The sequence below is a fragment of the Cupressus sempervirens genome, chromosome 3 (assembly GCF_028749045.1).
Source record: "Cupressus sempervirens isolate cs-2001-9-10 chromosome 3, ASM2874904v1, whole genome shotgun sequence".
Classification (NCBI taxonomy): Eukaryota; Viridiplantae; Streptophyta; class Pinopsida; order Cupressales; family Cupressaceae; genus Cupressus; species Cupressus sempervirens.
Window position 1 is genome coordinate 512,308,929 of NC_143120.1, and position 72,089 is coordinate 512,381,017.

General features: G+C 34.7%; 1 protein-coding gene across 1 annotated transcript; it reads left to right on the plus strand.

The window, feature by feature from the left end:
- Window positions 1-11,736: 11,736 nt before the first annotated feature.
- On the plus strand, window positions 11,737-40,767 carry LOC149567423 (uncharacterized). Its single transcript, XM_089820606.1, has 4 exons — window positions 11,737-12,123; window positions 34,404-34,508; window positions 34,734-34,781; window positions 40,145-40,767. The coding sequence occupies exons 1-4, from the start codon at window positions 11,839-11,841 to the stop codon at window positions 40,379-40,381; spliced, it is 675 nt and encodes a 224-aa protein (XP_089676732.1). The 5' UTR covers window positions 11,737-11,838; the 3' UTR covers window positions 40,382-40,767.
- Window positions 40,768-72,089: the final 31,322 nt, after the last annotated feature.

Below are 72,089 nucleotides of genomic sequence, written 5' to 3' on the forward strand. Positions count from 1 at the left end.
GGTGGCAGTGATATGGGACTACCTCGTACTCTTTTTCGAGAGGCGCTTGGCGCTACAAACAAGGCATACATATTGTGCATGCGAGAAAGTGGGCAAGTTCCACATGGCAGTGGGCCTCACACATGGTGATGTGGCGACTGATGGCAGGCTCAAACTGGAGGCTTAAGATCGCGCCACATGGTGAGATCTTACAGTTAGCGCATCTTCGCGTTACAAAAGTGCTTGACTAATAAGAATTACGGGTAAGAAAGTGAGCACCACGTGGCAATGAGGTGGTGGAGGTCAGCGAATCATAGGCCACCGGGTGGTGCTCAGTCAACAGAAGTTTGACCCCGGATTCAAAGGGCAAGGAAAAATGTGAAGGCAATAAAAAATTATTCTTTAAAAATTATTTTTGACAAAGTGGGTGCACGTTCAGAATTTTAAATTCAAAAGGTCATATACTAAAGTTTGAACTTTAGAGCTTGTTTAAATTTTTGAAAATTTAAATACAAAGTTGTAAGCTAGAGTGCCTTCCCAGGGGACTGTTGTTCAAACTGATATTCTGGGGGTTTTTGAGAGGTGAAATATGTGATGTTATATATTGCCAAAATCGGGAGAATCTGAATTTTTTGATTATGTAGTTAGTTTCTACACAGGAAGCAACTTGTTCATGCTACAGGAGGTTTTCTTCCAGATTCCTATCATGCAACTATATTCAGGTAATGAAGTTCAAAACTGTTTCATATCATGAAAATGACTTGAATATCAGTAACATACAATGAAAATGCAGTTAGGGTCATGTTTAAGGCAGTTAAATGAGGATTTCACCAGCTTTTCATAAGGAAAATTAGATATTTTAGTAAGCAAGAGGTTTTCATCATTCAGAAATAGATATTTTCAAATCAGTTACAATGTAATGATGAAAACAAATCAAATCAATGTGTGGAAAAAGGAGAGAAGTTTTTCAGTTGCAGAAGATTGAATTCCAAGTGGACAGATGTCAGTTGCATAACAAATCCAGGAATTCATCTTCTACCTATATCTTTCTTTCTTTCATCCATTGTAAGGGTTCCAATCTTTGGAGAAAAACCAGTTACTGTTGTGATACCATGTTCTGGATCCAGTTTTGATGTGTTCCCATACTGTGATACCACATTTTTTTAGCAAACTTCTCGTGTATGAATAGCAATAGGAAGGATAATATAGATAGTTCAGATCTGTTAGGTGTTCTCATGTTTTCATTTCATGCATTTGGTTGTATTTTTTCAAGGAAATGAATACAAATGAACAAGAATTTCATTAGTTTCATTCTGATTCTCGTCTCCTGTCTCAGTAAATTTCCAATGTTTTATGGTCTTTGAACAAAGAGCTTAGGTCATAGTTGCAGTCCCTTAAGGCTGTATGTTGTTTCATTATTACTTATAACCCAAGGGGTTATGTAAATGCTTCAAAGAATTCAATAGGGTTGCAAGTTCACTAAGAGGGATATCATGTAAGAATGAGGTTCAGATTGAGTATAGATGTTTATTTACAAGGTAAATAGATAGATCGTATATCTAAATATTTAAATAAGTATCAGATATCCATATGTATGCATTTGATTCATGGATTTGCCCAATGGTTAAGGCACTGATCGGTTATAGGATCATTAGGTTTTATTGATGCATACGAGGGGTCTACAGAAATCAACATTATAAATCAAACGTTCTTTCCCTTTCATGTTGAAGAACATAAATGTGATGCCCTCACTCAACTTGTGAAAGTCATAGGATTTGCAATTTGCTACTGTAGATTTGTGTTATTACATGAGTTATTAGTAGATATAAGGATTCTAATATGCAGTAAATATATTCAGGGATATGTTTTGCACTGGTATGGTATCGATTGAATCTGAGGTCTAATCGCCTAGGTCTTGCAGAGCCTGAAGTGAAGAAGGGTCATGCCTTATAGTTGGCCCAAGATTGCAGTCTGATGCATTCATCATAGGAAGTTGCTAGCCTTAGATACATTTGTCTGGTTTCTTGGTCATTTTCAAAAGTGTTAAATTAGGAGCCAACATAACCAAATTGTGATTTGTATTTGTAAAGTGAGTTGTATTTGTTAGATCAACCTGTTGTTACTTTCTAACCATTGTATCAGTTTTGAAATCCTTTAATCAAGGTTGACCTAATAATCATATGTAAATATTTTCACCAAGGTGACATTCTAATGGAATGTTCTTAATCCCTCTAACAAGACCACTCCTAATGGGGTGATTAAATCCTTTAAGAGTGTTGGCTCCTAATAGAACTCACTTTAGAAGAGTGAAAATTGGTTTTCCACATTAAATCCTAGTGTCACATTTGTGTGAATTTCATGTGAGATTTTTTACTATTAATGTTTTACATTTTACAAGTTTGTTACTATTAGGACAATAGACTAAAAGTTAATGTTACTAATTATTTTCTATAAAGACTGAGTTATTGAATGTTTAGATATGAAGTATTTGAAGTGTTTAAAAGTTTAATTGGTACATCTAGACCTAAGGATAATTGATTCACCCCCCTCTTAGCTATTCTTTAAATCATTTTAACAACTCATACAAACCTTCATTTTTCTTGAAAGAAATCTTCCATTCATCTCCTTCTCTAATTCTAACATGATGATAATGACTTTAAAAATCAATCATGGTGAAGTATCTTGCCCCCCACTTAAATAATCCACAATATCATCCATTCTCGGTAAAGGAAATTGGTACTTTTCTACAATCCTATTTAGAGTTCTTGAATTAGTTACATATGCCACTCTCCATTCTTCTTAGGTACTAACACAACTGGTACTGCATAGGGACTCAATCTTCCTCTAATCAAACCTTTCTACTATAATCCTTGGACTTTCCTATTCATGAATCATTCCTTCTTTACCAGTGTTAATCAGTGTGGTTGCTTATTAGACATATTGGCTCCTAGTATCAAATCCATGAAATGACTGATACTTATAACTTGAGCTAATCCATCAGGTACATTGTTAAAAATGATATCTTGAAATTCTATCAACAATATCTTTATTTTTTGGTATTTTTTCATCCTTAGTTCTTTAATTAGTCTTTATAGGAATTAAAGAAAAAAAACATACCATCCCTCTCTAGGTCTTTTATGAACTATTATCTATCAATCGAAAAAAATCTAATGGTAGAACAATGTTCATTCCTAGATTCTTGTATAAAAGACAAAGAGACTTGTCTTTTCCCATTATTTAGAATAGAATAATGGTTTAGTCTACCATCATGTGAAGCTTTTCTATCATATTACCAAGTTCTACCTAAGAAGATGTGGTAGTAATCCATTGGCCTAGTATCACAAAGGACTTCATCATAATGTGACACAATCTTAAACTTCATGAGCCATTTTCCATGTACCAATAACTTATGCTCATCCTTAATTGGAACAATCTAATAAGGCTTAGGGTGCTTCATCCTTAGTAACTTTGATTGGTAACCAACTCCTCCTATACCAAATTGTTTGAGATTCCACTGCCAGTGACTACCTTGCAATAATTACCACTGACTTTACATCTAGTCTTATATAGCATTTTTCTTACCATAAGGTCTTCATCAATCTCTTTAATCTACATAGTCCTCCTAATAATTAGGTTTACTCCATTTTTTCCTTTTTCCATAGAATCAAGTGAATCTTCTCACATCAATTGATTTTGTCTACCACTACCCATTTTCTTCCTTGAATTAGTGCACACAAATGCTTTATGACTGTTTTCTCCACATTTATAACAAGTGCCTTTAAACCAATTCCTATATATCTTCTATTTTTTGATTATGTTCTCTTAAATAGATTTCATAATTTCCCCTTGAATAATCTCCTCTATCTTTACATGAACTTTTCTCTTTTCATTTAGATTTACCCTTGTCCTAATAACTCTTGTCTTGATCAAAAGAAGATCTACCACATTAACCATAATATCTACCTTGTACTCTAGGAAATCTACCACCGCTTCCTTTTTTCCTTTTTGATGCCTCTTCTCCAACTTTTCCTTTGTCTTCAAGGAAAATTGGTATGTTTCTTCAATGCTTTCCATCTTGACCTAGATGCTTTCATCCTATATATATATATATCTTCAATTCATTTTAATACCTAGCAATCCTTTCAACTTTTTCATTAACATGTCTAGATTTGATATCCAATCAGTAAAAATCCTTGGTGTAGACATTCAAATTCATGTCTTTATATTTTAAATATTGTAAATTATTAAACAAGCTAACCTAATAATCACCCAATAAGAACTTACCCTTCAACGTGTTAATCATCTTGGCCCAAGTCTTAATCTTATCTTTTCCTCTTCTTTGTCTATCAATCTGCAAATGTCACCACCATAATGATACACGTCCTTTTAAATTTTTACCTACAATATTCACCTTATAATCTATTGGAGTGCTTTCATTCTCAAAGTATTTCTCCATCTTAGAGATATAATCCAACAATTCATCCAAATCAAGCTTACTATCATATTCAAGACAATTAAAATGAGGTTTTGCATTCACCCTTGTTAAAGATCTCAAGAATATTTATTCACCTAGTCCAAGATTATGAGCTTTCTTATCAACTTCCTCAGCTTCACCTTCATCATCACTAACATCCTCAATAGGTATTCCTCTTTGCTAGGTTATCTCCACAACTTTAAGTCTTGTGGATATTTGTCTCAATATTTACAAAACAACAATAGTTGCATCTCTCCTTCCTTAAACCATCTTTACAACTCTCTACAAGTTATAGGTTAGAACTTGAGTTTGTACCCATACGACCAAATAAATCAAGGTTCATTAAGTTGTAGGTCATATTTTGATCCACCACTATACAACCAATTAAAAGTAGGATTCACAACATGATCCAATCTACAAGGAACACAACCTAGTTCTGATACCACTTGAAACAACTCAAGGATGGAGAATCTTAATGGAGATGTCCAAAAATTATATCAATGAGTAACACAATGAAAAAGAACAAGGATAGAATCAAAGAAGAATATTTTATTATTAGTTTATAACTCAATTACATCAAATTGAATTCATACATGTTAGCCTGTAAGCCTTCCTAATTATGCTCAATAAAAAGGAAATATAACTCTAATATCTTTATTGATTTATAAAGTTGTCTAGGAGATCCCTTTTCACTCCCTCGCCCCCATCACCCCCTCACAATATTACATTACCTTTAAAGACATCATGACTCACATGTCATCTAAAAGAATCAGATTTCTTGGTATTAGGAAAACATGTTACAACAAATAGAAAAATCCCTAAAACAAAGATTAATAGTTAATCCACTAATCACATAAAGAAAGGTGACTCAAGATAAAGGTTCACATATGATCCATGAATCTCCACCGCAAGCCACAATCATTGTAAACCATGAAAATGCATCATACAAAAAAATTCCAATTCTTGCTAAAAACCCATTGAAGAACATGTTATGTGAGGTAAAAATGATGATAGCTCATCATATACATATTTCAAAAATGTCTTATCATAGGAGAATTATCTATAATAATATATAAATAAGATGCATAAATCATGCACAGACAATTAATCTCTCACACAATCTTCATAGACTGAAAAAATAATAAATAAAGAATGAATCTAATTTGGTTGATGCAAGATTGCCAAGAACCCAAGATGATCCTACATGTGATATAGTATTCCAACAAAGAAAACATATACATCATATATCATTTATTGAAAGAGAAAGTGTTAGAAAATGAGGAAAGACTTAAATATGTGCATAGGAAAGAGAATTGTTGAAATTTGATTGAAAAGATCATTTGATAAAGAATATTTTCAATCATTTTTTTATCACTGATGTCAAACCTGCTATTTGCTAGAATGACAATTGCTTATAAGATCCATGTACTATCACTTAGTTGATTGATGAAGAGGATTTAATCAATAAGATGTAACAAAAGCACCTAAGAGAAAGGTTGAGTTATGGTTTTGTAATGAAGTACAAGGATTAGTTAAGACAATGGTAAAATGATGTATCGATAATACATTTGAAGATATAGAGGTTGGCTACACTTAGAGACTCTAGAAGAATAAGTTGTAACAAAACTGTTTGCAAAGCTTGAATAATTCATTAGTGGGTGCCAAGCAAGCTAGTTCATGCAGAGCAGATTATCAGTAAGTGCTAAGCAAATGCAAAATCTAGTGTGTGCCAAGTGAAACATAAGGTGTTGAGCAAGTTCAGGTGCCAAGATAGACAAAATGTAATAGGCATCGAGCATCAGTAAAACTTAGTTGATGCCGAGTGAATCCATAGTAGGTGTCGAGCATCAGTAAAACATAGTTGGTGCCCAGTAACATAGTATGTGTCGAGCATCAGAAAGTCAATAGTGCTGAGTTGCTGCATTATTTGAAAAGTCAAAGATTCACCAGATTTGAGCCGACAAGTTTATTACCTTGAATTTTGTGGACCAGATGGAAGATAAGGATGTTGAGCTGGTGGCACAAAATTTTAGGTAAACCATTTTTAGGAGAATACAGGTGGATTCTACATGATGTTTCTAGAAGGAACAAAATAAGGGGTAGATACATTGTATCTTACCTAATCTATTCGAACCAAAAATAAGAGTGGGAAGATTAGAGCGGGAAAAAGTATTCCAGACTTCTATTTAAGGAGTTACAAGTCAAGAAGCAAGTGTAGTTGGAGAGAGTGTGTGGTGTCAAGGAGAAGGCATTGAGAGGGAGGAACAGAGTACATAGACTCTGCTTTAATAAGTGACCACAGAGGTGATTGCATTAGCACAATGAGGATGGAGACTCAAGGAGACAAAGCTTGAAAGGAGGACAAGCTGTCAGAGCTGCAAAGACTAAAAGCTAGGCAATTTTGTGAGTTGAATTAAGATTTGAAATCTGCAATTTACGTTGTAGGTTATATCAAATCAAAATCCCTTATTGTTACTCTCTAGCAATTGTATTAGTTAGGGAAAAATCCTATGGACTTAGGTTGGTTTAATAACCATTTTGTAAATCCTTTAATAGGGTGGCATTCCAAGTGAATGTTCTAAAGTCCTCTAACCAGACCCACTTCTAATAGGGTGGTTGAAATCCCTTAACCGAGTCACATTTAACGATGTGTTTTGTAACCTTTAACAGGGCATCATTTTAGAAGAGTGAGAAAGGAGTAGCATGTTACTAGTGGTTTTTCCCAAATTGGGTTTCTACATAAATCACTATGTTATGCATTGATCTTTCATGTTTTATTCCCGCATGTTGATTTTTCAGTAACTTGCTAAGAAGAATGTTTAGCTTGGATGCATGGTTAGCTTAAATGGGCTCACTATACTTAGTGAAAAAGTTTTATTAGGACATTTGGACCTTGAATAACTGATTCATTGTCCCCCTCCTCTGTTATTCTAAAGCATTTCTAACAACAATATTGTACATATTTTTACGAAATCATTGCGCAATAATTTTTTCAAGTATCTCAAGGAGAATCTAGCAATTCTACCCCTTCTTGGCATTCAGCAAGTGCATAGAGGTGTGCATTGGTTTAGAGTATTTAGTGCATATTACTTTCTGGATCTATGTTTAATAAACTCCTCTCAAGGGGAGTAGAGTAAGTTTGATAGAGGATAGTTATGGCCCTTTGTCATTATTGTCAAAGGGGAGAAGATTAGAGTTTTTCATGATGACATTATTTGATTTTGTGATTATTTTCTTTATCGTCATCAATGACAAAGGGGGAGATTATGAGCATGTGATGTAGATGTTATCATTGTAGTTGTTGTTTATGTCAATATATCCTATGCTTAGATGAGGATTTGATCCTTTGGTGATCTAGTGTAGTGTGCTTCAAATGATTTTCTATAAAGATCTATCTTTAACCATGTTCTTATTGGTCCCATCATCTTGAAACTTGATGTGGTTCATTTCTTTGGGTGCTTTTACTAACTAAAAAGTGATAAATATGTTTTAGATCAAGTGATTGAATTGTAACATTATACAGATCCTATTATTATTGTCATGGATATTACAACGAACGTGTAGCATGATGTAATTTGTGTGGCCTATGTTATATTCCTTACTAGTACAAGAAAAATTTAGGGTGACTTATTTCAAATTGTATTAGGTCCACTTTGATGTTTATATGACATGGTGTGGTATAAATAAATATTTATCATTCAATCAAAGATATAGATACAAATGTGAGTGTGAATCCAACAAAGAAATGTATTTATTTTGATAGTTGGGAATTGGGATCTTGTTGGCATTTGGATTAATAGCTTATGTGTTGTATTGATGATAGGTTTTGTCATTGATGACAACATATGTTTGTATGCTCAAGACAGATAAATATTTTGTATATCACACGATGGTTGTTAATACAACGAAGTTAGTAAATGATATGTTAAGCTATACAAGATTATACTTGTATATAAGAATAAGTGACATCATGTATATGTTAGGGTTTTATTTTTAGTTATAGATGAGTTACAATTTATTTGTTGAACACTGGTAGTAGACTAGTGTACAAGAATTATTGATAGAGTTATTTGATTCTATATTATGTGTATCTTATTAGTAAGGTGGAATCAATGTCAACGAGCTTGGGTAATGGTAGAAGACTTGTTCATGCACCTATGTTGGTAATAGCAAGGCCTTTGGATTATTCTGGAAAAGTCGATGATGTGTAATGTGCAATGTATTTTACTCGTAGTCGACTGTGATAAGGAAGAGTTTATTTTATCATTGTGAAATGTAATATATGTAATGTAATGTGTGCAAGACTACAATGTAATATTTGTAATGATGCTTATGAAAGTGTGTATGTCTTATCATAGACCTATGAAATTAATTTTACATTAGGGAAGCCTTAACAAGTTGACCTAATTAATTAATTGTAAGGGGTATCAAGGAAATATATTTTCCTTGGTTGGGGATGATGCATTTGGTAGAAATGATGTGTAGATGTAAACTATGATGTTGGATGATCAGAGCAGAGAAATGCTTGAGTTGGATAATTGAGTTGAGCTTCAAAGTAACTTATTTGACAAGTAAGTTGCAGATTAGCCAGTTCATTGTTTTGGATATGTTATCTTAAAGACTTGTCCTTCATTATTGTTAGAGAATTTAGGTAATGACTCTATTTGTTTCCTATCAGCCTTTAATTGGGATGGAATCTTTTAACAAAGATTTACAATCTCTTAATAGGGATATATCCTCTAATAGGGACTATTCTACTAAATGCATTGCATTTAACTCCTAATGGGGCCACCTCCTTCCACAAGGAACTTATATATTAGTACACTATCTTGTGGGTACCATCCGCATTGAGGGTTTCCCTCTAATCAAGGGTTTCCCTAGTCAACAAAATCATTTTGTTATGGTGTAGGTTTCTCATTTTTGTGCATCATTATTTTTATTTGTTGGAGTTTAGATCTATAAGTTTGGATTTACAAGTATATTGGTACATCTAATTCACCCCCCATTCTCAGTTGTGTGTGGACTTTACTTCTTAACATTGATGTGTATTCAAAGTTGCACAACTAGTAGTAGACTGTTATATCATTCTATTGTTGTTGTTGTAGTTGGTAATAGTTATTTTAGTGGTAGATTCCTACTCTTTACTCTTTTATGTGTGAGTTAGTCTTTATCTATTTGGCTATGAACTTATTTTTCTAGGTAGTTAACCTGATTGGTAGTGAACCTTACCTATAGTGAGCCATTATAAAAATCACCTCAACTAGTGTCATCTTAACCAATGCTTATATTCATGAGAATTAATTTCTTCATGGTTTTTCCCATCTAGGGTTTCCATGTAAGTTCTCATGTTGATTGTGCTTGGTGTTTATGACATTTAACATTCATATATGTTTAGCTATTAGATTACTTTAAGATCTCACCAAACTAAATAAGGTTAAGGAAATTATTTTATTATAACTGATTCACTCCCCTCTTAGTTATTCAACATATTCAACATAAAGATCAACCACAAATACTTTATTTTCTAAATTGTGAAAAAACATTAATTTTATGATACCTTGAGCATATCTTCTCGCAAAGTGCTCTTTAACTTAGATACCATAAATGAAGAAATTCTCTTTTATGAAGTTCACAAAATATTTACCCTTGACCTTGTTTATTGGGGTATATAATACCCATACATGGATGTGGTTGTTTATCCAATTCGACATTCAATATATGCACATTTTAAAGTACATAAAATGTCTTATGGAAATTTGAGCAAGAAACTCCATTACGACAACCCCAACGATTTAACATTTGAACTAATCTAATTTGGCACTAGAGTATAAGGATATTAAAGCAACACATTTGTCTTGCATATGTTAATAAGTAAATGAATGAGGACAACAAACATTAATATACAGTAAAACAAAAATGAACAAAAAATATCAAAATAAAATAAAATCCAAGCACTATCATTTTCAACAAAAGTTATTAGAATAATTTAAAAATAAAATTTCTATGTTAAGACAATGACAACCATTGCACTTTTTGTTACATCAAGGTGAGTTCACTATATATGTCTACCTAGAGAATGAAGACATCTTTATTTATATATCTTTGGACTTGTATAACATACACAGATTAGTACGACTAGAAAGAAATTAAAGACATCTAAGCTTTCTTTTACAAGGTGATTTTCTAGGTGTTGATTATAATCTTAAATTCTTCCATCTTTTCTATTTTTAAGGTGACCTACCTCTTTGATATTGACGTCATTAATATCCCAACCACTTTACGATGAAAGACCTCCTTATTTTTATTTCATAGTAAACGAATTATAGAACCTCTCTTTCTAATCTTCATAAAGTAATTATCTCTTTCTATTTTATAATAAATAGTTTATTTTAAACAATTATTTTTGTCTTTTAGTTTAAACAATCATTTTCATTTTTTGTTTTAAACAATTATTTTAGTATTTTATTTTAAACAATCATCTTCATCTTTTAAAAGATTTCCTCTATGTAATGACAGTTGTTGGAAAAGTAATTTTAAATTTCGCTCTTATAGTAGTACTCAAATCAAATAAAATTCCAATTTCATTAAATGTTTGTAAATGAATTGAACTTAATGCATACTATAGTTATTTCCATCGCTTCTTTGGAAAAAAAAAGGTTATATTGAGATCTAAAACAATGGAGGAAATGCCTTGAAATCTTTCCAAATCTATTACTTTGTAAAAAACGATGGCCCACCTTTATTACAATATCCCCGTCTATCCAGGATATATTCAAACCAATCTCGAAGGAACTAATCGATCCATTGAGTATCCAGAAAAGGTGAGGATTTGACAGCAGACCAAAATTAAAAAAAAGGAAGAAAATACCCACGAGAAGATAAAAACAAGTAGAATCCATGACTGAATCCGGAGTAGGTATTTGAGGGACACCCATTCAAGCTGGGAAGAAGTTAACCCGTATGAGATTGAGAAAGGTAATCATATCCACGGTTTAGGACGATTGAAATCTGAGTATTTGTCTGTGAACGGCAATACGGAGGGAATCCATCCAAACCCACAATTTACCAAAGCCCAAAAACAAATAATATTCCACCGACCTGCTTGGTAGGCGACCAGCATCTTGTGCCGTGCCAACACAATCGACTACCTTTTCCAATTAAAAAGGTGGAGACACTTTGTCTTCTTCAACTCGGAGGTAATAAAGGAATAACAAGTATTCTTCATAAAAATAAAAAAAATGCTGACCGGCGGAATATTTACCCACCTAATCATTCATACCCATACCCTGGCCTTTCTTCGTTCGTGAATGACCTGAACTGATGATTTCATCCTAACAAATGTGGGTGTGAGGTGATTAGGCCAGCAGATTGGAGAAGCGAAAAGAATGGGATCAGAGGGGCGCCCGGGGACTATAATTCATATCACTGGATTTAAAAAATTCCATGGAGTTGCAGGGAATCCAACAGAAACAATAGTGGGTAAATTGCCGGAATATGTAGCTAAAAGGGGCCTTCCTAATGGGCTCACTCTTGGTAGCTGTACGGTAATTGAGACTGCAGGAAAAGGAGCTCTTGATGCTCTTTACACTCTTCTTAACTCCGCTTTCCCTACAAATGAGGAGGATCCTCAACTCCTGCCTGAATCCTCTAACGGTGAGAGGATTATATGGGTGAGTCAAATCATTTCCATCTTCTGTCCGGTTGGATAGATTTGACTGACTGCGTTTATTGTTTCAAATGGCTTGGAATCATAAAGTTAATTGGTTTTTTCAGATGGGCTGAATTGATGAAACATATTTGTTCCATTGCATAAATAGTTTATAGGTTGCTAGGATCTTCGATTCAAATGAATTGGATTTGATATGATCGATATGTCATATAAGAAAAGGGGTTAAAGCTGGTATTCTGGGGAGAGTTTGGATTTTGTCTCATATTAAATAAAATATGGAAAAATAGGCTTGTTACTCGATGATACTCAAATACTAGAGGGCCATTGCAATTCCATCCCTTATAGCTGGATTTACTAAACTTCGAGTACTACCGACACCCAAACAAACTGCTTTGTAATGAATCGGCAGTTCATCCAAATACACTGTAATGAACCAGCAATCAGTTAAGGTCAGTCGAGACTGAATCAACTTCATCTCCCTAAAATCAAGGACGTTTGTTCTGAATTAGAAACTCGGGTAGGATTTGTCTTCATGGTTTAATAAACAGATTGAATTCCTAAAATAAAGGGAAAGTTAGCTCAATACACTCAACTTCAAACTACTACCAATACCCAAATGTTTTGTAATGAACCGACAGTACATCCCAATACTCCGTAATGAACTAGCGGTCATTCAAGAGTGAATCAACTTCATTTCCTTAAAATTAAGGACGTTTTGCTCCAAATTAGAAATTGGATTAGGATCGGTGCACATGGCTAAATAAACGGATTGAAGGAGAGTTACCACATAGTTGAGACTTAGGAATTCCTAAAATAAAGGGCAATTAGCACCTTATTAGAAGTATATTTGGGATTTGTTGCAGAGCTCTGACGAAATAGATTGAGGATTATTGATCAGTCAGTCGTGGATTGAGGGTGATTGCTTGTCAGGGAAGATTACTGCTAAGAGACTTCCTCTTGTATTCCCTACCTTTCCAGGCTTCTCCATCATAAGAAGCTGTATAATTATTTTTAAAGGCACTTTCACAATGGAGAGGGCTTCACCATCTTTGTAAGGGAGGAGTTTGCTGTATCTCCACATAAGGGTGGCTCACTGAAGAGCTTAGGCTGTCCTACGTTATGATGATGCTAGAACAAATGTAAATTTTTTGATTTTTTTACAGTTACTCTCATAAAGAAAAGTTTTTTTTTTTTTTTTTTTTTTTTTTGCAGTGTTCTATTCCAGTTCTATATTTTGGTCCATATTTGTTTACTCGTTATGCCTATTTTTAACATTTTTAGCTTTAGATTCATAACAGTGATATCAAATAAGTAATCCTGCCAAGATGAATTAATCTGATTAGCGCAATGGAAAGATCAGGAGCATGCAAAGGTACAATAATTATTCGCTAAGAATGTATGCAAAGGAATACAATCAATGGTGGAGAGTATAAGGGAGATGTTCCAAGCAATTTAGGAAAAATGCTGTACCCACATGAATTTTCATATTGTGATAGCGTTTCAGCTAAACCTTTGTCTTTTTCTGCAGTCATGTTTCAAATTGTCTTGTTTGTTTTGTGTGTTTTGTCTCTCACATCATCTTGCAGGGACAATAGAGAGAAGTTTTCAGATTATACACTATGGCAAAGGATGGGGCTCAATCAGTATAGGTGAAACAGAGTTAAGCTATAAAAACTACACTAATAACTTTCTTGGTGCAATGCTCTTCTCACCACTGCAATAGATCAGAAAAATCTGAGTACACATAGCCTGTATGTGACTTTCTGCAGCAGTTTTAAGGTGTATTTGTGATGTGGTTGAGGATAGGGAGCCAAATGAATGGTGATCTTGAGCTTGTAACAGCACTAAACTTTTTCAACACAAGATTATTCTAGACATGCAAGATTATACTACTAGAACGGTGAAAGTATTCAACTCAAGATTATTATACATTTAACATGTTTCAAATCTGATTTTATTTGCCAAACACATAAGAGATTTAACTCAAGAACATGATTACTATGACAGTTCTTCATATTTCCTCATTAACATACCTCATTAACATATGAAAAATATTACATTAATTTATGAGAATATTTTGATGAGAGTTTCCCCATGAAAAATCAACAGTCAACACTAATATTACAAAAGGATCTTTGCCAACACAACCACGTGGACTCAATCCTAGGGAAATTCGAACAGAATTTCTGCTTGGAATCAACAGTATAACCTGAAAAACAAACGACCCACAATATTTCTCAACTTCCAATAACCCATGAGCTCCCAATGAATCACAGCTTAGTTGACTAGTCTTGGTACTGGTTTGATTCAGGTCGCGGCTTTGATCAATTTTTCTTGTGGGTTGTGTCTGTCCCAATTAAAACATGTAAAAATTAGAAAGATATGCACATTTACAGCACTAATTTAACTCAAATACATCACATACAGCATCTTAAATAAACAAACCCACCATATTAACAGTCAAATATTAGTAAAACTTGAATCTCATGACATATATTAATGTTAAAAAATAATAACTTCAAGTGTCAATAATCAGCCATCAAGGATAAAAGATCATCATATGGGTCTTCAAAAATATCATCAGCGCCATCTATATTAGATGATGTAGGTACTGGTAAAGTAAAAGAACCACAAATAGTGCTGTTGGCATTAGTGTTAGTGCTAACATGCTCATGCTTCCTAGTTGCCTCATCCCCAACATCAAGTGCAGAAAAGTGGGAAATGGAAACATCTAAGTCAATATACTCTAGTTCAACAGCACACTTCCTATTTTCACTTCCTTGTAGCCACTTTCTTTGTGTGTAAGGAGTTACAAGTTTGAATATACTTGCACCAAGCCCTATCCTTTTTTGAGTGTAGTCAATTGTGCTTTGCTGAGTATATGGAGGATTATGGGCTCCAGTTCCTCTCAAAAATAGATGAACTAACAAACTATTAAGACAGTTAGAGGGTTGGCAGTTTCAAAATTTAAAAATTAAATTGTAAAATTAAAATATAAGTAAATTTTAAAGATAAAAGATTTGATTGCAAGAGGTTCTTGGTGTGTGAATGTTTGGCCAAGGAAGTACCAACAGCTATGAGCATTGACCTTGTACTCGTCTCAAACAGAAGTCTTTGGAGTGTACAAAATCCATGAAGTCAATCTTTATTACATCTTGCATGTCACAATCAGCGAAGAGTATGGGAAGTCTTTGTACCCTTGACTGACTTCAACATCTCTCTATATGGTGAAACTTCTGTTGACACAGAGAGAAGCTCAACGCCATATATAATATTTGAGACTCAATGCAAATGAAGCAATATGCAGTGAAGTGGTCATTTAGTTCCATCTCTCTTCAATGATGTTGTAGTTGTTTGACAAAAGTTTCTCTAGGATCTTGCTCCATTGCATTTATGATGAATTTCATCTTCTCAATCATTGAGTTCATGCCATCATACATATCATCCAACAAGGCCTATTCATCTCGGTATAATGTATCATGCTCAAAATGGGCTTAGTGAAATTGAGAAGATACTTAAAATAATCCCATCAAATGTCATCTAGGATCATTTTCTTAACTTTTGCTACCCTTCCAATGCTATATTGCCTCCATATGGACCAGTTTAGTGTTTGACCATGTCAAAAAGTGCATTGCAAACCTTCAAAAGTTGTCTCAACACAATGGTATTGGAGGCAAAACAGGTCTCAAAAACTTGTTTGGAAATTAAAAATAAAAAAATAAAATCAGCCACATAAAAGCATCATCTTTGGAACAAGAGAGACCAAGCATTATTTGTAGAACAATATTACAATTTGTCGCACACTTCCATTCTCCTTTCCTCTGATATGGTAGCACCTATGTACATGTGAGAAACCTCAATATGCTCCAATTTGGCCTTGTATCTTCAATATAACTCTACATTCAACTGCTCCACTTGCTTTCAACATCTAAGGAACTGAATTTGTAGAGTTATAAAGAGGTCTTATGCATAAAACTTGTGCCCAAAGATGACTCTTCATTTCAAACATCCCAACCTTTGACTTTTTCCCCTCCCAGAATGTGAAAGGGCACAGACTTTTGAACCAAAAAATTTCCCTCCCACTTGGGAACCCAAACTTGGAAATGAAACATCACATAACATGCCACAAATGAAGTAATATCAAGAGACACCAATCACCTCTTTTTAAAGTCCCACTTGGAGAATTCCAACACTTCTTCTTTTGTCCTATTCTCTTGTTTTCCCATCCCATTCAAGGCGTCCACATTTGAGAAATATTATTTAAATATTTGTCCAAAAGTCATTTTTACTGCAAGCCTTTTACCCCTTGTGAATGCATTACAAACAATGGCGAGGATAAAGTATTACAAATTATTTTCCAAATACACCCTAAGTTCCTAGGTACACCTTCCAAGAATGTTGGAACCATGCATTATGATAGAAGATTTACAAGGTAATTGACACCTTAATTGTAATAGCTGGTTCATGGAGTTAGAATTGGATGCCATTGTAATGCCTAAAGGCTAAGACAACAAGTTCAATAAACAACACATTCAAAGAATTGAAACAAATGAAATAAGAAAAAATTGTACAATTTTTTATTATTTTTAAAAAATCAAGCACATGTTATAGATTCCTAGAAGAATGAAAACAGAAAAAAACTTCAAAACAAAACAAGAGAGTTCATTTGTAATGTCCCCACTGTTAGGGTTAGTTTGGGACAAGTAATACCTGCAAAATAATGGTTAGAATCACAACAATAACAAAACTAACTATATTATTCTACCCTCTAAGTTAAACCCAATCTTAAGGACGTCTCTAAGCCAGGCTTCCTAGCTCATAGCTACCTCGCCGTCTTCTCGGGAGCGCACCCCTTAAGATTCTTCTTGGACAGGCATCCTCTATCCAAGTCTACTCACATATGCATATGTTTACAACATCAGAATATTCTGGCACATCGATTATCGGCCATGGCGAACAATGGAGATCTTAATATCTCTATGCTCCATGCTTCGATATCAATTCTTGGCTACGATGGACAATGGAGATCTTAATATCTCATATGCTTCGTGCTTCGAGTTCACATTGATTCTCGACCATGGCGGACAATGGAGATCTTAGTAACTCACATGCTCCATGCTTCAAGTCTCATTAATATCCATGGTGCTAACCCCATAGGTTAACACAATATTATCCACAAGTATGATTCATTAATATAAATGAATTCATAAATATAATTAAACAAATATAATCCATAAACATACCTTTCTTACCTTCTTTTCTTGGTCCACGTGGCTCTATCCTTAGTCGGCCCTTCAATGAATTATTCCTTCTAGATTATCTCAACTCTATATTTACTTTCCAAAATTCTTCCTTTTCTATATATAAGGAAAGGACAAAATATACTTTTTTTTTTTCTTCTTTTCCAAGAGTCACAACCTTTCATAATACAAACCTTTTGGAAAAGTCTCAATACTTTATAATCAAAATATTTTTGAAGAGTCACAACTATTCATAATTATGACCCTTTCAAAGGTTCGCATCCTTTCAATATCATTGATACCTTTTTAGAAAGTCACTTCCTTATTTTCTTCATCTTACTTTCCTCTTCCATTTTTCCTTTTTTTACTCCTCCTTTCTTTTCCTCTTTTTCCTCCTCTTTAAAACAAGAGCTCTTGATGAGCTGGAGTCCTTGCCTTCGGCAAGAGTGGACACTTAAATGTACACATGTCAGTAAAGAGTACATGGAAATTTTTGAGAATGTAATATCGTTTGGCTTGTATTTGGCTTATGTGAAATAGAGTAAGTACATGTTGATTTCATATATACACAAAAAAAATTAGACCGAGCATGATTAAAACATTAACATTATTTATAAAAAAAATTATAATTTTAAAAATATTTTACCACAAACCTAAATTGAAAAATCAAAACTTAATAATATTAATTTTGAACATGATTGGTAACTCTACATGCATTTACGCCAATGATCGCAAACTGTAGATGTAAAGATTTTATAAAACCATTTGAATTAAACCTAATAAGGAATTCTAGAGAGAAAATTTCAAATTACAGATGCACAATTGAAAAAAAAAGGCATACACTAGTGACAATAAAACTTTGCAACGATTCAAGCAACAAATTTGGCAAGTTTACAAATTTCCAAAGCTTTATAAGCATTACTATGTAAAAAGGTTTTGAATCTCAAATGACAGTAATGTACAATTTTTGGGTAAACTTTGTATAACCGAGTGTCAAAATATTACATTATATTACATGATTAAAAGAAATGACTAAATGAAACCTCAAAATATTTAGCAATGCCCTTGAGCTAAAGAAGAATCGATAAGGGCACATATGGCAAATTTGGTGGCAACAGCAGGACAGTCATATGATCAAGGGTATGATAAGAAGTTTTACCTATATTTAAGTGTGTAAAACACCAATTTGATTGTAAGGGATTCAAAAAAGGTGTTAGCGGCTTGTGATATATATACTCTACATAAAGATAGAATTCCTTTTTTTAAAAAGTAGTTATCCTTGTATATCGTGCAAAGATTTGTAACATTTGTGTTTGTTTCTGAGAAGTTAGTTTGTTTTAAATCCAGAACTGCACGTAGTATCTCTCATTTTTCAGGCAGAGTGTGTTCAGAAGTTTTCTTATAGTACGAGCACAGATTTTTGTATATACCTAAAACTCATTTATACAGAGAAGTGTAGAAGCGCTTACCCTACAGCTTAGCTTTAGACAAAAAAAATCCCTAAGCACGATGCAGCATGAGTTTTTTCCCTTCTGAAGTTCAATAAGAGTTACATTGGACCACAAAAAGATTTCTAAGGACCTCATAATTTAGTAATCTTGTGTATTTTGTTTTGAAAAATATGGGACGTATTATCATAAATTTATTCCACAAATCATTTAAAATCTTACTTCTCAAGCAATGAGAAAACATAGGATTTTTATTTCAATTAATTGATCGCAGATGGCCTGGACGACTGCCATGGCAAAAAGTAAAAAAGAGAATGTAGAAGCATACCACTAAATCATGCACACTCATTCGTTTGTTATTTTTGCCTTACAATACCGGCTTTACGGAAAATATGTCAGTGCTTCTTGGGCCAGATGATTTATTGCTATTAATTTTGTATGTACAGTGATATATCTTGGTCATGTCAGATTCATAATAAATGCAATCTAATCAACTTTCCATTGTTTTTTCTCCATTTTTCTGTCCATGAAAAACCAATTAAACCCCAGGAAATTTCTCATGGACCAATAGAAAATTAGCAATTTGCATCCGATAATTATTTTTTAATTCTAACTTTACAAAATTTGAAATATGACAGTTGATTAGCAAAAAAATAAAATAAGAATGGGTCAACTAAAAACATTAGTTCCCTGTAGGGACTAATAAACTCTCCTCTCTTTTATATCTTAATTTTAAGGAGTCGTGTCTATTTGTTAAACATCTCTTGACTTTTCATTAGATTTAATTAATTAATATTATTCTATGTTATATTATTTATTTTACTTACTTATTTGTGTTTATTTTATTTATTATTAAATTCTATTTAGAAAGTTAACATATTTTTTATAATATTGTCTCTTGTATATAATTTAATTTATTTCTTTACTCATTGAAATTTAATTATTTAAAATATCATGCCAAATATTATTTTATTAATAATATAGATTAAATAATTATTATTTTCATATTTTAAATTTTAGTATTAGTTTTAATATAACTTTATTATTTTATTTAATAACATTGTATTATCTAATTATTATTAAAATTCTATCTTATAAAGTATCATGCTAAATATTATTTTATTAATAATATAGATTAAATAATTATTATTTTCATATTTTAAATTTTAGTATTAGTTTTAATATATCTTTATTATTTTATTTAATAACATTGTATAATCTAATTATTATTAAAATTCTATCTTAAAATGGGGATATGACATCATTTGTAAAAAAATAATTTAAAAACTTGAAGAAAACCTACATGTTTTGAAGAAATCTTCCTCCACAATCTTCTTGGCAACAAATGAACTACTGCAAATGTTTAAGAATAGCTAGCCAACTAGTTTGGAACACTCACTGATCAATCTTCAACTCCATTTGTGCAAGAAAAAAAATCAGCAATGACGAATAATGTTTTGTTTTTATTCACAATATGAGAGTTTGATTTGTCTATTAGATGCCTTCTTCACCACTTTTGAGGGTTTGGGAGGGGATGAATTGCACCCTTTTCTGTAAAAAAACTTTGAATCATTGGCTGGTATAGGTACGCTTCAAATTCACTCTTGGTTTTCTTGGGATGCAATTGCTAGCCAATATTGGGATCCTAGATGACCTCCCAAGTGGACTGGATCCAAACTTAAACCTAAGACCTTTGTCCAATAGACCATTATCATAGATCCATAGACAATTAAGGAATCCCTCTCATGATTCCTTCAACTTGCAAAAAAACCTTTTGGAAGCTAACCCCTTTTAATCCAAACTTGATGTTTTATGCTTATGCTCCAATTATGCTGCCAAAATCAAGATGGATCAAGTTATGGCCAAATATAACTACCTCCATTAAGAGTATCCTTGTGTGCTAGCTAAAAAGAGCCAGCTAGGGCACACACTTCAACATGTATCAACATGTAAGTCAAAATGCGTTAACATTCATTGAAATGAAAATGGAGCACTCCAAATTCTGGCTGATTTAGACTCAGTCAAAGATGCCTTTTAATGTAACTCTATTAGTATGGCTGTCATAGGTTACTTCCCTCATTGGAGAGATGTCATAACATACCATCAACTTGCAAAGAAGTATCATTAGGGAATCTCAAAGATTCCATCAAGTGCGAAGCAAAAACTAAAAGGGAGATTCTTTATAAGTCTGAAAGATTCAAAGATCAGAATATCATCTTGCACATAGGGCTTCAAGTTCCTTATTTGGAAACAAAAAAGACTGTGTTTTCTCGATGTCAATTCTAAATATCCCAAGATGCTCTTGGATCAATTTGGAGAACTTCCAAAACACCTACTACTAGTTAGGGTTCATGGGCACATCATGGAGTTGGAGGAGGGCACCAGGCAGATCATGATCCAATTCAACTGAAGCCCAAAAGATTTCAAAAATGAAAGCGAAAAAGTTGTTCAAGAACTTTTACAAATGAGACATATCAAGCCAATTACAAGCTCATTTTCTACTCTTGTGTTATTTCTTTCTCAAAACAAGCTCACAATTAATTATTGCTTCTTGATTCCTTGAGTTGCTAAGTTGTTTAGGTTTTGTTGAGTTTTGGATAACCAAACTAGACACACAATTACACATGTTGCTCGATCCATGGGAGATAGTACACTAAGATCTCAAAATTTTCCACACCGCTACTATAAGGGGGGTCAAGTAGCTCACACATCTTTAGTGTCTCCATAAGGACTCTATAATACCTCCCCTTGCTGCATTGTAGACAATTGAGTAAAATTGCCTCTACATCTCACAATTAGGCCCATGGTCATTTCTATTATACACCAGTTTTTTTTTGAAAAATCTTCAATTAAAAATGAGATACAATGCATGTCCTTTCCACTTTTTGATCACCTAGTTTGTGAGGTGGGAAAAGGTGAGAGCATATGGTGTTGAAGACTATAATTAAGTAGAATGCTACAACTGAAAGGGAATGCACTTATTAATAGTGTGTAGATAAAGTACAACACTTATTCAGTGAGGTGAGTAAACATGACAGTTCCATTGAACATTGGATGGTTGTGTTCTGTGACCTTTCACAATGTCTTGCCACTTCAGTTTTTATCTGATTTCCTAGTTTACATTGTACAACATGACAAATCCATCTCTTTCCCTCTTTTATAGCTTCCAAACTATGGTTTTTGATGTGTCAAATAGCTTGCTTATATTTCTAGGAACCAATATTATTTTGCAATCAAAATTTTGATCAAGCAACTACAAGAAGCACCATAGTCATAATGAGAAGGGATTTTATGGTACTTTTGTTTTATTTATAATTAATTTTCAAACATTTGGTTATTTTTTCATTTCTAGGACTAGACACAGCCAATCACAAATCACTATGACATCTGTTATTCAACTAAGCATGTTTAGGAATGTAGTATTTATTGCTCATCGGTTTTTTTTATGGGCATTCTCATTATTTTTTGTGCTTGTTTTTCATGAAGCATCATCACTTGCTATACTACGTGACTAATGATGAGCTTTGTGAATGCATATCAATGCATTTCAAATAGCCTTTCTAGAATTTAGCTTTGTTGAAGGCGCATAGATGCATTAACCTACCAAATCAATATTGGGGTGCACTGCTTAAGCATTTGACAAGTGTTTTAAGGTTGTTTCATGGCAAGTTTTCCTTTCCCATGTGTCCTTTCTTTTTCACCTCCTCATTTGTTCATCGCTTCCATTCATCTTTGTCACGCCTCCACAATAAATGCAATAAATAACTAAATCACAGCTTTTGTTAATATTAATTTTGAGCACTAAAAATTATAGGGCTGACCAATGCAAGAAATAAGTTATTCTGAGCAAGCCAAATGGCATTAGGAATGAAATAGAATAAGTATTAGTATCAAGGGCTAATTAAGATAAATAAAATCATTAGCAATGATTACAATAGGATTAGTCACTCTCAAATGGCAGCGAACAAATAAACACAACCCTTCAAATGGATATGTCTTTTGAAAGGGATAGACCTCGTCATTTAGATACGAAGGTATAAATCAAGGAAGAAGAGAGGATATTTAGGGGCAGATATAGATGTGAATACAAGCAGCAGCAGACATCAATAAAGGAAATCAAACTAAAACTAAAACAAATAGCAAGGTGTCCAAACCTAAAACAAAATGGCTATGTTACGGATTTGGATGCGGATTCGAAGCGGATTCCGGAAGTGGATACAGGATGCGGGGATGTTTTTTTGGATGCGGATGCGGGAGGAAACGTATATATATATATATTTAAATATATATATATGCTCCACGGGGACGCGTTTCCGGCCCCTTTATGCTCGTTCCCGTACCGGGTATGAAACGGGGATGCAGGTACCTATTTCCACCATCCCCTGCGACGTCTCGAATTGGGGAAAAAGGGTACCATCCTCGAAACTCCCAAATTTTTTTGCTAGGAAATGGGGGTACGGAATCTTGTACCGGGGACTTTGTTCCCGTCCCTCGACCGTCCCCTTTGGCTAACGCCGTCCCCTTTTCCCAGCCAGTGACGACTAAGTTAAAAGCCCAAAAAAATATTTTATTATTATTTTTTCAATTCCTTCTAGGCCCCACATGGACGTTGGAGGTTTCTAAAATAAGGGAACCCTAATGTGACTTCAAATAAAAAGAGGTAAATACTAAAAGAGCATTGTTCATTTGGAGTTATTTGCAAGTTGGGAAGAGGAAGAGGAAACCAACAACAAAAGAGGAGTGCATTTTGGAGGTGCAAGAGGAGGTTTTTCCTTCATTTTTACTTCATTTCAGGTATGTTTTTTATTTTATTTTTGTTTGATTCAAACTTTATTGTTATTTGTTGTCATTTTTCAAATTTTCTAATGACATAGAGAGGGCATGTTGAATGGAATATTGAAATGTTTTTTTTTTTTCCTTCCATAACTTGCAACAGTATAAAACATTGTAAAATCCAAAGGCAAAAAACATGAGCAGTAGTGAGAGTGAGGAAAGTAGTGATGGCATGGATGTTGCCATGCAAGAAACTCAAGTGTCACATATACAAAGATCAAGAAAAAGACCTAGGGCAGCCATGGATGATGAGCCTAATATAGATGTCCCTATGGAAGATGCAATGCCTAATCCATTTGAGTGCCCTTCCAAAGCCCTAAAAAAAATGCCAAAGGCCCATTCAACCCTAAGACACCTCTCCTACAATTTGTCACAAAAGTAGACATCAATAAGAAGAAAAATTCGGGGGGTAGTAGGGAATTAGAGTGTCATATATGTAAGAAGCATTATTTTGGGAGCTACACAAGAGTGTATTGTCATCTTTTATGGATAGGTGAGCAAGGGGTAAAAGGTTGCAAAAAAATTAAGGATGATGAAAAACTTGAGGCCAATAGGTTGTATGTGGAGGGGGAGTTATTGAAATCCGGGGGTCCTACAGGTAGCACACCCACACCCTCATTCACTCCCACACTCACTCCCACTAGCACTGCTAGTAAAGGGAAGGGAAAGGCCAAGAGAGATACCAATGTGGCTGATTTATTAACATACAAGCAAAAGAGAGAGCTAAAGAGTCCATTGGCAGATTTCTTGTTGTTCATGGCATACCATACCATGTTTCTCATTCCTCATTCTATAAAAAAATGTGCAAAAATGTTTATGCTGTTGGTCCTTCATTTGTACCACCAAGAGAGACTAAATTACGCACCACTATCCTTGACAAAGTGTACTCAAAAGTAAACATTTTGATGGAGGATATGAGACAAACATGGATGAGTGATGGATGTTCTATTATCATGGATGGTTGGACCGATATCAAACATCGGCCACTTATCAATCTTATTGTCACTAGTATAGCAGGGGCCTATTTTCTTTGAGCCATTGATTGTTCGGGAAAAAAGAAGGATGCATCCTTCCAATTTTAGATTTTGAAGGATGCCATAGAAGAGGTAGGGGCTTCAAATGTTGTGCAAGTAGTCACTGATTCAGCCCGGGTCTGTAAATCAGCTGGATTGATAGTAGAGAGCACCTATAGACACATTTTTTGGACCCCATGTTGTGTATATGCATTGAATAACACCTTGAAGGACTTTGGGAAAATTGATTGGATAAAGACTATGGTGTCTGAGGCTAGAGACTTGCAAATGTTTATTTGCAATCATCATACATCTCTTGCATTATTTAGGACATTTTCCAAAAAATAATTCTTCAAGCCTGTGGAGACTCAATATGCCAGCTACTTCATTTTGTTGGAGAGGATGCTTCAGGTCCAAGAGGCCTTACAATCCATGGTGGTCAATGCAGAGTGGAATATATGGCATGAATCAAGCACCTCGGATGGAAGACTTGTCAAACGGAGAATCCTGGATGAGAACTAGTGGACCATAATGAGGTAAGGAACTTAAATAATTGACATCATAATTGTTATTGCTGATTTAATAAAAACATTGCTGATTTAGGCACTTGCTGATTTTTTTAACATATGACGTTTCTCACTTGCAATTTTCTTTCATTTGTAGACACATTTGCTCCTTCATTGACCCTATTGTGCAAGTCATTAGATATGTTGATACTGACTTTCCTAGCCTTGGGAGGGATTTATGAGACTTTTGATAGCATGCTTGGGCAGATCAAGCAAGCTATTAAAGAGAAGGAACCTACTTTAGAGTTCTTAAAATTTTTATTTTATTTTAAAAAAAAAACGTATTAGAAAATCAAAAATCTTTAACATAAAATAAACTCACCTCCTCATCACTAGATGGAGGCACTCTCCCAAGCCTTGGTGCATACCATTTCGGATTGATTGCATAGGCTGGCATATGAAGTGGGGTGTTCATAGTGTTCCACCTTTTTGTTACAATGGGCTTAAGATGCTCTTCATAGAACTCCAAAGTAGGTTCCTTCTCTTTAATAGCTTGCTTGATTTTCCCAAGCATGCTATCAAAAGTCTCATAAATCTCTCTCAGGCTAGGAGAGTCAGTATCAACATATCTAATGACCTGCACAATAGGGTCAATGAAGGAGCAAATGTATCTGCAAATGAAAGAAAATTGCAAGTGAGAAACAACATATGTTAAAAAAATCAGCAAGTGTTCAAATCAGAAATGTTTTTATTAAATTAGCAATAACAATTATGATGTCAATTATTTAAGTTCCTTACCTCATTGTGGTCCACCAATTCTCATCCAGGATTCTTTGTTTGACAAATCTTCCATCCGGGGTGCTTGATTCATGCCATCTATTCCACTCTGCATTGACCACCATGGATTGTAAGGCCTCTTGGACTTGAAGCATCCTCTCCAACAAAATGAAGTAGCTAGCATATCGAGTCTCCACAGGGTTGAGGAATTTTTTTTTGGAAAATGTCCTAAATAATGCAAGAGATGTGTGATGATTGCAAATAAACATTTGCACATCTCTAGCCTCAGTAACCATAGTCTTTATCCAATCAATTTTCCCAAAGTCCTTCAAGGTGTTATTCAATGCATGTACACAACATGGGGTCCAAAAAATGTGTCTATAGGTGCTCTCTACTATCAATCCAGCTGGTTTACACACCTGGGCTGAATCAATGACTACTTGCACAACATTTGAAACCCCTACCTCTTCTATAGCATCCTTCAAAATTTGAAATTGGAAGGATGCATCCTCCTTTTTTCCCGAACAATCAATGGCTCTAAGAAAATAGGCCCCTGCTATACTAGTGACAATAAGATTGATGAGTGGCTGATGTTTGATATTGGTCCAACCATCCATGATGATAGAACATCCATTACTCATCCATGTTTGTCTCATATCCTCCATCAAAATGTTTACTTTTGAGTACTCTTTGTCAAGGATAGTGGTGTTTAATTTAGTCTCTCTTGGTGGTACAAATGAAGGACCAACAACATAAATATCTTTGCACTTTTGTTTATAGAATGAGGAACGAGAAACATGGTATGGTATGCCATGAGCAACAAGAAATCTGCCAATGGACTCTTCAGCTCTCTCTTTTGCTTGTATGTTAATAAATCAGCCACATTGGTATCTCTCTTGGCCTTTCTCTTCCTTTTACTAGCAGTGCTAGTGGAAGTGAGTGTGGGAGTGAATGAGGGTGGGGGTGTGCTACCTATAGGACCCTCGGATTTCAATAACTCCCCCTCCACATGCAACCTATTGGCCTCAAATTTTTCATCATCCTTAATTTTTTTGCAACCTTTCACCCCTTGCCCTCCTATCCATAAAAGATGACAATACACTCTTGTGTAGCTCCCAAAATAATGCTTCTTACATATATGACACTCCCATTCTCTACTACCGCTCGGATTTTTCTTCTTATTGTTGTCTACTTTTGTGAAAAATTTTAGGAGAGGTTTCTTAGGGTTGAATGGGCCTTTGGCATTTTTTTAGGGCTTTGGAAGGGCACTCAAATGGATTAGGGATTGCATCTTCCATAGGGACATCTATATTAGGCTCATCATCCATGGCTGCCCTAGGTTTTTTCTTGGTCTTTGTAAATGTGACACTTGAGTTTCTTGCATGGCAACATCCATGCTATCGCTACATCTCTCACTCTCACTGTTGCTCATGTTTTTGCTTTTGAATTTTGCAATGTTTTATACTGCTGCAAGTTATGAGAAAAAAATAACATTTCAATGTTCCATTCAACATGCCCTCTCTATGTCATTGGAAAAATTGAAAAATGACAACAAACAACAATAAAGTTTGAATCAAACAAAAATAAAATAAAAAGCATACCTAGAATGAAGTAGAAATTTAAGGCAAAACCTCCGCTTGCACCTCCAAAACGCACTCTTCTTTTGTTGTTTTCCTCTTCCTCTTCCCAACTTGCAAACAAATCCAAATGAACAATGCCCTTTTAATATTTACCTCTTGTTATTTGAAGCCACATTAGGGTTCCCTTATTTTAGAAACCTCCAACGTCCATGTGGGGCCTGGGTGGAATTGAAAAAATAATAAAAATATATATTTTTTGGGCTTTTAACTTAGTTGTCGCCAACTGGGAAAATGGGGACGACGTTAGCCAAAGCCGATGGTCGAGGGACAGGAATGGAGTCCCTGGTACAAGATTTTGTACCCTCATTTCCTAGCAAAAAAATTTGGGAGTTTCGGGAACGGTACCCTTTTTCCCCAATTTGGGACGTCGCAGGGGACGGCGGAAATAGGTACCCGCGTCCCCATTTCGTACCCAGTATGGGGACGAGCATAAAAGGGCCAGAAACGCATCTTTGTGGAGCATAGCAAATAACAACTAGATAAGCAAAGGGCTGATGATTTCTATTGTAAACTCCATACGATGTATGATTATATAAATATATATTTCAAATGCAGAAAATGATTAAATGGTATGTACAATAGTGACAGAACAAGTTATGTACAATACTTAAGTGTTTTAAAATGTTTTTTTTAACACTTTTCAGGTAGTTGGGCCTGCGGATGCTCCTGGATTTTAGAAGAAACATCCGGGAGCCTGCAGCTGGCTTCCGGTCAGCATCCGTAGGGCTTCCAGAAGCATCTTGCATCCAATGCGGAAGCCTTTGCATTTCCATACGAATCGGTATCCTAGCAAAATGGTGCTAATTTAGAACAACTTTGATGACACCTTTAGATCTGAATGGGATTTTCCATGTTTACAGTTACAACCAAATGGAAATGCCTCCAATATATATTACCTGTTGGGTTTTGATAAAGAAATTACTAAAAACATTGGAAATAGTATCTGCCTTGATCAAGACATAGACACAGGTGTAGTCTGTGAAAGGATTGTTTAGAATCCAAACTTCATGGCAACAAGGTGCAACTGAAGAAAGCAATTTCTGTGAAGGTAGAAGTTTCAGGACAGAATGCTGGATGATGGTCAATATGGTATAGATAATGGAACATGTCACAACAAATTTTGGCAGATGACAAAGCTAAGGAACAATAGTATTTTAGGCTTTGAGAAGAAACTGTTGGTTTCCAACAGGGGATATTTAAATAGCTATTGGGGTGTTTTCAGTCAAAATAGCGGTGGTTTTGTATAGAGACAAGTGATAATTTTCTCAAAAGTGATATTGCATCAATTGGGGTTGTTTAGGTCAAAAAGTGATGGTTTTATTATTTATAGTTGCTCGCTAATGACAAAGTGAGGTTTCATTATGCAACAGAAAACTGCTCATGTTGTTCCAATTTTTTTAGCTATTCAACTTCCTTCAGCTTCTATTCTTGATTGTAACCAAATATAAATGCTTGTAAATCTGAGTGGGGTAATGAAAGTGCACACAATTGTGACCATAGTGGAATTCAACAAGTTTAAAATTAAAAAATAGACTGTTTAGGCAAGAAAATTTGGTTTACATTTTGCTAGAGTTTTCTTCTGGAATTTGGGTTCTCAAGGCGAATTGTTTGTCTTCATTTTGTTGGATTTCTTATTCTCATTTGCTCTTGCAATTTTTGAGTTAATACATTGCTTAAAGAACTCTAGTCATCATGTTCTTCATTAAGATTTGTTAGACAATTTAATGGAATCCCCATTGTAGTTTGCAGATCTAGTTTGGTATTAGAGCAAGTTTTTACTTTTTCCTTGGGGAAGTTGAGTAATTTTGGAGGTCCATGACCACAAAAAGAGCAAGCTGGGGAGAATTGTTGGCTTATCAATAAGCCATTGAAACATGTAATTAGGAAATAGAACTATGAAGCATGGAAGAAGCAAGGTTCCTCAAGCTAGAAGATTATGTTGCAAATATTTATTAGTCCATAGAGACAACTAGAGGAAATCATGGAAGCTCACAAGGAGAAGATATGCTATTTAAGAGCCAAGAGCAAGGGGAAAGTTGCCCATCCAACAAAGATGGAGATGTTTGCATGGTGAACCAAGTCTAGCAAGGTTGCCTCAATTCAAACCTGAGGTAAAGATTGACATTAATCATTCAACAAAGATTTGAATGCAGATCAAGATAAGCTTGACCATTGGGTGGCTCAATTGGAGGTATACTTTAGTACGCATTATCTTGCTTTAAAACAAATGATTTCCTTTGTTAGATAGATATTGGGAAAACATGCTTTATCTTGTTGAAAGTATTGTATTCTATGGCTTTAAGAAAATAAACTCCTATTAGTTCTTGGTATCAATTTAAGACATCAATTATGAAACAATTTACCTAGTATTTTTATAGAGTTTGAAAATTGTATGGAATTGCAATTTTGAATTAGAAAAGAAGGCAAGTATACAAGACTATATCGGTGAATGTTGTAGAAAGGCTATAAAAAAAGGGAAATATCTGTAAGAAGAGGTATTGGTGAAATACATTTGAGTTTTTCATAGCCATTCTTGGAGGCCAATACTTCTCTTTGAACCAGTAGACGTAAATAAAGCATGCATACATCTTGACTTCACTTTAGTAGATAATCCTCCATGATTTTCAAGGTTAAAAGAGGCTAAGGTCAAGACAATAAGGCAAATGATACTATCACAAAGAATAAATCAATGAAACATTGTGACCATTGTGATGAGGGTGGCCATATAGATGAGTTTGATTGGAAGCTACATTTCGAAAAATGCCCCTATTAGAAAAATAAAATGGGTAAGACAATATCGATTCCATGATGCAAGACAAGAGCCTTCTAATTAATGAAGGCAAAATAATTGATTATAGCAGTGAAGTTGAATTCCAAATTGTCATGCACTACAAAAATGTTAGTATTGATTTTTTGGCACAAGAGGAAGTGACCAATTGAAAAAAATTAGCATCAAGATTCAAGTAGATGAATGTTAAAGTTGACGTACTTACTGATTTTTGTTCGCAAGCGAGTCTATATCTCAAGATTTTGTTGTAGAACTTGGTCTAGAAAATAAACACCCCAGGTCTTACGCTTTGGATTGGATCAAGGATGGCTTTGATGTGCTTGTGAGTAGACAATGTAGATTGGAGTTTTTATAATCCCACATCTGCTGATTGAGTGGTTGTGTATGTGTGTGTAGTTGTGTTTGACAGTCCCTATATGCATGAAAATAAAAATTGTTTTTAACCAAAGTGCAAACAAGTACCTCTTGAGATGAAGTGTGGACAAAATCTTTTTATGTTTCTTGCTTACAAAGGCATGAAGGAGCAATCTAGGACCTTGAGTCTTCATGAAGGGGAGATGTTGAACAAACAGACTGCAATCATTAACATTGAGGCAGAGAGAAGTATGTTGTTAATGTTTCTTTAATTCCAAGCTTTCTAACATTAATAAATCATTTAGATAGATGGAGAAAAGGTTTCCTGAATCTTGGCTGGAGTGCTGTAACCTCAACTGTATCATGTTCATCTATTGAGATGATATCTCTCTTATTTTGTGTTGCAGCTCGTGTTACACTGGTGTTTGAACAGCTTTTGGGATTGAAAGCCTCCATGTCGGGGAAGTGTGATTCGTAAGAGGATTGTTTAGATTTCATGGCAACATGGCATAATTCAAGATAACACTTTCAGTGAAGCAAGGAAAGGTTCCAAATTAGAGTTAGGTACTCAAAAGCCTCCATATTGGTAAGGTACGATTCTGAAAGGATAGTTTAGACTTCATGGAAACACATCCCAGATCAAGAAAGAACTTTCAGTGAAAGAAGATGTTTTAAAATAGAGTTAGATAATTGGATGCTAGAGAATGTTGACAATGGTACAAGATTTATCAGAGTTTTTTGCTAGTGGAAAGAGAGAAATCAAGAAGAAAACAATGCTTTTTGCTTATGGTAAGAGAGAAAATCGAGAACAAATAATGTTTTTTGCTCATGGAAAAAACCACCTTTCTCATAATTGCCAAGGTGATTTCATCTAGATAAGAAATAGTTTTGTACAAAGACAACAGATATTTTAGCAGTCATTAGGGCATTTTTGTACAGAAAAGCCATGTTTATGTAACTACCCCTTGATGCAAGCTTTTTTAGCACATGACATAAAACTTAGCTTTTGAGTTTTTATTCATGGTTGTAAACATTAAATAAATGGTTGTAAGGCCAAATGGGATGATGAAAGTGAATTCTGGTAGGATTAGAGAGGAATGTAAGGAGTTATAAGAAATAAAGAAAGAAATAGATTATTTACGTCCATGAATGACCAAAGTTTGGTCAATGAGATACAAAATTACTCCAGTTTTAATACAAAATTCTAGGAAGAGAAACTTAGAAAAAGCCCCACAAAGAGGAAGAGAAAACAAAAAAAACACTAGGGGACCACCAACATAAGTAATCAAGAAACTAGTACAAATAGCCAAGGAGGAATACAAATTCTAAATATCAGAATCTTAGTAATAGAGATCACTAAGTATCATTGTTTGGGCTATAAATGGTGAAGTCATTCATGCCATCATCAATCAATATGAAAGGGACCAATACAAGATTTTACAGCATACATTGGGAAGTGCTTAAGGTCGAGAGGGTTGAGTAAGTACTCCTTGATGATCACAACTAACAAATAAGGTTGAAGAAACCCCTTTTACTAGTGAAAAAGCTTGATCTTGGATTTTCAGTGTGGGTGTAGGGTGGCCAAAGAGGCATATATGTATGTGACGAGGAGCCAAATTGTGTCATCAGGAAGTAGGAACATAATGCTGAGAGTGAACATGTTGAGGTAGAACTTGTCATAGACATTGTCTTACAATTCTATCAATGTCTGTAAGAGAAGTAACCGATTCAAAGGCTGTTTAGATTTTTTATTCTAGATATGTTGGAAAGAGGAGGTAATCAACTTGGGGGATTTAGAATCCCCAAAGACCCCATGTAAGGATCTACATTGAAGGGTGATGGCCTCCCAAAGATAAAGGGTCATAGCTACAAACGTAAACTGTGTTTAGGCAAGCACAACACAATGAGATGTTTTGGGAGTTTACTAGAGATCTGAGGGATTTAAATGAGTTAAAGTTGAACTAGTAGACTTGTATTGCCATTGGAAATGGTAGTTAATTGATGTACTCTATGCACATTTTATTGGCGTTTTCTCTTGGTCTAAATGTTCTGTAGGGAAAGTCCATTGTCTTTATTTTGCAGTGAACCTCATTTCCTTGCCTTTTGAGTTAATACATGAACCTCATTTCCTTGCCTTTTGAGTTAATACATTACTTAAATCATTTCAGTCTTCATGCTCTTCATTAAGACTTGTTTTTGACGAACTATCATATGAGATCTTTATCAGGGTTTACATATCAAGCCATGCTAACCCAATGTCTTCAACCCAAATCATACTTGCAAAGGGTGTATTCATAGAGGAATGTGCTGATGAAAGTTTCGGCTCATTAATGTAGGAAATCAAGATGTTTGGAGGAGAGAAGTAAAAGACAACTTCTTGGCTTACACAACAGGTACAGACAATTTTGTTGAAAGCATTGGCTTTAGTGGGAGGCAGATTTGTAATCGCTGCATTGATTACAAAATCAATTAAGAGATTATGTAACTGCATCCTACATTAGATTGACGATTCTGCCTGAATGGCGGGAACTGCAAGTAGAAAAGATTGAATTAGGATGGAAAGAAGCTGAGGAGCTATGAGGGACTATGAGGCATGATGAGATATATGGGGCTTGACTAGTGGAATTTGTCTTGGTGGTCAAAGCTAGTTGCCATTTTTTCTGCCATTTAGGCCTTTAAAGTCTTTATTCATCACATTTTTAAATTTTGATTTGATGCATTTTTGGGTACATATATATTTATTCCCTTGGAAAAGGTATGTTGCAGTGCTTGGGAAACACGGTTTCTCAAAAAAGGTGATAAGTCAGATCTTTTGACTTGTTCTTACCTTTGATCTACGTTCTTTGTGTCATGTAAGAGTACTACAGAATTGAAAAAAGATGAAATCAAGCATAGCATAGTAAAATCTCTCTAATTTTTTTATTGAAATTGGTAGACAAGAGAACTTACCATTTCAATGAGATATTACTGTACTACTTGTTTATTCTATTCATATTCACATCTCCGTGTTTTATGTTTATACTCATCATACCACTTACCCATTGACAATGCAATATAGTGTCATAGGGGATGACTTGTTTCAACTTTCAAGTGTTAATCACTTCAGTCATCCTTAAATAGGCCAACTATGGATTTTTTTTTTCCATTTTAGAACAATGCTGTTGTACATTCACCAAAATGTAATCATAGAATATCACAATTTTAATCATTACTGTAATGCTTTTTACTGTGACAAGATGATCAAGAAGGGCTCATCCACAAATGTATCTTATTCTGTTTTTCTTTGTCCAAGGTTTTATTTATGGTTTTAAATTTAAATTTATTATCTTTATATTTAATGTGTTTCTTCAATTGAAGCTATAATAAAATATTACAACTGTTATTTGAATTGCTTAATAGACTTCATTATGTTAAGGTTCATTGTTACACTGTGCAAAGACAATTATGATTATATAATGACATCTGAATCACCTTGAAGTTGAACATCCACATTGTTCCTTTCGTATGAAAACACAAAAAACCATTCTAGTAGTCTAAGAGAACTGAAAGACGGAAAAAAATGATCTTGGAAAGGTTTTTTCTTAGAATTTTACAAAACTGTCTGTTTTTTGTAACAGATATAACTTTGATCTTTACATGGTCAATTACCAAATTCTAATTAATGAAAGTTGTAATTTTCTAGGTACATTTAGGAGTGAATGCTGGTGCTACAAAATTTGCTGTTGAATGCCGGGCATTGAACGAAGCTACATTTCTCTATCCTGATGAGCTGGGTTGGCAGCCTCAGGTATTCTAACCAGTATTTTTCTCAGCTTCATGTTATAACTAATGATAGTCATCCTGACATATATAAAAACATACAGGTTTAATTCCATTCAATATTTGAGAGAACAAATGAAGTTTCAGTTATTTGAGCTTGAGTTTATGCTTGGCAGTTAGTGTATTTTGTTATATGATAATCTTAAATACCATATTCCAACACACAGATAACTAATTGACTGTTTTATTGTAGAGGGAGCCCATTGTTCCTGAGAATGGTGACATTTCACAAATAATAGAGGTGATATATATTTTTTCTCTTCTATATCTTTTGTTGAGGTACATTAACTGTCAAATGCATTTCATTTACTCTTGGAAGTCAAAATTACAATCTATTTATTAGATTTTTATCTAGTAATTTTTCAAAGATGATTATTGAACGTTTGGTAGCTGTATATGTTGCCAATGACGTTTTTGTTTGTTGTAAGATTTTCTGCCTGAATAGTATAATGTTAAACTGTTGTGTTTGTGGAATCACTTGTCCAACTACCAATGTAAATCTCTATGAAAGTTTTATAGTATGCCCTGGCATATTCTTTGTAGCATGCAGGAATTTTCTAATCAAATTATCCAACCACTAGTACGCTAGAGTCTTGCTAAAATTGAAACTGGAGATATGCAAGGTGTATTCAAACTGGAATTGTGGAATGAGTCATTGCTGGCGTATAGAGGCTTTTAATATAAGAGATATGTCTGCAAATCTACAGCGAGATTCTAGAATTTTATTATTTTTCAACTTTTGATTCATATCAGATGATAAAAATCCCTTTGCACAGGGGAATAGTATAACATAGAAATTTAATCTACTCTAATCTAACTTTACATTAATATGAGTTGGGAATAAAAATGTTCTGGAATTTCAAGTATAGAATTGACAAACTGAGTTCAAAAGTGTAAAGAGTAGAATCTTGGCATCAGAAGTTGAAGATCATTGTCGAGGATGCTAGCATGGTGTGCAGATGTTTGTGTATTATGTTGTTTGTGTGACCCAGGACACTAGAAAAATATGGAAAACACTTTGGTCCAGTTTCCTTATATTTACATCTATTACACAAAATAATTGTAGATATAAGGAAAACGAAAATTGTTTGGAGCTATTTGGGAGCTTGCCTTTAGTCAAGACCCTATGTTGGTCTTTTGACCACCACAGATAGCCAGTATGAAATAGAGTAGAAAAATAGTGTGGGCTCCAATCATAAGTGCATCTTGGAATTAAGAATAACAACAATATAAATACTATAAACTAACATGAAATAGATTGCAAGGATTGGATTTGAGTGAATATTCCAAGGCTCTTTGGAGCATTACCAAAGAAATGCTACAGTGAGTATGAGAAAATAGAAAATTTGATAGCAATGCAACAAGAATAATTTCACCTTTTGAAGCTTTGAGGAAGCCAAAGAGATGAGTATTGTTAAATCGCACAATGCCTTTAAGAAGGAATTGATGCCAAATAAGAGCTGTAAGTATTTGTATCATGCAAGAGAAAGTAAATGTGAGAGAGAAATTTTGAAAACTAAAAGAGAGACTCAAAGTGAGAATAACCGGGGAAGGAGAAGAGGTTGGCAAGCAATTTGAATTTGTCCCAGCGGTACCACCCACCATAGCATATGACAGGTGGTAAAATGCTTGGAAATGGTTGTTGAATGAGAAACTGTGATAGGATACTGGCACTTGATGAGTATATCCACAAAATATGAAAAACAAAAGGTATAAAGGAATTGTCACATCAGCTTGAAAGAAATGACCATGACCATGGGAGACCAAGCCCTTGCACCATAATGGGGGAGGGGAGGGAAGGGCCAATACAAGAGCTAAAATGGTCTTAAAAACACAGTACGGGAAGGCCACAAAAATGAGCACAAAACATAGCATGAATTTGCAAGGATATGCAAGGTTAATTGGATTCTTGATAAGCTAGCTGCTATGTACTTTCTTTAGTCCACTGTTTGTGGAGCCTTTCAAACTTGGATGGATACCACTGAATTTTTTATTGATAGTTTGGCTTGTAAGATTTTAATTTGTTGTATTGATGCTTTCATTTGAGTCAAAGGTTACTTTTGGTATGAACTTTGTTCTTGATGAAACTTCGTGGCTTTCTAAATGGGCTGTTTTGATGATGCTCACAAATCCAAGATCAACCATTGAATTAGGGGTTGCAACCTCTCTATACATGACCCTAGTGTTAGCATTCCTTGAGGATTCATTAGATGTGACCCTCTTGAGCTTGACATCACTAGGAAATCTTTGAAAGTTTGGTGTATTTATCATGATGTTCCCAAATCTGACATTGGTTCTATGCTTTAACCATGTTCTGTCCCATCAAACTCTGACACATAGTTTTTAGCTTTGCCTGGTGCTTACGTGTTCAAAATTATTCTAGATTGACCTTTCAATTCAAATGACTTCAAAAGTAATTTAGATGAAGAAATTTGTTCAACTCCTTATTAACATTTATGAGATAAAACTGCTTCTGCAAAGACCTTAAACTGATTTTTTTCTTGTTAATTTTCATTGATTAATAATGAACTTCTCATGGATGTATCTAAATCTTAATATCCTCATTTGGAAAAGGAAACCTTGATGGTTAAGATCCAAAGTAACGAGAATCGGAATGGGCAAGGCTGAATCAGATCGCAAATCGGCCATGAATTGGAATCGAATTGGCAAATTAAAAAAAAACCCTTGAAATTTAGAGATTTTAACAATTTGAAACTTATTTCATGCACCCTTTATTGAATATAACTTAAACACACTATAACTTCATCAAATAGAATCTAACATACATAAACAAGGAACATAAATGATAAATTCATCACGTGTAAAATATAAATTTTAGCTTAAGTAAATAGAAAACATAGGATCATAATGAGTCACGACATAGATATATAGAATTATAAATGTTGTCAAATCATAAATGCATGTAAGATGAAGATCCATAAAACCAATTATATCAAATAATAAATGTAAGATGAAGATCCATGAAACATATGTCTATCTGTAAACAAAATGAAAAGACAAGTCTATCTGCTCTAGATCAAGTCTATCTCTCACTTTCCCTCTCTTTTTGTCATACTCAACAAATAGAATGCCTCTTAGATTTATAAGAAAGAGAAATGTGAAAAAAAATTCATTAAAATAGTTGTATTTTTTTATGTTTTTAAGTTGCCCAAATGGGCTGCCCAAATTTTCCAGAGGATTCACGGCGATTCATGCCAAGAAATCATCGATTCAATTCATCAATTCACAAAAAATCGCCTAGCTTGAATCGAACTACCGAATTGCGTGAATCGTCATGATTCTCGTTACTATGTTAAAAAGTCAATGTTGCATGGGTACGCTTACCCACAACCCTAGGACGTGTACTCACGTATGGGTACACATACCCATGTACTTGGTACTCAGTGGAGAACATCATAGCTAAGGACCTTGATTAAGGTTCCTGATTTTTGTTATGGTTTTTTGTTTGCATATCATCTTTTTGTTTATCAAGCTTAATTCATTCGTAATCAGTTCGAAACTTTGATACAATACTGATTAACAGTGAACTTTGTCACTGTTCAAGTCAGTAGTTTATCATTTGCAATATGTCATTGTTATATGATTTATGATCTTCATGTTTAAACGCTGCCTTCTCGATAATGCATCTAAACAGTTAGCATATATTATTAATAATTATTACAAACATATTGGAAATCTGAAACTAAAAACAATATATTACATCTACAAACTTTAACATTGTTCTTGTTTTGAAAAACCATTGTTATGACTCAATTTTTTATCAGTTTTACTAAACTATTAAAATTATAAGAAAAACAATTTGATGTACCCAAGTACCCTCATCCCCTATTTTGAAAAATAGTTGTACCTGTACCTGTACCCGTACCTGTATCCAAAGTACCCAAGTACCCCAGTCCCCATGCAAACTTGGATAAAATCTTCTCAGAAACAATCTTTATATCTATAATTATTAATATCATCAGTGACCTAGGCAACCCAATCTCTGTTTGTATCAGCCATAACTTTCTACAGCAATCATTTGCATCCACATTTGCCGTTGTGGCATGAAGCCAGTGGGAACAGCAGTGACAGATTGCAGTAATCTTTTCCTTCCAGGTCTACTGATATGTTATCTTCTTATAATATGGTGCTGCATTATCATCCATGGCTCTAGTTGCAAGGCACAGCTGATCCTACCTTGTTAATCTTCTCATAGAAATCATTTGATTCCAAGTTTTCAATTAAAAAATTTAGTAAAATCTCGATCCTTGATTTCACTCTACTGATTCCTCCTTCCAATGTTCAAAAGACACAATTGTTTGATTACCACAAGTTCCATAGTAGCATTGTGCTCCAAAAACTCATGATTAACCCAGGCCAACTATTTTAGCCTTATAGATATGACTCTATACATTTTATATAAACCTTCCTATGTAAAAGTAAAATAGTTGGCTTACAAATCCTACCTGGATTCTTATAATTGCCTTATTTTACAGTATGATATTTTATTTAATCTTTCTCCATTGTATTTGACATGAAATAATAGTCTCTTTTTTATAAGCATAATATTCATTTGATTTTACTAATGTAACATTTTAACCAACTTTTTTCTTGTTTTAAACCAATGTAAAGGGATTTCATCGACACTTTTGCTACACTGCTTCTATGCTGTGTAAATGGAATGCTCCTATGACCAAAGCACAGAACCCTACATGATGGTCATCTGAATTTAGACTAAATAAAGCAAGATTGAAATATGGTAAAACGGCCATGCTTTATGATGCTGATGGATTTGAAACTTAATCTACTAATAGTGATTCCACAAAATTGTAGCTCCTTTTGATCCATTATGTATAATCCCACCTGTTTGTAATTAGTAACTATGTTAAAAAATCAATTTATGAAACATATGGAGGATGCTCGGTGCTTAAGGGATAAGACTTTCAATGTCTCAGCAAACCAATTCATTCAACACCATATGCATAATGTCTTAGGATTCTACCATTCTTTCATGTCACTGATATAGCTAATTTTAGTCAACCATACCTTCCCATAAAACATGAGTTTTATAATTGAGATTTCCTTATGTCATTAACTCTGCAATAGAAAGGGGGATTCTGAATGCTTCCATCTCTTCTTTTTTTTTGGCATGGGGTTATACATGTTAAGAGATTCTGGTTTTGCACTTCAACTTGGATATTTGTTTAGATATTCCTTCTATGTATTCTTATACACACTTGTCCCTGAATTACATCCATACTTGTGTTTTCTAAAGAAATTGCATTGGCTGTTAAGAAGTATAATTTGAGGCTTACTCTATAACATGAGCAGCTGCTCTGAGTCTTTTGTAGTTTCTTAGTATTTCTTTGTTGTCTTTCTAGGCTTTTTTTTCCTATCTTTCTCTTTGTAAAAGGGTCAGGGCCCTCTGAAAATCCCTGCTTACCTAATCGAGAACATGAGTAACTACCCTGAGATTGAGGTGAGGATTATCTGCTTGTGTTGTTTCTGATGGCCATTTAGTTATGAATTTTTTTAGGAGCATCAACATGATCTTGTAGTGAATTATTCCTTTCTATAATTTTCTGATAGTTCAAATGGTTGCAGACAAACTTGCCCGTGAATGAAATTGTGCAAGCTTTGATTAAGAAAGGTTATGATGTCACTACATCCAATGATGCTGGCCGCTTTGTCTGCAATTATGTATACTATCACTCACTTCACCATGCTACCAAACGTGGCTTCAAATCTCTCTTTGTACATGTTCCTCTTTTCACAAAGATAAATGAAGAAATTCAGATGCAATTTGTTGCAGCAGTTTTAGAGGTTTTGGCATCCATCTGACAACCTCCTCTGCTTTTTGGATTCCTATGGGTGACTTAGGTATTCAGCTTGTAGCACACATTTTTGATGATTCATAGTCAGACTCATATGCATTGGCAGTAATGAATTTCTCTCAAAGTGTAACAGGGCTCAAGGCTGTGGTCCAACTCAAATCTTAAAAATGTGTGCTCACCGATCGAAAAGAATCAATGCTGAAATTTATCAGTTACCATAAATTATATTAGTTTCGATGTACTTGATATTGATGTCAATGATAAGACTTACTTGTTGTTCATTTGTTTTTGCTAATGAGAATGGCTTTGCCTTTCTGAGAGGATTTCACCATTCATTTAAGACGAATTGTATATATTATTTAAATAATATTTCCAAGTGTTGCCATTCATTCACCTACTCTTATGGTTGCCATCTTACTTCTGATATTGTTTGTTGTACAGATTCACACACTGGTTGCCATGCTACTTGTGATATTGTTTGTTGTACAGATTCACACCCATGCTACATTACAATAACAGTGCCTGTGCTCATGTTTGGAAGACACTTAAAATTTGAGGAAACATTTTGTCATATTTTCCCATGAGAAGTTTATAAATCAGACGTTAGACAAAACACATGATACAGAGCAGGACAAATCAAATACAGAAAATTGGGATGTTGAATTATATTTTTTTTCCATGCTTAAGATTCATTTTCATTTGCTTTCCATGTCAAGTGATAGAAAAGATTATATAGGATATTTCTACGATCGATGACTGAGTACCTACCATTTTAACTTGAAATCTTCTTAGTAGGAATGCTTGATATTATCTATTAATTCACCTTGAAGGAAGAAGCATGAAATCAGGTGACCGTCTACATGAGCCTACTTGTTTCCACAAAGCAATTAAGAGTTTCCTTTTATTATTATTATTATTTTTTTTGATATTGTAGAAGATTTGGGCTTGGCATTTAGAGATTCTTACACTCCCAGTGAGGCTGATACAATAAATAAAATCTACAAAGCATCTAATAGATAGATAAGAAAACATGTTAACTGTATTAATTATAAGGCTGATTCCCTTATACTGACTTACAAATACAAATAGAATATAATATTTTGGAATTCTGAAGAATGTCATGTATATCAAGAAAGCCAAAGAGTTTAATAATCATGTATTGAGATGCTTAAAATTGTATAGGCAGATACCTTATGGGCAAGGATTGTAAGCATTCAAAATTTATAAAAATATTTTATAGACATTTAGTATGTTTACCAGTAATCTTTCCAATGAGATTTGTTTTCTTTGATATCTCAGGACAAAGTCAATGGCTGGGTATTTGGCACTTGAGTTGAAACTGATTTAATATCTGCATATAGAAGATTGAGAAAAAAGGATGCTCTTGAGTACCATCATTAGGTTTGAAAGGTAGTTAAGGCAAAACTACAAAACTTATGAATTTCCCTAAATAAAGGAGGACTGTCGAATAGATTTCAATTCAACAATTTTAGAAATAATAACTAACATGCAATATGAAACAAAGATAATACAAGATACATCTTTAGAATATCTTTTTTTTAAAACAACTAGCATCAAAGGAGCATCCTATGTATTATTTCAGCCAAAATTACAATATCACACAAGAGTAGTAGTTCCTTTTGTTAGGTGGATATTTTGCAGCCGACAATTTGTATAGCTTTTGTTGCAAAACAGGTGTACCAGCCACAGTGTGTGAGACAAAGTCATTCATACCCTTTCCCAATGTTTCTTGGATCAACTCAAGGTAAGCAAGAAGTCTAGAGATGCTTTTAAAGGTCACCAATATTCTTTCCTCTTGTTTCAGGAAAGAATCCACATGCGCGGAGCAGGTAATAGGTAAGATGGATCTCTTAACTACACTTCTTTTTAAAAGTTGGAAACAATGATACTGATAAAATCACACCAACTCACAAACTAACTGAGAGCGTATCAACTTAGATCTATGTGTACTTTTTCTATACAATAACGACTGTGAAGATCATAGATTCATATGCTTCTTCAAAGACAAATCTCTACTATTGGGGTGTACAAACTTCCATAAGTAGATGATTTCTAAACTTCAATCCTATAGGCTATTTCAGTTCACAGACATGCAAGTAACTAAACTCCAATAATTTGCATAACTATGAGACAACAATACAAACTATAGTCACAACTTTTAGTTTGTATCAAAAAAATTGCTTCTAGTCACAATTTCAAATTAAATTGCTTCTCGCACTCACTTTGCACCAAATACACACAAGATTAACATGAATTAAAGATAGCAAAAATAAATTGCAATGACAACTTCTAATCTGATCTACCACAATCGTTTCAAAACACAACTTCAAAGCATATTGTTTCTTCTATTCACTTTTTTTTAAAACTTGTACTACAAATCATAGTTATGCTTGCACAAATTTTGTAGAGCTTTCTTGCATATAAAAAGATGATTATTTACAATGAAGGGCACTCATTTATATAGGCAAAGGAATGAGAAAAATGGAGAGAAAGGTGGGAGAAACTCAACTACTTTGACTAAGTCAAATAAGAATGAAGATTTAGTGGATTACATGATTGAAGGTACTTGTAATTGAGTTACATGTTCATGGATTACATGCAACCTATCTTCTGAACTAAAAAGCTGAAAATGATGGAGCTGTTTGGAATTCCTATATTTTGAGCCACTGTATTCACTCTGATAACTGTGGTGTTGCATATTTTGATAGCCTCCTAATTCTCTTTGATGAATTGTTAGTTGTCATTTGAAAAGTTGATGTAGTCAAGCTTTTCTTATTTCATAGTTATTATGAATTCTCCCTTGTCAAATTTGACTATTCTAAAGTTTTCGACACTTTGTACACCTCAATGATGTCCAGATGTAAACTTAGAACAACTTTATGGTCAGCATCTTTAATTGATTCTTTGTTTAATTTTTTGAATCAAAGTGCTTGTTGCATTCTGGCATGAACTTAGGTTCTAGGGCATCGATTGGAAAAGTGGAGACTAAATGAATATTGCTTTTCTGATTTGAAAAATATCTTTTTGAGAGATGTCTCTATTCTTTGAAAAAATTATGACATATCTTGACTTGAAGAGTTCACTGCAACTTGAATATTCCAATGGGATTAAATCCATGAGGGTTTCAGATTCGGTCAATTATGACAGATCCATGGAGGATAAGTATTCAAAGTACAATTAAGATTCTTTATGAACATTTAGGAATGTTGGAAATGGTTTGAACATCTTCTATTTTGGGAATAATGACCAAAATTGGGTTTACAAGGTGGATTGCATGTAGGCAAAATAGGGCTTTTGTTTTGAATGGCTAATAATGCAAGCTATGAGAATTCGTATTAGATTGTGTTAAAAACTTGAATTCTTTTCCCCAAAGTAAGGTTTTAGAATGTAATTAAATATGGTGAAAACTCATCAATTTTTACCTTGTGTAAACATGCAATTGAGTTTTAGAAGTTCGATTACATATTTGGGAATGTGGAGTTTGGACGAGTTTTGAAAATGGATTGCATATGGAAGATGGGAACATAAAGGATACTTGCATTCTTTTTAATGAAAATTCCAACTTTTATTCTCAAACAAACTATAAACAAACAACAACAAGAAAACAAAGTATATAAAAAAATGAAGAACAAACCTCTTGCTTTGAGTTGATTTTGTAATGTCCCCTACTTAATGTGACTATCAAGGTCAATAGATTAGCTTATGATAGGAGCTTTTGTAGGCTAATGAAGTGGTTAGGGAGTTCATTTGGCAATATTTTCAGGAGTTACTAACTTTAGTAAGTCAATAGGAGTCGAGTGATATGGAAATTTTAGGTGTTCGGCTTGGTATATTTGGTTGAGCTCTTTTCGATGAGCTACCATACATGGTATTGTGAGTTCGACTCTTATATGATTTTAATGCCGAAGTTAATTTAATTTATTATAAAGTGATAATTAAATAAAAGACTTATCAATTAAGTCGCTTTATTATAAAGTTTTTTTAAAAAGGTATTTCTCATTTATCCCACATTGCTTATGCAAATGAAGTCAACTTCTTGGGGGGCTTTTTATTCTCTTGGTTAGAATAAGTTGGGGCATGCTTGGATGATATTATTATTATGCTATTGGATTTTTGGGAAATCTAATTGTTGAGCTTGGAGGATGAAACCCCTCTTTGCTAGCATTCTTTTCATTGTTGAAAGACACAACCAAGAGGATTATCGAGTGTTTTCATTCAGAAAGCATAGTGAGAATTATTGGCGATTTTAAACATGATTTAAGAGCTTTGAAGTTCAGGTTATGTGGCTATGAATAGTGTTTGCTACAATGCCTATGAATAGTGATTTTTCTATAGTGCACATGAATAGTGCTTTTGCTACAGTATGCGTGAATAGTGCTTTTGTTACAGTGTGTGTGAATAGGGTTTTGCTATAGTGCGCATGAATAGTGCTTTTGCTACAGTGCACGTAAACAGTGTTTCGCTATAGTGCGCATGAATAGTGAAATTGCTATTGTACCATGAATAGTGCTGCTACAGGGCATGAATAGTGTTGCATTGAGATTTTTTGCCCACCTTTGCCGGTTAAAAGTTGGGATGTTGTCATTTCATCTATAGATCACTACTTCTAGGTTCCTTCCATCATACTATTCATTTTAGGCATTGTAATTGTTAAATACCAGTCTGAATATTTGCTCCAGCCTATAAGGCAATTATATGTAAACATTTTTATTGCAAAGTCAAATTTTTATTAGCAAATACGAAGGTTCTAGACTTTGCATATTTATTGTTGTATGTTGCTAAGTATTTGTCAAAATGCCATGTTGAAAATAACACTCTAATTGATAAACTTAGTAGTTTACAAGTCTCCTTAAAAAAACAAAAAGGGGGTGTTTATTAAAGTGGTATCAAAGCTTTAAGTCCTGCCATCCTCTGGAAGCCTTACAAAGAATCTTGAACAACTGGATAGAGGGAAAAGTGTTTGATGAAATGTCAAAACACTGAAGTCAAAAATAAAACAGGTTAAGAATGTATGTTTGAGCATGCGACAGAGGCCATTTACTTTTGTCATACAGAGCAAGACAACAAAGATTTAGAAGCACTTAATGAGCAATATAGTTCATCCACATAGGTGAACATAGAATCCAGTCATACAGACACGGAGGAGATATTCTTTGAACAAGATAGCAGTATGGGTGACCGAGATGACAGGAATATAGGAATAGGCGAAAGCAGGAATGCCAGACCAAATCAGGAGGAGGTAATGTTCAGATGATTACTAGGTACATTAAGGGAGGGGCAGTGTATGCAATAGGAGCAGAATAGGCGAATGAATATGATGTTGCAGCTTATGGTTGGATAGATGGCTGTAAATATTAATCCGGGTAATGCAAACAATGGTAATGGGGCCAATGATAATAATGGAGTCTGAGGCAACAACAATGGTCCTAAGAATAACATTAATGGTAATAATAATGGACATGGCAACAATGGGAATGAGACTGATAATTTTAGACATGTTGCATGCCCAGCTTGGACAGTGAGCTTGAGACCTCTTCTACCGACCTTTCCACTCAGAGATCCAATTCAACCATTAAATGAACCATAGATTACCAAGTTACAAGATCAATTCAGGAGGGACTTGGAGGCTAGCGGACCAAAGTTTCAGGCAGATATTTTCCTCATAAATTATATGGAATTGAGGATGAGACACATGCCTAGAGTAGGAGGGAGAAATCAAAACTTTGAGCTAAGAAAGAAATTTGGGAAACTTTCTTTACCTTATTATGATGCCTCAGGGAAGATGACTACACGAGCTTGGGTGCAAAAGGTAGATACATACTTCTAGCTAAATCCAATGCCTAAGGAGGAGGCTATCAAGTATGCAGCTATTCATTTGGATGGCCCAACACATGAGTGGTAGCATCATAGCATGGTAACCTTGAGGCATAATCAAATCACATCTTACAAGGAGTTTACTGAGAGACTCATAGAGAGATTTGACACCAAAGATCTCGAGTTACAGTTTAAAGAGTTGGCACAACTTAAGCAGTGGGGATCAGTTGAGACATACATCAATGAATTTCAGAGGTTAGTTGTGTTGGTTGCAGACATCTCAGAGAGGAGATTAGTAGTGCTATTTATGGATGGACTCTCAAATACCTTAAAGGGTTGGGTCAAGAGGCATGACCTAGCTACATTACAAGAGGCCACTAACAAGGCTTGTGACTTAGCACCTTCTTCCTCTTTTAGGAGTAGATTTCAACATAGGGATTCACATATGAAGAAAGATAAGGAGGACAAAAAATCTTTTCACAAGGATGCTTAGTCAAAAAGGGATAATAAGTTGGACAATGACACCTTGAATGAGTTGTGGAGGAAGAAGCTATGTTTTCATTGTGAAGAGCCTTGGGATTTATCTCATAAGTGCCCTCTCAAGGCTAAGGCAAATCAAATGGAGTATTTCTCAGCGAAGGAGTCATCGTTAGAGGAGGAGGATTAACAGCCTGACTTAGATGAGAGAAACACTCCAGAGGAGAACAACATTCCTAAGGATGATAGGTTGTTGGCACAATTGATTGGGGCTCAAAAAGCGATCACATTTAGGGTTAGGGGTACTAACTAGGGGTAGAAAGTGATCTCTCTCATTGACACTGGGGCTACACATAACTTCATAGATGCGTGATTGGTAGCCACGAGAGGTTTACAAACTGAGGAGCATGTTGGGTTTGGAGTCATGGTAGCTAATGGTGACAAATTATTATGCACTTGGAAGATATCTAATCTTCATATTAGGTTTGGAGATGGCTATGAGTTGGAGGATGAGTTCTATGTAGTAGGCATGGGAAACTATGATGTCATCCTCGGTATGGATGGCCTCGCTAGTTGAGTTCACACTCAACCTAGTAAAAGTGGAGATGAGATTCCATCATGAGGGAAGAACTGTTGTAATTAGAGGACTTTCAGATGGGAGTTGTAGTCTCTCTAAGAAGAATGCGGGGACGTTTTCGGCATAACAACATAGAGTGGGCAACAAAATGTTTCATTATGCTAGATCCATAGAAGCCACAAGTAAAGAGTCATCCACCAGATATCCAGGAGATACTCGACAGGCATGCCAAAGTATTTGGAGATAGTTCACATGGGGTCCCTTTTGACAGGGGAATAGAGCATGTTATTGAGCTCGAGGAGGGAGCCAAACAGTCATGATTACCCCCTATCATCATCCTAAGAAACACAAGGATGAGATAAGAAGGCAATTAAGGAGCTATTGGAGATGGGGCACATTAGGTCTAGCAAAAGCCCTTTTGCTTCAGCAATATTTTTAGTGAAGAAGGATGGGACGATGCACATGTGCATCAATTATAGGGCACTAAATAAGAAAACAATTAAAAACCTAAGATTGATGAGTTGATTGATGAGCTGCATGGGGCATGCTACTTCACCAAAATTGATTTATGATCTAGATACCATTAGATTCAGATGAGAGTAGAGGACATCGAGAAGACAACCTTTCGATGTCACTATGGCCACTTTGAGTTTATGGTTATGCCATTTGGGCTAACCAATGCACCTACTACATTTTAGAGTTGTATGAATCAGGTATTCAAGAGGCAGCTGAGGAGATTCATCTTGATCTTCTTTGATGACATCTTGGTCTTCAGTAAGACCTGGGAGAAGCACATACAACATCTAGAGGAGGTGTTATCTATTCTAGAGAGAGAGAGAGAGAGTCGATGTATGCCAAGGAATCTAAATGCGAGTTTGGCATGACCAAGGTCCTTTACCTTGGGCATATCATTAGTGCAGATGGCGTTTGGGTTGATCCCGAAAATATTAGAGCTATTGTGGATTGGCCTACTCCCACAAATCTCACACAGCTCAAGGGGTTCTTTGGTTTATGTGGTTTTTACAGGAGGTTTGTTAGGAGATTCTCACATATTCCTATGCCTTTGACGAATCTCACCAAGAAGGGGTCATTCACATGGACAGAGGCAATGCAGAGATGTTTTGACCACTTCAAACAAGTAATGTCATCTTGTTTGGTTCTGGCTCTACCTGATTTTATGAAACCATTTGAGCTTTAGTGTGATGCTTCAGGGGATGAGATAGGGGCAGTATTGATGCAGGAGAGACACCCCATTGCATTCAAGAGTAGGAAGCTCCGAGGAGTTGAGAGGAGTTATTCTATCTATGACAGGGAGATGTTGGCTATAATGAATGCATTGGCCAAATTCTGATCTTATTTGGTAGGTGGGCATTTTGTGATCAAGACCAATCACAATAGTATTAAATAATTCATGGGCCAACGTGATCTTAATGACTGGTAGTGGAAATGGGTTACCAAATTACAAGCTTATCAATTTGACATAGAATTTGTCAAAGGTAAGAAAAATGTGGTGGCTAATGCTTTATCTTAGAGACCTCACTTATGTGCTCTGGTAGAGGTTTCAAGAGATTGGAGAGATCAAATTGCAGTAGAGTATGCAGGAGATGATTGGTCTTTTGGGATAGTTGTAGGCACCATTCAGGATGAGAGGTATGCGATGTTGGATGGGTTGATCAGATTTTAGGTTAGGGTTTATTTGATCCCTACAACACCGTTTAGAGAGGAGATTCTAAGGGCATTTCATGATGCACCCATAATTGAGCATCTAGGGGTCTTCAAGACGTACAGGCAGATCTGAGAGTGGTTCTCATGCAGAGGGCTCAAGGATGATGTTCAGAGGTATGTCAGGGAGTGTGTTGTTTGCCATTAGAATAAGGGAGAGCACACATTTCTTGCAGGTTTACTACAACCCTTGCCCATTTTGGATGGGAAATGGGAAAGCATTTCTATGGACTTCATCATTGGTTTACCACAAGTGTAGGGGAGAGATTGTATCTATGTGGTGATAGACCACTTGACGAAATTCACTCACTTCTTTGCTGTTCCATCCACTTACACAGTAGCACAAGTGGCAGATATTTTCCTCAGAGAGATATTTAGGTTACATGGGCTACGTAGATTCATAGTTAGTGACTGGGATAGTAAATTTATGAGTTCTTTTTGGAAAGATTTGTTTAGGTTGTGGGGTATAGATCTTACACCCAACACTAGTTATCATTCGTAGACAGATGGGCAAACGGAGATTGTGAATAAATGGGTGGAGGGATATTTGAAAAACTATGTGAGTGCTCAATAGAGAGCTTTGGTCAAATGGTTGCATATGAGAGAGTACTGTTATAATACGACGTATTTGATGTCCGTCAAGATGATTTGCTTCATGGCATTGTATGGTTATGAAGCACCTAACTTCATCGATTTAGTTTTGCGGGACAACATAGTGCCCAAAGCTAAAGACTTATTGCAAGATAGTCAGGATATCCTGAGAGTGCTCAGGGAAAACATACAAGAAGCTTGGAATCAACAAAAGTTGTATGCTGATCAACACAGGGTAGAGTGTAGTTTTGAGGTAGGGGATATGGTTTACCTGAGGCTACAACCATATAGATAGTCAATGCTCAAGTAGAGCGGAGTCGAGAAGATGAAGCCTAGGTTTTATGGCCCCTACAGAGTGATTTGTAGGGTGGGCAAGGTCGCCTATGAGATTGAACTTCTGGAGGGCAGTTGAGTACATAATTTGTTTCATGTGTTGAGACTTAAGAAAGCCATTAGTCAACGAATAGTGCCTTCTACAGATTTACTGCTATTGGATGAGGAGGCAAAGCTTGTGTTGGTTCCTAAAGCTATTCTAGATACTTGAGAGAGGGTGTTGTGATATGGAGCCTAATCAGACTCAAAGGTTTATTCGATGCAGTTTTCCTCAAGATTATTTCTACGAGGGTTTGGGGGCAACGCCCTAGGTGCATACCCTGTCGCAGTACAGGGTGGGGTCGACGGGCAAAGCCCCAATAGGGGGTCTTCCGGGGCAATGCCCCTGAAGCAAAAAATGTCCTTATATTGTAAAAGGCATCGACTACTTTTTTTCTATTATTCTAGCCCTAATTTTGTAAGTGGCAAAAATTTTGTATAAAAAGGGTTTAGGGTTAGGGGTTTTTCATTATGTGTGATGCAAAAATTGGTTCTTGTGACGGTATTGAGCTATAAGGGATTACAAGTTGTAATCAAGTTATAATCACTGGATCATAATACTATTGGACTTGTTGTTGGTGGACATCGCCCAGGGATTGGGTCAACCACGTTAAATCTTGGTGTCTTGTGTTCTCTTATGTGTGATCTATTATTTTCTATTATTGGTTATATTTGCATGTAACTGTTATTTCTATCTGAGGTTAATCCTAACAAGTGGTATTAGATCTGATAATGGTGGTGAGTATTACAGTCAAGAATTCGAATATTATTGCTCCACTAATGGTATTTGTAGACAAAAAATTGCTCCAAGGACTCCACAGGAAAATCGAGTGGCTGAACACATGAATAGGACTAGAGTATGTTGTTGCTACAGAGGTAGCCAATGAGATTATATGGCTTCAGTTCTTCCTAAAAGAATCGGGACACCCACAAAGGGATAATTATTTGTTCATAGATAGCCAATGTGCCATTCATCTTGCAAAGAATTCAGCTCTGTATTCAAAGACAAAACATATACAGTTGTAGTACCATTTCATTCAGTTAGTTTTAGATGATGGACAGTTAAAGCTGGAGAAGATACATACAAATGATAATCTAGTAGATATGTTTACAAAGGTTGTGTTAATGGAGAAGCTAAATTCCTCTTCAGCTTCATTTGGTCTTCTAGATTGAACATAATAAAAGAACAATAGAGTTTAGGGTGGTTTGATATTCCAGTGGGAGCTACAGGTTTAGTAGTGCTATGATCAGTCTCCAAGTGGTAGGTTATTGTTGTGGAGTATGATTAGTCTCCAAGTGGGAGATTGTTTTGATATGGAGTCTAATTAGACTTAGAGGTTTATTTGGTGTGGTTTATCTCCAGACTATTTCTATGGGGGTTTGGGGGCAACACCCCCAAGACGGGGTCAAGGGGTAGCTCCCCTACGGGGTTCTAGGGTAGCACCCTAGGTGCACTTCCTATCATAGTACAAGGTGGGGTCGAGGGGCAATGCCCTTGTATGGGTCTTTGAGGGCAACACCCTCGAAGCCAAAAATGCCCTTATATTGTAAAAGGTGTTGGCTACTAATTTTTCTATTATTCTAGCCCTAATTTTGTAAGCGACAAACAACTTGTATAAAAAGGGTTTAGGGTTAGGGGTTTTTCATAATGTGTGATGAAAAGAATTAGTTCTTGCGGCAGTATTGAGTTCTAAGGGATTATGGATTGTAATCAAGTTGTAATCACTAGATCATAATAATATTGGACTTGTTATTGCTGGACGTAGCCTAGGGATTGGGTGAACCACGTTAAATCTTGGTGTCTTGTGTTCTCTTATGTGCGATCTATTATTTTCTGATATTGTTTATATTTTCATGTAACTGTTATTTCTATCTAAGGTTAATCCTAATAGAGGGCTCTTAGTAATATGGTAGTTAAGGAATATTTGGTTAAGTGGAGACTTGGGAAAAAGAGTAGGCATTACAGCATCTAGAACTGATATTGCTTGAGGGCAAGCAATTTCAAGAGGGGCGGACTGTAATATCCCCTACTTAATGTGACCATCAGGGTCAATAGATTAGCCTATGATAGGAGCTTCCATGGGCTAATGAAGTGGTTAGGCAGCTCATTTGGCAATATTTTCAAGAGTTACTAACTTTAGTAAGTCAATGGGAGTCAAGCGATTCTGAAATTTTAGGTGTCCGGCTTGGTAGATTTGGTTGAGCTCTTACTAATGAGCTATCATACATGGTATGCTGAGTTCAACTAATGTGTGATTTTAATGCCAAAGTTAATTTACTTTATTATAAAGTGATAATTAAATAAAAGACTTATCAATTAAGTCATTTTATTATAAATTTGTTTTAAAAAGGTATTTCCCATTTATCTCACATTGCTTACGCAAATGAAGTCGACTTCTTGGGGGGCTTTATATTCTCTTAGCTGGAATGAGTTGGGGAATGCTTAGATGATATTTTTATTATGCTATTGGTTTTAAGAAAATCTAATTGTTAAGCTTGGAGGACGAAACCTCTCTTTGCTAGCATTCTCTTTGCTATTGAAAGACATAGTGGGGAGGATTATCAAGTGTTTTGATATAGGAAACACAGTAGGATTTATTAGTGATTTTACACATGATTTAATAGCTCCGAAGTTTAGGTTATGCAGCCATGAATAGTGCTTGCTACAGTGCCCGTGAATAGTGATTTTGCTACAGTGCGTTTGAATAGTATTTTTGCTACAATGCGCATGAATAGTGCTTTTACTATAGTGCGCATGAACAATGTTTTGCTACAATGCTCGTGAATAGTGCTTTTGCTGCAATGCACGTGAACAATGTTTTGCTACAGTGTGCATGAATAGTGAAATTGCTAAGTGCCATGAATAGTGCTGCTATAGTGCGTGAACAGTGTTGCATTGAGATTTCTTGCCCATCTTTGTTGGTTAAAAGTTGGGACGCTATCATTTCATTTGCAGATCACTACTTCTAGGTTCCGTCCATCATACTATTTGTTTTAGGCTCTGTAATTATTAAATACCAGTTTGAATATTTGCTGCAACCTATAAGAGAATTCTATGTAAACATTTCTATTGTAAAATCATTTTTCTATCAACAACTACAAAGGTTCTAGACTTTGCATATTGATTGTTATATGTTGCTAAGTATTTGTCAAAATGCCATGTTGAAAATAACACTGTAATTGATAACACTTAGTAGTTTGCAAGTCTCCTCAAAAAAACAAAAAGGGGGTGGTTATTACAGATTTGATAAGTAAGCTCACTCAGGCTAGAGTAGTACTAGGATGGGTGACCTTCTAGGAAGTTTTAGTGCTAAATCCCTGTGAGCATCACCTAAATCCAATGAGTGCTAAGTGTTCCATTTATTCTCATAAGAGATGGATTCATGTTGAATCACTACTCATGAAACATGGGTCAATGAGTTTGACTCAAAATCACACAATTAAATCCTGATAGTAATATCACAATTTGACTTGATGTGGAAATTGTCTCCTACTTATCAATTGATGAGCTTAAGGGGCTTTCTCATGAATGGTTCATAAGGCACAACACTTGGTGAAAGTTTTGCAAATGGGGTTACAAGCTTTGGGTTTAACCATGAGGAAACTTTGTAGTTAAGCACACTCAGGCTGGAGTAGTACTGGGATGGGTGACCTCTTGGGAAGTCTCGGTGCCTCACCCCTGTGAGAAACACCTAGATCCAATGAGTGCTAAGTGTTCCATTTATTCTCATTAGAGATGGATTCATGTTGAATCACTACTCATGAAACATGGGTCAATGAGTTTGACTCAAAATCACACAATTAAATCTTGATAGCAATATCACAAGTTTTAACACTTTAATCTTGCATGCAAACTCATTTTTTATTTGAAGAACCTTTTGCATTTGCAAGGAATGAGATTTTTGAACTTATTAAATAAGATGGAACGAAAATCTAGGGTTGCATTCAAAGAAATGAAAAACAAAGAGCAAAAGAATGCAATAGATAAGCAACATAACCAAGACAAGCAATCAAAATCAAAATCTTACACTTACTTGGAGAGCAAAGAGTAAAACTTGCAGTAAGAAGAAGTTGGAATCCAACTCTCTTCTCCAAAATCGAGTTTTAGAGATGTATTTGCATATGTAGATCAAATGCTTTGAAAAATTCAGACTCCTGCTCTAAATCAAGGGTTCCAAGTACAAATGCATGTGTTGAATGATGCAAATGTGCTTGCAAATGCCCTCCTAAGTGCAGATTGCACTTCTCCAAGTGATTTGCATATTTGAAAATGTCTTGTCAAAGAAAATCAGCTTTAGAGATGTAAACGCATGTGCGTAAATGATGTAAATGTTTACATCAAATCCTCCTCCTTCCCAATTTCTAAGAAAAATGAGGTTTAGCAAGTGCTTTGCACATGCAAAATGGAATAAAATCTTGATCCAAAACATGCTTTTACAACTCTCTTCCATGTAACGTTTATTGCGTGAAACAACCAAATCATGGTTTGGAGATGCAAACACATATGTTGGGGATGATACAAATGTTCACACCAAAGGCATTTGCCTTAAATTGGGTTTTGGATGGCCATTTACATGCCACCATTTCCTTTAAATGCCTAAATCATGGTTTGGAGAAACCAGCCCATATTTAAAATATGTAATGCAAGTGCACAAAACCCACGCCCAAGAAAATCATGGGTCTCAAAACCATTTACATGTTTTATATTTACATGCAAAATAGCAAAGTGGGGTTTAGAGAATGAAATGCATGTTTTAAATTGTATATGAAACTAACCAACAAGTAATTTTGATGAGAAACAAGTGGTTTCACAAGCCAAAATGTGGTTTAAGAAACCATTTACACATTGCATATTCAAAACCTGTAACATACAACATGTAATTGGCCCTCTAAACCACAATTTGCTTCTTTTTGTGAAAAGTACAAGCAAAAAGAGGGGTTTGTGGGTGCAATTACATGTGCATGAAACTTGGATGAGTTAAAGTAGCAATTTGGCACATGTATAATTGACTCAGTTAAATGAATCTCACCTTAAAGGGTCTATTACATATTTACACTTAACATTTTTATGTTGTGAAAATAGGTTGAAAAATGTTATTTAAATTAAAACATTAGGGTCTTTTTGGCAATGAGAATACAAGTGGATTAGGCATATGTAAATTCTTAAAATTTTGAATTCTTCATTTGGGTGCACTAAATCAGAATTGCAAATTAGAATAAAATAGGAATATGTATTCCAATTTTGGCCCAAAAATGAGCATTTGCAATTTCACCTAAATAGGTGGAACTGGAATATGTATTCCTATTCCAGTTTTATTTATTTTAGAAAACATAAGTTTTTGGGTTTGTGAATTCCCCATCAAATTTTGACTGAACCAAACAGAGAATAGGAATATGTATCCCTATTTTCTATTCCAGAATAACAATTCCTATTCCCATAATTGTATTCGAAATAGGCTCTTAAAGTGCAACTTAACATCAAAATAGACTATAAAGTGCACTTTGATAACTTAAATCACTCAAGTTATAAATTTAAAGTAAAAAGGTGCAACTATATAACTAAAAAACATAACTTAAAGTGAGTTTAAGTCATATATTTCAAAAAGTGCAATATAACATCAAATTAAAGGTCCAATAATTAAAATATGTAGTGGGGGTTGTAAACCCCCCTTATACATATACTTAAACCTTAATAAATTTTGACCAATAAATTAAGTCCCAAGTTTGCCCAAAATGAGGGTGTGATAAAAAACAAGAGATTGAAGGAAACAAAAAGACAAAAGCAATCCAAACAAACACTAAAAAATGAAAAAAGCCTTTAAAGACCTTAAAAATCACGTATAGGCTAACAAACTAAAAAAATGAAAAGGACATGATGGGAAACTTCCATAAAAAGACTCACTATATTGATTGGAGATAATTGATTCATCATTTTTTTCCCAATAGAATCATGAGATATATTATAGAACTATGAAACTTAATTGGAAAAATTACATCGTTTAGCCTCCATTTTGTGATGATAAAATGAAGAACAACATCTGGATCTATCCGATGAATATAACTTGTTTGTTCTTGAGAAACAATGAGTGACATAGAATCCAGTTCTCTAAGTGCCTTCATCTATTTCAATGGGCTATAGAGTCAGGCAACTGAAAAGAAAAAGAAACCAATGCGACTATAGCAAAGAAAATCTAGTTTAAAATAAAACAATCTAGTGCAAGCACACTTATTAAAAATAAAGAAAAATCTACCTAATTAAAACTAGCCGACATTACAATTTTTTAGATGAAACCATTTATTGGCTTAGCAAAATAATAATTATTTTTAAGCTTCTTGTGTTACCTTGCATGCTCATAGGAAACTTCATATAGATGGAACACAAACAAGGATGTCAATGTCCGATGTAACACCTACTAGAAGAGATGAAAAAAATCACCTTTTTTATTGTGCTCCAAGATAGGTCCATGAATTGAAATTGCTCCTGTGGAACCAAACATGCTTCTTTGAATTCTTCTTTAATGGTATTATCATACTCAAGTACAAGTGGAATGTCTAGCTTTCCATTAGCTTCCAACCAAGTTAGATGTTGGATTGGACAACCCCTTGATCAAATTTTTTTTGGACTCTTCTTTCCAACTGTAACTTGCTTGACTAATTCATCAATCACTGACACCTCAAACAGATCAAAAAACCTTTCTCATTTCTTTCTGGTAATGACATGATTGCACTGTATACCTCAACATGTTGCATATAAACTCCAAACTTGGGGAAGTCTTTATTGTTTATGAGAAATTCCCTTTCAAGCTCTAGGGTGAAAAATTATGCAAAATGTACCCAAGTTGATGAATTTGAGACACAAATACATCATTTTCAGCTTGATCATAACTTTCTTGCATGTCAACTTTTATAACATGATTATTTTGAACAGTAAAAGAAAATGTTTCTTTCCTCACCTTTTCATCAGTGACCTTCTAAGATTGTGCACACTAGATATGAGAGTTGCCAGCTATGTCTTCTTCCTTTTCTTGGAAGAGAATAGAAATATCACTAGCTTTAGATACATGATGCTTTACTGTTGTCTTTGCAAATGGTTCTTCAATTGCAAGATTCTTTGATGGTGAAACTAACTTTTGTTGATTCCCAACAATAGAATTACGAGAAATAATTGGAAGAGGCCTCCTTTGTACATCTTTGTAAGGAATGAAGGACATGCCTTAGGCTATTTTCTTTTTGAGGGAAGTAACTCATTTTCTAACCTCTACACTACATGATTTCTCCTCGTGCTGGAAGAAGATGAATTTGAAGAATGATGCCTTTCTTCAAACCCACTTGCTTTGATTCTTATCTTCCCAACAAGAATAATATCATCTTCATTTTAATCACCAGTGTTTGTACACTTGCAAGAGTAGTCGACTCTTCTCTCCTTTGTAGGACTTTAGGAATTTGAGCATTGAATAAGAAAAAATTTGACTTTGCAGTTGTAGGTTGAGAAACAATTGTAATTCTTCAAGTAAATTTGCTAAAATGGGCAACACATTCATGCATGTGCAGATGAGATGGCTTCTTAGGCTGAGTAAGTTGCACCAACAATGCTTGAGCATCTTCAAGAGGCTTGAACTTTTCCTCAAACTTGACTATTAGAGTAGCCTAGTTTGTGATAGTACATGGTGGTAAATGGTAAAACCGATCAGTAGCCATCACTAGTAAATTTAGACCTATTTTTTGGTGCTTGGTGGTCAAAAGTTTGATGCTTCCACATTGAAAAACGTCACTAGAATTTCATCAAAAGTTTGATGCACTCCATGACTGTTGATTCATCGATGGGATACTCCATCAAAAATCATCCCCATCTATGCAACATGGCGGTGTTAGACTACTAGTTCAAAATGTCGAAATATCAACGACATCCAAATCTGACTCTATGAGTTTGTCTTATCACCAATGGTGGGTCACACCGAAATATCAACTCGAGCCAGAGAATATTTACAAGTTTTTCATATCATCAATGACAGGCCATGTTGAGATATCAATGACATCTAGAGATGATTTGACGGTGGTGTCAAACCGTCAACGACAAGTTGCGTTGAAATATTGATGACAGTCATAGTTTAATATTAAAATAAAATAAAATAGTTTGCATCCAAATGATTGAGAATAGGAGCTTAAGGGTTTACCCATTCTTGAAGTACTCAGTTCTTGTTTTACCACTTAGTGGAGTGGAGTATACAGTCAAGGGATAATGATCTTTGGATCTTGTCACAAAAATAGTTAAGGGGTTGAACTTTGAGTCTTGTAGTTTGAAAGAGGGCTCTATAAAGTTGTTTGCATCTGAATTGGCTTCGAGAATAGTTGGGCTTTGAGTTACCTTATCAAGGGTTATGAGCCTAGTTTCCTATTTAAGCATGTTTGAGGGCGCATTACTTAAGTGCACATAATGCAGTCAAATTATCTTCTCATCACTATGAATAGGAGTGCATCATTTTGAAATGAGCTATGGAAGAATATAAATAGGGTGAGGATAGGCTATGTTTAGGCATGATGTGGCCATATAGCCTGAGATAGAGCTTCCTGTCAGCTATGGATTAAAATTCTACCATGAACCAAGTATGAATCTAACCACATTGGTAAAACCACCAAATAAACATTTAGTGAGGTTTTTTATAGGACTAATGATAGATCCATTCAAAAGGAATCCTTGGTCACAAATCTTTAAAACATAGTGCACAAAATATTAACATAGCCTTACTAGGTATAAATTTAAAAAAGCTTTACTAGGAAAAAGGCATAAACATAATGAAATTCCTATTGCTATGTAAGAAAAAATTGTTTTGTCATATAGTGCACACGTCCAAATTGAAACAAAACTCTGAATAATTAGATTATACCAACAAAAAAGGGAAGAGAAGAAAATTAACCTCTTCTGTATCAATTATAATTCAACCCAAATGTCGAGCAACCTTAATGATGAGATCTCTCTAGAACTAAAACCTAGCTTCCCAATCTGATCTTTGCCCATGGAATGCATTAAACCTTGCACTTGTTATCACATCATCATCCCAATCTGTGGCTTGAATTTTTATAAACTCATCCACTGCAATCCCCATTAATGTTAGTAAGGCCAAAACAATTCAATATCTATTTTGTTGACAGTTTCAAACCCAATAACTAAAATTCACTCCAAAACCCTTTCTTCTTAAGCTAAAGAAGATTGAGAGATGAATATATTGATCATAGCACTTAACTAGAAATATTATGAACAACTATCTGCATGATTTCTTTCCTTATCCTTCTTCGTTGGCTTTGCAACTGTTACCTAATTGAGAAAATCAATGAAATAGTAAGTATCTCCCAAACAATGGTTGAACAACCACATAACTATATTAGTGAATGAAGCTAATGAGAATTCTAATGGTCTTTATAATCTATATTTTGGTATCAGGTCAACACTACAAACATAGGAGCTTTAAAATAGAAACAAAACTATCATGTACAAATAATAAAAGTGATATTCAATGGAAGGGTGCACAAGAACAAAATTATTGAATGAAAATTTTAAAAATAACATGTATCTTGAACTTAGGACCTTTATTAGAACCATCAATAGTTTTTCCATCAAGCTCTTTGATTGCTTTATCAAGGTCCTATTACAAAATAGATGAAACCCATTCAACAAAAAACCATTCAGAAGAAAAGGCTTGGCAAAATATGGGATATTTGTTGAGCTTCATTACCTTTACTAGAAGGACACAAGTTCCTACATGTTTATTATCCCAGTTGAATATATTCACATTTTCCTCAACACCCAACATATGGCCATTTACTTGAATGTAGTTCAAGTAATATTCATTTGTAGTGGCTCTCTGCAACCATGTTGCTCCCCCAAGTAATTCATCTTACATAAATTTAATGAATATATATTAGGCATATTCCAATTTTTTTTCTATTAGTTAGTTTAGAAGGTTTATGGTAGGATATACTTACATGATATCCAGAATAAGAGCAATAAAATGGGAAAATGTCAAACTGTAATGAATCACTATATGTGCCTCTTTATTTGTTAGCAAACTCAAAAACTTGGCCACCCACACAGACCATCCCATTGTCTCAGTAAGAACTAAGAGAATCAATCAGTATTGAGTTGGTTTTTTCAGAAATCAACTACATATAATTTATTCTAGGACATTTTTACGCAGACAAGTATTCTATATAATGGTTGATGTAACAAAATATAAAGAAAACCTATATAAAAAAATACTAGAGTATAATGAAAAGTCGCTTTAATAATCATATCTATCACCATACACAAACTCTTCTTAATAAAAAATGATACTAGTATTATGGATGTTTCCTATCACACTCAATATAATCATTAGAAAGTGGCCAACATGCAAAATATTGATTGAAAACTTGATCGAAAGTCATGAAACATGCCATTGATTTAAAATGTAATCTCTTGAATAAAAACACAAAATATTATGAAGAATAGCTAGTTGGACTTCATCATCATGCATGTACATTGTATGAACATATGTTGAAAGCATACAAGATAATGAAATCCAAGTAAGACAAATATTCAAAACATAAAACTTAACACTAGAACAAATGTACATAAATAGTATCTAGGTGAGCAGTGACTTTGAGCAAGTAATCAACAGCCCAATGAATGACATTCCTTGCATGTGGGAGATCATCTCCCATTCATCCTTGAAACTCCAAAACACTCCATGACAACATTGTGGTAGTGAATGCCATTGGCACCCCAATTTTCACATTGTCTCTTGCTTTGTAATATCCTCCTGTCAGAACAACAATGACAAAAAACTATATAAAAACATCAAAACTAGTTTATTTTCAATAAAATAGAGCACCTTGAGCTAAAGAGACAAGGTATTGGACATAGTATTAGACCACTATCACTTAAAAGGCTTACCCACTTCATTATTATTGAACAATAACTATCAAAACTTAGTATACTTAACCTTTCAAAGAATTTGAATGTACCTTTTTAGTAGATCCATTAGAAAGGCTAGAATCTCCTTGCCATGTGATTCTCTGATCAGCTAGAGATTTCTGAGAGCATTGACCTTTGAAGAAAAGAAGAGATTTAGTGAGAGCATCTTTGTGGTTATGAGACAAAGAGGAGCCTTTCCTGGTATATACACAACACATATTATTGTAATAGTTGGCTTCTACTATGATAGAAAAAACCAAGAACATTATGACCACAATGCAACTCCCACTTTCCATTATAATCTCCATTTTTTTTTTCTGACGCAATGGATTTTTGGTAGAATCCCTGAGTCACAATGTGGTGATTTATAGAAAAACTAGTGAAGATAAAAGTTAACACAAAGCAAAAAGCATCCAGTTCACTTTCAACCCAGTCCACTATAGGCTGCCACTTGCCTTTGAGCTAAAAGTCTTGTTTTCTCCCAACTAGATAGGTTTAGTTTGAGCTTCACTTGGTTTCAAGAATCCTTTCATATTCTCTACTTAACAAGGCCAACCACATGAAGGTGGAAGCTCATTTGGCCTCCCCCCCCATAAACACTCTAAATTCCCCATTAAGAACTAAGTAAATAATTCATTCATTCATTTTAGAAGTATATCATTGAATCATTATAATCACATAACATTCATTAACATGACATATAATTAATTAGTATGTATAAACATTCATCAATAATTTGTGAACACATGAATCATTGTATTCACATAATATTCATTAACACAACATTTAATTCATTAATAACTATAATCATTCATCAATAATTCGTGAACACATCACTAATTATAATCACATAACATTATTCAATAACATGACATAAAATTCATTAATAAGCAACATTCATTAACACAACATACAATTAATTAATAAGTATAAGCATTCATCAATAATTTGTGAACACAACGATCATTATGTTCACATAACATCCATTAACATGACATATAATTAATTAATACCTATAAAAATTCATCAATAATTTGTGAACATGTCAATCATTATAATCACATAACAATATTCAATAACATGACATTAAATTCAATAATAAACAACATTCATAAAAATTCATCAACACATTCATCATCAAACATTGTTTTTAACATTCATTTCTTCTTTTGTTGAAGATAAAAGGCTAATAGGAACATCATGACTATCTTTGACATTCTCCTATGGCTCTTGTGGTTCTGATCTTATGACATGAGGCTTCCTCTTCTTTTTTCGAGGACAAGATTGATTCGCCCCTGCAATAAGAAATAAATGGGTTTAATTCTAAACTTTTTTTTTATTGTTATAAGTATTTCATTAATCTAAAGAACATAACAGGGATTTTTCTTTACTTGATAGTGCCACATCATCTACTCTCACATTACTTAGCCCCAACCTCAACATGCTAAACACTAAGATCACTCTCTGCATACTAAAAAATTATCACATAAAGGTTACACCAATTGCAATTTTTTTGTTATAATTTTATTAATAATTACATGATTAATTTTCAATAGAAATTAAATATGTACCTATATCATTGTGATGCACATAAAGGTCTTTGTCATGCATAGGATCCATGCCTTTATCATCATGAGTAAGATCTGTGCTAGGAGTAGTAGGTTGTATTGAAATGTCATGCACGCATTGTTATCATTGTTCAAAATTAACATCTAATAGATTATTTATCATGAAGTTCTCAATTACTGTTATTATTCATTAGGCCTATTTACTTGTGTGTGAACTAGTGCACCAGAATCTTCTACATCTATCTGGCCACTAGAATCTGTGCGGTAGTAGGCAACCACTGCTTTATAGCCTTGCTTGAAACCAATTTGTTTTTCCTCTTCTTTAGGTGCTAGATTAAATTCAATGCGTTGCATTTTTTGCATAATATCATCAATATTGAATGTATTTCTTATTTGTAATTTTATATAAAAAAATTGATATGAAATTACATTTACTACTACTTACAAGGCATAATTGAACTTTCATATATCTACCAGAGCCAAGATGTTATTGGCCAACCTTCTCTTTCTTAGCTTGTGTCATGCAACCTGTATATGTAAAATTTGAAATATGTCAGATTCAATCAAATTTCAAATGGATAAAATTTAATTTGAAAGATCTATATAATAGATACCATATGCATTTACCCATAAGAAAGTAGTTGTAGGTTTATTGATATTATAGAACACCACAGAGAAAAACAACCATGCAACTACTTGATGGACTTAAACATTTAGATTTGAAGCAGAACCAATGCACTGATCCCAAACATAAAGGAAGGTAATCTTTGCAAATAGAGATAGAGAAAAGCAACAAAGAATCCCAAGTCTTTGGATGTTCTCTCCTGTTCTAAAATCTTAAAGTGGTCTTTTCTTATAAGATATTTAATCAATACATTACTTAGAACTATCCAAAGCATACAAGGAAATCTATAAGCACATTGCAATCAATGGTAAAAGTAGCATATGCATCAGCCTCCTACATCAAACACCAAAATGATGTTGGACATTGATAAATTCACCATGCTCTCTAAGTTCAAAATAAACAAAATCAAAAAACAAGTTTTGATGAGAAGAAAGCAAAGATTGGAATCTATACTTGATTTTGTTTTTTTGCACTAATACTGAAATCTATCATGTTGGTTAACCTCTTCGACTAATCAAACAATATACAAAGTATTGATTTAAATACAGAAGAATCTTTTAAATAGATAAAGTGATGTCTATGTAGAGAAAACATGAAGCTATTCAGAAATTGATGTATCCATAGAGTTATAAGAGGGCTTCAGAATTTTGCCAGGATGAATTTCAATAGCAACAAAAATAAAATGGTATCGAATCTCAAAATGATCAAACATGTACAAAAATAATAATGTAATAATTAATTCATACTCAAACATTCATCACTACCAGATTGCCCATCCCACAAGAAAAACACACCCCAAAAATTGCATAGACATGTTTACACAATTCCTTATGTAGTTTTGTCAAAATGCAAAAGCTGAACATTACTAGATTAAGGAAATAATAGAGCCAAGGACACTTGAAAGCTTAAATAGGAAGAAAAACACAATAATTCCTTACAAGAGTGCTAGTGCAATGCAATGGAATCTCCTCATCTAAAACATATAGCGAAATTTTCCATAACAGTTGAATAAGAGAATGAATCTTACATAAATAATTTAAAAATGCAACAATTTTTCAGATGTTGAACTTTCATAAATAGTAGAGAAGTTTCAAATTTCAAATATGGTCACATCATAGTCACACAATAAAAGATTAGACAACAAATGACCACATCACTTAAATCCAACTCTTGAGCTCCTACAAGCACTTAGATCTCAAAGATATGACTTGAGGGCTGGGGAGATGCAACAGACTGAGAGATTTGGGGGGAAGGGGGGGTCTACAAGAGCATAATAAGAAGGGGTGTCAAAAGCAGAGTGCATAGGGTAACAATTGTGCTAAGGAGAAGGCAATATTTTGCACATTCAACAACTCATAATAGTTTGATACTACATAAAGACAATGAAAGATGAAAACAAAGAAAGTTTACTTATTGATTCAATCATATTCAAATGGATAATATTTTCAACTATTAAGAGGTGAATTTAAACAATGATCATATAGTTATTATAATCAAGTCAAGCATTTGAATGAATAACTAGAGATCACTAATTTGTGCATAATTATATTAATACTACCACATACCTATTTTTTGTCGAGTGGTGGGTTAATTACTTTATCTCTTAGTCTCATCTCTTTTGCATCTTCAGTGATTTCATTCCAATCCAACCATGGCACCATAGGAGGATGCTCATACTTTGGGTTAAGCTTTAGAGCCCTTCTGTACTAGTCTCTCATAGTCTTTAGATGTTTGCAAGCTTTTTTAAGAATTTGAGCTCTTTTCAAAATATTTTGACCAAAGAACTCCATAGTTTTTATGAGCTAATCTTTTAATTTATGGTCTTGCTCATTCCACCTTTTAACAACAAACAAAATTTTTAGATTAAAAAAATTAGTTCAAGCTATGTACGTTGAATATATTACAACAAATGGATGAATGAAATAATATAGCAACCAATTATATCAAGCTACCTAATTTTTACGTAATGTGGGCCCAAATATCTTCAATGTTAAATCATAAAAAGTTTCATGAAAAATATGATTTCTTGCAAAATCATCATGAAATCATTAGTTGAAAATGAGTTATGAATAAGAAAACTACAATTACACTCTAAATAATTACAATTTTTAAGTACCTAGTGGTCTGCCTCACAATAGGTGTGTGATAATCATGCCCAAGGCCTTACTTAGGAATAGTATATTCAATCTAAGGATTATTCTCCCTACCATAAGGTGCATTTAATTTGTCAACCCAGGGACATATACTTGAAATGGTTGGCATAGTATATGCACTAGGTTTCTTAAAGAGACATTATGCTTATGCTGCAAGAAAGTAAAATGCAAGGAAAGAACCTACACTAGTGATGTAGGAAATTAACACACTTAACTCTTCACTAAAATGAAAGTTGGAAATGCAACTAAATGCTAGCCTATATTCCAACTCAGAACATCCACTATAACTGTTCTCGCAAATGTTGCAGGAACACTCACAAAGTATGTGTTGGAAATCTGATTGAAAAGCTCATTGTTGTTGAAGATCAAAGAGGGAGATTGTTGTAAAAGATTGTTTTCAATCATTGTTTTTCCATTGATGTCAAACTTTCTATATGTAGGGATGATATTCACTTACAAGATTCATGCACTATCACTTAGTTGATTGATGAAGAGGATTTGATCAACAAGATGTAACAAGAGCACCCAAAGGAAGGGTTGAATTATGATATTGTAATGAAGTGCAAAAATCAGTTAAGATAATGGTCAAGTAATGTATTGATGACATACTCAAAGATATAGAGGTTGGTCAAACTTATATACATTGGAAGAAGAAGTTGCAACAAGGTTGACTGCAAAGCTTTAACTTTGATCATTAGAAGGTGCCGAGCAAGTCAGTTGAAGTCGAGAAAATTCTTAATAGAAGTTGAGTAACAGAAATTTTAGTTAGTGCCGAGTAAAAGATTAGGTGCCAAGCATCAAAAAAAAATTTAGTTAGTACCGAGTGATCTTCAAGTGCCGAGCATCAGGAAAACATAGTTGATGTCGAGTAACACAGTATGTGTCGAGCACCAATATTTCAATAGTGTCGAGTTGTTGCATTATTTCAAATGATAAAGATTTGCCAAATCTGAGCTAACATAGTGGTTGCATTGAATTTTGTGAACAAGTTGGAAGATAAGGATGGTGAGTTGTTGGCATAGAATCTTATGTAAACCATTTTTGGGCGAATTCTAAAGGATTATTCAAGAAGTTTATAGAGAAAATAAAATATGGGATAGATACAATGTATCCTATCTAATCCATGCAAATTGAAATTTAAAAATGGAAGAATCAAGAAGGAAAAGGAAGTCCAAGACTTCTATTTAAGAAGTCATAGACCAAGAAGCAAGATGTTGTTGATACTGTTGCTACAGAAGTGCCAAAATCTGTGAAGTGATTGAAAGGGTGTCAAGAAGGACACATCTAGGAGAAGGAATAACATAGAGGCTCTGCTTCTACAAGTGGTCATGAAGAGATGATTGCATCGGTACATTGAGTATGGAGACTCAAAAAGACAAAGCTTGAAAGAAAAGACAAGCAGTTAAGAGTTGCAAAGATAAGAGGCCAGACAAGGATATGAGCAGAGAAGTGATCGAAAATCTACAAGATAAGTTGTATGTTGTAGTCAAGTCAAGATTTTCTAATACTCTCTAGCAATTGTATTAGATCTAAAAATCCTATGGACTTATGTTGGCCTAACAACCATTTGTACATCCTTTAACAGGGTGGCATTCCAAGTGAATGTTCTAAAGTCCTTTTACCAGGCCCACTTCTAACAGGGTGGTTAAATCCTCTAACGAGGCCACATTTAACAGTGTGTGTTGTAAGCCTTTAATAGGGCAGGCCTTTCACAGGGCATCACTTCAGAAGGGTGAGAATTGAGTAGCATGTTACTGGTGATTTTTCCCAAATTGGGTTTCCACGTAAATCATTGTGTCATGTGTTGTACTTGCATGTTGATTTAAAGTAACTTGGTAATTAGAAAAGTTAAAGTTTTCATGAATGAATGATTGAATGGATTCATCACACTCAGAGAGAAGTTTACAAGGGACATCTAGACCTTGAATAACTAATTCACGCCGCCCCCCCTTCTCCCCCCCCCCCCCCCTCAATTATTCTAAAGCAATTCTAACAGTATGATGTTGTAGGAGGAAACTTACAACTTCTACTTGAAATACTAGAAATTTTGGAAGTAAATCTACACTACTCTAGTCTAATCCACCTTCCAAGTGGGCCCCCTTGTTAGCTTCTACTAATCTACTAACATAGAATGTAAACCAAGAATTATTTCATTATATTCCAAAATTCCTTACATAAGAACAATACATAAAACTATAAAACAATTCGCTATGAGAGTCAATAGTTTCTTTTCATAAACTTTCTTCCAACCTTTCAAAACTATCGATCCAATCCCTATAAATAGAGGATCGACACTTATTCTAAAATAGGAAAGAAAACGAATTGACTAAAAATCTGCTAGAGAAAAAGAAGGAAATATAACAGTTCACGATACAAACAATAAAGTCTGGATAACCAATTCAACACAATAGTAAATACAGAGGGAATATAGCAACTTTTCATCCCTGCATTCTTGGAATAATGGCTCCTCCTTTGTAGTGGTCATGTCTCTTGATACCATTATGGTTCTTCTACTATGACTAGACTTTAATGTTCCTCCTTGAATGTTGTCGACCATCTCCAACTTCTTCCCTATCAAGTTAGTTATGATGCAGAAATATTTGCAAACAAGCATAATCAAATTAAATCAAAATATTAGAAAACACATTCTGATGGATATATAAAATATTGCATCATATGTATAATATTGGAAAAATATGACATACTATCTACCCATAGGTTAACGATTCTATTTTGACTTAATCATAGGTTCAACTAGACATAAGTTCACAAATGTCTCAGTAGTGTTAAAATAGAGTATTTTAAAATTATCATAAAATAGAGGCAACAATTAGCTTCATAACCCAGAAGCTTAGGAAATTTTAAGGGAATCATATCTTTCTCGGCCATCAACAATGATGCCTCCAACAATCTAGTATAAGTAACATGGGCTGCTCTAGGAAAGGTTGGTAAATTATCACCAGCACTAGTATTAGTTCTATCACCATGAGAAGGTGTACATGTACCACACAAAGTTAATCAATGCCATACTATACTCAAGTGCACAAGAAATTATAAATCAAATCATATTTAATACATAACAAAATGTAGTGAAACTAGGATTTACCAACTCTAGTTGCAATGGGTGTGGATGTGTGCATGCTCCTTGTTGTCAAACCTATAGTCAGCAATCCTTGAGTCCTAGCCAGCCTCGTGGAAGTAGGTGTATGAAAATCATTACCATCTAAAAAATAATCTTATATATATACACACACAAATTGTATTGTCTTTTTAAAATATAGATTTTAAAAGCATGACAAGAGTAATATAAAACTGTCAATAATAATCATGAAGAAAATAATGTCCCTTTTGATGATTGAGAATTGAAATCACATACCTGTAGGACCTACACTGGTACCCTCATTAGGTGGAACAACTCAGTGTGGTCTCAAAAAATATTATAACAAAATATACATATTGTGGTTCATGATCCATAAATTAGTATAAAACATAAAGCTTTATTCAACTATTGTCCTAGCAAAAGGCTCATTGTTGCTTACCTCTAAATAGTGTGCTCTACCACACAATTCATTTCTTGTGGCCTGTTTCTCTTCTGTTGGATTTGCATCCATCACAAGCCCAAGAATTTGTAGATTGATTTTCTCGAGAGTTTTTTTACACAAGTTATAGAGTCACTGCTATATGTGATGTCATCATCACATAATACTATGGTTTCCATGTCAACAAGTAATTGCTCTTGTATAAGATGTTCTTTTCCCTTTCTGTAAGAACCAAATTGTGACAAAACATCAATAAAACAATCAAAAAAAGTCCAAAACCTTAATGAAAGTAACATAATAATATGACATTTTGTAAAATTGAAATTGCATTAATTTTTATACAGAAGGTTTACCTGCACTATAAAAGGAGTGGGAGCAACATCCATACTTTTGTCATCCGATGGATCGGTCATGTTGCCCTGTGACAACGAATATCTATAAAAACATTGGCATAATGAAAGGAATAGTCGACTTAGAAAAAAACTTATTATTAAAATGTTTTTGATTAAGGAAAATAGGCTTTAAAAGGGCCCTAAAACCCCATACATAGTAAATATAGTCAACAGTTTAAACAAAAAAAGGCAACTGAGTGCCTAAAAGAAAAAAAACTCCCTAAAACTATAAATATGAAAAAGCTAAGGAGACGTACCAAAAGACTAGGACAAGCCTCCAAAGGCCATGACACATCAAACAATGTCTTTGAGCATCTCAACAACATTGATTTCGAGCTCGAATAGCTTCCCTACCTCCTCCTTCATCTTCAAAGGCTCCTACTCAGGGGTCAGTGTATCTTTCTTCCTGGTGCTGGACCTGGTTCTTTTCCTTGCACCTTCATCTAGAGGCTTGTCTTTCAAGATGATGTCATGTTCCTGTTCCTTGCCAATATTTGGATCATCCCAAAAGTGGATGAACCATTTGATGCTCTCATTTTCCTTGAGAATGTTAATATTTTTCTCTGTAATGCCTTGCAAGGTATTTGCCATCTCAAGGGAATGAGTATTGAAAGCATCAATTTTCTTCTCCATGCTAAGTTCATCTTCATTAACCCTATTCCTGAGGCTATAGGTTTCCCTTTCTAGCACGCTGAGTTTGTGTTTAAGCTCAAGGATTTCATGGTAGAGCCATTTGGTGGTCCTGTAGCTATCCATGGCACTATTCTTAGCATTATTTAGGACATCCATCTCTGGATTCTCCCTGGCAATGTCATCGAGGATGACCAAGGTAGGATCAATAAGTTCTTCCAATTGGATCCTACCTTCTTCATTCTCTCTGACCTCGGTGTGAATAATCTCTCTTTTGATCCCCAAATTGGCCTTGGAGTTATCAAAGTTTCTCCAAACCACCCTCCTATCCTTCCCAGTGATCGAGCACCTGTAGGTGAAAGTGCCAACCTCTTCATAATCCCAGTCAGGATCCTGCTCTAGCTTGTCCGTAGGGTCCTTCATCTTCTCACGTCCTTCCCCCTATTTATCCTTATTGTCTTCCAAACTATTCCTCTTTCACTTGGTAGTCCCCATGGCATCCTTTTCTCTACTAGAAGGCACTTTTATTATTATGTTTCTTTTGCTCTTCCTTTGTTCTTTTCCTTTGTCAGCCCTAATATTCTCCTCAGCCTCGGTGCTATCTCCTCCCATATCCATACCTTCATCTTGCTCATTGTACCCTCTGTCCAAAGAGGTATCTTTCCTTGGCTTGGGGGGTGCAACCAACTCCTTGCTGTAATGGGATATTTTTCCCAAACTATGTTGTGGGACTTCAGAGTCTTTAGATTCCATATACAAGTCCATGCCTTCCTCCGTATCTAAAGGAGAGTAAATTTCATTGGAATCCTTAGAGTCCCTTTTCACCTTCTTGTCCTCTTTCCTATCTTTGATGTGCTTGCTAATAGTTCTAGCCTTAAAATATTCATAAATCAATAGGAGCAGCCCCTCATGGGGAGCAGGATTCCTAGTTTTCTTATCTTGGAACTCATTAATGTTCTCATTCATAGAAGAATAGAGGTAAAAGGGGATGGAGATTTTAACCCCGTATCTGAAATGGTTCAGTAGCACAAAATGGTAGGTGCAAATGTGGTCGAACCTAGTGTCAAGTGTGATGTATTTGATGATAGCCCTTAGCAAAAATCTCCAAAGAGGCTTGACAGACCTTGAGAGGTAGTGGGTACCCTGCTTCACTAGCCATTTTTTCTCCTCCTAATTTTTGGTGAACTCCGTGACCGCTTGCCTAGAGATTTTACGATCTTTGTAGAATTTTTTTCCAATGATGGGGATACCAGTAACATGTGAAATAATTTCTTTTGTGATCGAGAACTCCACCCCATCAATCTCCACCATGCTCTCATTCCATTTTTTGACCATTAATTTGGTAATCAAGGGTTTCCAACCATGAAGGTGCTCAATGTAGCTAGTAATCTCACCTTTCTTTAGGATTTCCTAGATTTTGGTTCTCCTCTACCATTTCAGTGCCTCGTCCTCTAGCTCCCATCTATGTCATTCTCCCACCATAGCATTCTCCTCACCTTTCCCTCTGAAACTTGAAACCTTCAAAGCCTTCGAGTTTTTGGCTCCCTTATTTTTCTTATCACTTGCAATATCCTTGTGAATTTGGTTCCTCGGCTTGCATTAGAAGATATTGTTGATATGGAAAGTACTAGAGAGATAGTACTTCCACTCCATAGTTATGCACCTTCCCAATAAAATAATAATTACCTTATTAAGAACACACATGTTTGTACTACACCCAACTTGTGAACAACTAATTTTCATTATGATCATTAATAATTCCCAATCTTCCTAGGATACGATCCTTTTCAATGGCTTCATTAATTTTTGATGGAATGTCAAATCCAATTCACTAGCCTATCTGCCACAATATTGGCCTTGTAGTACTCATGTGCCACGTATATTTTTTTGAATGACTGGAGGTCTTCGATGCTTTCCCCAATTATATTTGTCATAGTCCAAGTAGGTTTATTTTACCCCTTAAGGCAATTTATAATGTTTTTGTAGTCTCCCTCCAACCAGAGACATTTAAATCCCACCTCTTTGGCCAACTTAACAGTCTGGTGAGCCGCCAAGGCCTCTGCATAGTGATTGGTTTGGCTTCCAATGGGAGTAGCAAAAGCTACTATGCCTGTACCATGTCCATTCCTAATGATTCCCCCAACCCTAGCCCTACCAGGGTTGCCTTTAGTAGCCCCATCAAAATTGGCTTTGAGCCATCCCTCAGGAGGGAAAGACTAGCAACATCCTTCCCTTTTATTTTTAACCTTAGGCATAAGGGTGGGGATAGGGCCCTTAGAAATG

Coding starts and splice junctions, on each gene's coding strand:
- LOC149567423 (XM_089820606.1), top strand. CDS start 11,839: ATGGGATCAGAGGGGCGCCCGGGGACTATAATTCATATCACTGGATTT. Junction 34,509..34,733: donor AGCTGGGTTGGCAGCCTCAG/GTATTCTAACCA, acceptor GTTTTATTGTAG/AGGGAGCCCATTGTTCCTGA. Junction 34,782..40,144: donor ACATTTCACAAATAATAGAG/GTGATATATATT, acceptor AAATGGTTGCAG/ACAAACTTGCCCGTGAATGA.